The 68,296-nt window shown below is 35.0% G+C and overlaps 1 protein-coding gene and 1 pseudogene across 1 annotated transcript; one reads left to right on the top strand and one right to left on the bottom strand.

Moving 5' to 3' along the window:
* Positions 1–30,387: 30,387 nt before the first annotated feature.
* LOC120202313 lies at positions 30,388–33,002 on the top strand. The gene is made up of 3 exons (XM_039202754.1): positions 30,388–30,444; positions 30,635–32,179; positions 32,714–33,002. The coding sequence occupies exons 2-3, from the start codon at positions 30,732–30,734 to the stop codon at positions 32,970–32,972; spliced, it is 1,707 nt and encodes a 568-aa protein (XP_039058685.1). The 5' UTR covers positions 30,388–30,444; positions 30,635–30,731; the 3' UTR covers positions 32,973–33,002.
* A 2,484-nt stretch (positions 33,003–35,486) lies between these two features.
* On the bottom strand, positions 35,487–50,701 carry LOC120202312 (annotated as a pseudogene).
* Positions 50,702–68,296: the final 17,595 nt, after the last annotated feature.

Raw genomic sequence — 68,296 nt, 5'->3', positions numbered from 1 at the left:
AATCAACATATCAAAATTCAACTAATTCAACCAGTTAACAACATAATCAAATATCAATACCAGCAAGTACATGCACGAAGCAGGGCAGTAAACTGTAATTTGTTTATATGTACTGCTATTAAATACAAATCCTTCATGATTACAAAATTACTGCTAAACTTAAACAACACTTGAACTAGTACAAACGCTCACATAGTTACATTTTAACGCTACATTGTTGTGTTCATTGCTCGATCCTGTTTCGCTTTGAGCAGCATTTTTGGTGAATGAAAATAAAAACAACAAGGGGAGCTAGGATGTATCTGCATAATATTGTCATACCTACAAGCCACAACGTAATATTTGATCAGATCAATGAAGTAGATACAACAGATAAGCCAATAACTGGAAAATGACATGAAAAATGTAGGAACCTTACCTATTACGAAGACTGTAGCAAGGTACAGGATGTTGAAAGTTGCAAATGGGGTGGCTGGAAAAATTAATGGGTAGCCGGCGGCTTGAATTCAAATTTAGGCAGCACAAAATGGTTGAAAATTAAATGGGAAAATTGCAAAAATTAGTATTTGAACTTTAGAGTATTTATAAAATTAATCCTGAAGCTTTAACTATAAATACACTATCTCATTTAGCTTCAAAATAATCCCAAATCATTATAGCTTTCCCCCAATACTAGAGAATTTAGAGAATTTCTTGAGAGTTGTTTTCTCCTTTTTATCAAGAGAGAATTGTCATTGTTTTCTCCTTGGTAGACCGAGAGAAGTTGTAATTCCTATTTTCTCATACTGAAATTCTTCTACCTTTGCACGTGGTTTTTACCCTATATTATTTAAGGGTTTTTCACGTAAAATATTTTTCTTCTTTATCTTCATTTTTATTTTCTCAAATTATCAGTTGCGATTTTGCTCTATCCGATAGCCATATTCCGCAACAATTGGTACCAGAGCCAGATTAGAGTGTGTAATATCTACTTATTGTCTTTGTGGTTGCAACCAAAATGTGGATCCTCAAACATAAGAAAGTAAGAAGGTATTACCCATTCTTTGAAGGTTCTAGAGAACTATTCACGATAGTGAAATAGTGGGAGCTATCCGTAATAGAAGCTATGACAAAGAAATTTGATATTGAAAAGTTCAATGGAAGAAATTTCTCATTGTGGAAATTGAAGATGAAGGTCATCCTGAGGAAAGACGGAAGTCTAGCAGCTATCAGTGAAAGGCCGGTAGATTTCACAGATGGCAACAAATGGATCGAAATGGATGGGAATGCTATGGCAAACTTTCAACTAGCACTAGGAGATGAAGTATTGTCAAGCATCGAGGAGAAGAAGACAGCTAAGGAGATATGGAAAACTTTCATCTAGCATTAGCAGATGAAGTATTGTCAAGCATCGAGGAGAAGAAGACATCTAAGGAGATATGGGATCATCTCACCAAATTGTACAATGCCACATCGTTGCACAATAAAATTTTCCTTAAGAGGAAATTGTACACTCTACGGATGCCAAAATCTACTTCAGTGACAGAGTACTTAAACACACTGAACACTTTATATTCTCAGCTTACATCCTTAAGTTGTACAATAGGAGAACAAGAACGTACTGAACTTCTACTTCAAAGTCTACCTGATTCGTATGATCAATTTGACAAACAGTAATGTCACCAGTCTAGTCTTCGATGACGTTGCAGCTGTTGTTCTACAAGAAGAAAATCGGCGCAAGAACAAGGAAGACAGACAAGTAAATCTGCAAAAAGTAGAAGTGTTGACAACGATGAGAGGGAGATCATCAGAACGTGGCCAAAGCAATAGTCACAAACATGTAGATCAAAGTCGAGAAGCAAAAAGAATTTAAAGTGCTACAACTGTGGAAAGAAGGGTCACTTGAAGAAGCATTGTTGGAGTCTAAAGAAAAACTCCAATCCACAAGGTAATACTGCAAACACTTCAGATGATGGAGATGTTCTATGTTGTGAAGCGTCAACCACCGTGGAAGGTAGAAAGAGATTTGCAGATATATGGCTCATTGATTCAGGAGCAACATATCATATGACCTCAAGAAGAGAATGGTTCGATCATTATGAATCTGTCTTAGGAGGATCTGTGTATAGTTACAATGATCATGCCTTAGAGATCGTTGACATGGGAACCATCAAATTGAAGATGTATGATGGAACAATTAAAGTTGTTCTAGATGCACGACATGTGAAAGGCCTGAAGGAAAATTTATTATCCTGCGGATTGTTGGATAATAATGCAAGCAAGATTAAAACACGGAAAGGAATCATGAAGGTGTTCTATGGAGCGCTTGTGGTGATGAAAGGCGAAAAGATAGCAGCAAACTTGTACATGCTGAAGGGAGAGACTTTGCTAGAAGCAGAAGCCTCTGTTGCCTCATGTAGTTCAGATTCTGCAATGTTATGGCATCAGAAACTTGGACACATGTCAGAACAAGGAATGAAAGTCCTTCTGGAGCAAAAGCTACTTCCAGGCTTAACAAAGGTATCACTTACTTTGTGTGAGCATTGCATAACAAGTAACCAACACCGGTTGAAATTCAACACATCAAATTCTATAGGCAAAAGTGTTCTGAAATTGGTTCACTCTGACGTATGGCAAGCACTAGTTATATCCCTAGGCGGAGCAAAATACTTTGTCTTATTTATTAATGACTACTCCAGGAGATGTTGGGTGTACCCTATTAAGAATAAGTCAGATGTGTTTTCATTTCAAAAACTTCAAAGTGCGGGTGGAACTTGATTCTGGAAATAATATCAAGTGTTTCAGAACAGATAATGGAGGAGAATACACAAGTGAAGAATTTGATGACTTTTATAGGAAAGAAGGCATCAAAAGACAGTTCACAGTGGCGAACACTCCTCAATAAAATGGAGTGGCAGAGCGGATGAATAGAACCTTGTTAGAAAGAACAAGAGCAATGTTGAGGGCTGCATGTAACATCCGCAATACCGGGTTAGTGACTAAATTGAAAAGTTTCAGAATTTGGTGACTAAAGTAGAAGAATGAAATAATTCAATGATTATTGGAAATATATGATGAAGGTTATTTAGTAATTATTAAAGGAAATAAAGGGTAAAATGGTCATTTGACCAGAAAGATTTTTATCTTTCTTTTAAGGTTATAAAACACGTGGAAAGGGTGAGAAGAAAAGAAAGATCTGGAGCTTGGGTTATCTCCTTCCTCCTCTCTTCCCGTAAGCTCCATGGCAAAGGTAAGTTTAATTTCAGTTGATTAATTCTTGAGTTTTAAGCTTAGTTTTTATTTCTTGGGGTGCTAAGAAAGATTATTTAGAGATTTAAGTAGTTTGAAACTTCAAAATGGATGAGTTATGAAGGATTAAATATGAAGAGTTTTTAAGTGAATTAGTGAAATAGAAGGAGTTAATAGATTTTGAAGTTGAATTTGACTTGTCATATGGAAGAGTAAGAAGTTATAAGTGTTAGAATTAATTTTGGATAACATGGAAAAATTGGTATGATTCTTGAATGCTATGTGAAAGAGTGGATTTTTAAGTTGAAGAGATATTGAATGAAAATTTATTGGTTTAAGTATGTGTATGAAAGTTAGGAATATTAAAGGGAGTGAAGTATGAAGTGTTGAGCTGAAAATGAAGTGATTTTCGAGCTCAAAATGTGATTTCTGGGCAAGGGGAATCGGTACCCATTCAAGGGGAACCGATACCCCCTCAAACGAACCAAAATTTACAGAATGTCAAGGGGGAATCGATACCCCCACAGGAGGGACCCGATTCCCCCCTAAAGGAAGAAATGAATATTGGTTTATTAAGTTCGTTTAAGTTGTTAGTATCGAATTACAAGATGTAGGTATCTAATAATTGTCTTGAAAATGTATAATTATGTAGATATCGAACATGAACAAGTTCCAGAACGATTATCAATTTAAGATTCGATCGAAAGAGAGGAAATCATAAAAGTGGATTGGAACTTAGTGAGGCCAATGTGAGTGCATATCATTAGATTGTGCATATTATTATATGGAAATTAGACTTGTGATAAGTCTGTTTCCAATATTTTATGTTTGCATGAATAGAAGCATGATTAAGTTTGTATTATGTGTATATGCTTTGTTCATATTATATGTTATGAGGTGTAAATTTATATGATATGGGTTATATGGGAACAAAATATGTAACTATATGTGAACTTTATGAGCTGTGTGAATATGTGAAATAAGTTATAAGGGCACGAATCATGTATAATAGTAAATGATGTATGTGATAACCATAGAAAGAAATTAAGCTAAGTGATTATGAACATGTAAATATATGTTTAGATGAAGGTATAATAGAAAAACATAAATTACACGAGTCAAGTTTATGGAAACTATGATAATTTATTTATAGTATTCAATAAAAAGTGAGATAAACTAACTAGCATTGATTTATAGGACAATATGAAAATAGAATATCAATTAGAAGATCTGTACATAAATAAAGATAATCATATGAGAGATAAGTTGTATGAGAAAGATTAATGTGCTTAGATGAGCTATGATATAGAAATTACATGATAAAGATCTATGAAGTCATAGGAAAAGGTTATAAGAGTAATGTAAACTTGAATTAAGAGAATATAAGAAATTTATATGTAAATGAATTTATTTAAGTGATATATGTTAGTATGCGACAATATATGTTATAGGATCTATGTAAGCATAAGTGAATAAAATATGAGCTAGGTATTATGAATATAAATGATGATATGATTATGTACAATAAATTAGGGAATTATGATCTAAGTGTTTATATGTCTATAAAAAGATATAAGAATAATATATAAGCTACAAATTGGAACTGTGGGATTTTAGTGCTATATAACATTATCTATGTGATTAAGTACAAATGTGATATTCATATATGACAATGATTTGTGGAATTGTATGAAACTGTGATATGAGCTACGAGATAATAAATCATGTGAATTACATGGAAGTGATTTGTGTGAACATGTCTGATATGTTTTACATGATATGTATGATTTCACAAGAAATGACATGAGTTATGTGATTACATGATTATAAGAGATCAGACATGCGATAAGAGATAAGTGTTATGAATGTGTGAAATGATAAGTATAAAAGAAAATGCCCATGTTATGTGTCTTGAGAGCTAGGGGTATAGTTGGCATGCCAAGAGTCGAGGGTCTACGCGGTCCTTCGGGACATATACATATTCTTTGGAACATTTTTGATGTCTTTTGAGACACATACTTGATCCTTTGTATAGGTATATGATTCTTAAGGAATTTTCTACGTGGTCCTTAGGGACATTTTATATGGCACTTCGGTGTAATTCTACGCGGCACTTCGGTGTAATTCTATGTGGCACTTCGGTGCATTTATACGAGCTGTGGTGATAGCATTAGTGCACAACCTCTAGAGACTCACATATCAGTAGTTCTCACATATGTACATGGGCTAATCAAGAGATAATAACAAATATATATATATTGTGATATGATAAATTCTATAGCAAGGACATGAGGAGGTATTGGTAGAGTATATGATTTATATGATGTTTGTATTGCTTGGTTAATTGAATAATATGTTGAGTAAAAGAATAGATATAAGAGGATAAAATTATAAGATATAAATGATAAGAATATTGATAGTGAAATAAGATTAGAGATTTAAAATAATGCATAATATGTATATGTGTATAGTATGTTATATATAATGTTATATTGTTTTGATGTGGCATGATAAGACGATATGTTTATACATGTTTAAGCATTTATCATTTCCTTTATAAGTTTAGTGCCTCACTAAGTCATAGACTTAGCGTATGATGGTTTCACACGTAGGTTACAGAAGCGAGAAGAGAAGCGAAGAAGAGCGAGACATGTTATCATATCTCTTACCAAAATTTCAGATCAGAAAATAGATGATTTAAATGTGTTTGGTTAATTGTAATATAGTTGGCATGTACTGAGTGATTGAGTTGAATATGCTCTGATCGATTTTTTGATTATTTTGGTCTATTTATGAAAATAAACCGCTTTTATTTTAATAGAAGTTTTAAATTTTCTTTGAATTTTGTCAAGAGTCAAAGTTTGAAAAGTCGATGTGACACTTCGGACTCGGATCCGGGTCGGATACGGGTTGGGGGTGTTACATTTAATGGTATCAGAACTACGGTTTACTCGATTCTCGGCATAAACCGGAGTCTAGAGTGTCGTATAATGTATACATGCCAACAAAATAGAAAAAAATTTCTGATCTGAAATTGTAAGGAATATGTTGTCTTGTTGAAAGAATAAGTTTAATAGAATACAATAGAAATATGATTATAAGAAATGACAAAGTGAATCGATAGCTGACAAATCTGATGGTGATAGTAATTCACCTGCCCTGGCCAGGCAGGATGAAGAGCAGAAACCTCAGAAAGTGTCTTATAAGATTAAAGGTTGATTTCAAAAATTGAAATCATATTCGAATAGTGATAAAAGGTTATCACTGTTTCGAATTGAAAAAGTGATACGGAGAAGTTTTGTTATAAAGTGAATAAGATAGAATATGGTGAGCAAGTGTCACCATAAGGACGTTAAAAGATCTAAGGATGTGGTTAGAATTTGTGGAGAGTTCGAGAATAAGTGCATCAGTGAAAAGCGTATAAGATATATACAGTCAGAGTTAATGAGTTTGAAATAAAGGAATAGTACTGTGTATAAGCAAGAATGTGGATAGAATAAGGGTTTGCATTTTGGATGGAAAGAGTTAGCGTTGGCTAACCAGATTATGTGATGGAAAAGGTATAGAATTTAATATTTTGAGATGTTGTCAGGATAAGACAACCAAATATGAAATGGATCTGGATACAATTGTATATTTGGATCATAGTATTGTGGTATAGTAAAGGGAATAAGGATTTGTATATTTGAGTAAAGCTGAGGATTGATAAGAAGAGTTTAGGAATGGGTATATCGATGATCAGTTTATAAGACAAAGTAAGTCAGAATGTTTAGTTAAACAACGGAAATTATAGGATGTATGAGAATGGAGGTGAAATTGACAAGTTAAGTAAACGAATTTTGAGATAATTTCGATTGGAAAGGATGATTTGATTGGTTGATTAGGGTTTGTGTTCTAGATTGGACAGATGTTATTGATTAACTGTCAGAGTAAAAGTGATAGAGTTATAAGATTGGAAGAAAATGTAAAGTTGAGTTAATCAATTATGATGTGAATCTGAATATAGTTGTGTATTCTGATCAGATAGCTATGATGTAGAAAAGGAGATAAGTATTTGCATGGAATTTTAAGAAATGAAAATACAAGTATAAGAAATGATAAAGAACAAAGTTTTGTATAAGAAATGGGTTATCAAAGTTATGAGGATACAATGAAGATTGGTATATAGCGATGAATATAGGTGAAAAGACAAGAGTATGTGAACATGAAAGGAAATATATGATTAGTGTATAAGGAATAAATAAAGGAAGAATGGAATAAAGAAATTTGTGCTACATTGAACTTACATCTAGAGCAGCTAGATGTTAAAACAACTTTTCTTCATGGAAATCTTAAAGAAGAAATTTACATGCTCCAGCCTGAAGGTTTTGAAGAAAAAGAAAAGAAGAACTTGGTTTGCAGGTTGAACAAATTTCTGTACGGTCTAAAGCAGGCACCGAGGTGTTGGTATAAGAGATTTGATTCATTCATTATGTGTCTTGGATACAACAGACTTAATGCAGACCCTTGTGCTTATTTCAAGAGGTTTGGTGATAACGATTTTGTTATATTGTTGTTGTATGTGGATGACATGTTGGTTGCAGAACCCAACAAAGATCATATTGAAGAATTTAAGGCACAACTGGCTAGGGAATTTGAAATGAAGGACTTGGGATCAGCAAACAAGATTCTAGGGATGCAAATTCACCGAGACATAAGTAATAGGAAGATTTGGCTTTACAAAAGAATTATTTGAAAAGGGTCTTGTCACGATTCAACATGCAAGATTATAAGTCAATGTCTACCCCCTCTTCCTATTAACTTCAAATTATCCTCCAATATGAGTCCTAACAATGAAGAAGAGATGATGGAGATGTCTCGAGTGTCGTATGCATTGACAGTGGGAAGTTTAATGTTCGCTATGATTTGCACAAGACCAGACATTGCACAAGCAGTGGGAGTGGTTAGTCGGTACATGGCGAATCCAGGCAAAGAGCATTGGAATATAGTAAAGAGGATCTGAGATACATCAAAGGGACCTCAAATGTTGCATTATGTTACGGAGGATCAAACTTAGTAATCAATGGGTATATAGATTTTGACTATGCAGGGGATTTGGATAAAAGCAAATCTACTACAGGATATGTGTTCAAAGTTGCTGGTGGAGCTGTAAGTTGGGTTTCAAAATTGCATTTAGTTGTGGCTACATCCACAACAGAGGCAGAATATGTAGCAGCTACACAAGCCAGTAAAGAAGCAATTTGGTTGAAGATGCTATTGGAGAAGCTTGGGCACAATCAAGAGTATGTCTCTCTGTTTTGTGACAGTCAAAGCGCCTTGCATCTAGCAAGGAATCCAACATTTCATTCAAGGACAAAACACATACGAGTTTAATACCGTTTCATTCGTGAAAATGTGGTAGAAGGGACGGTAGATATGCAGAAGATCCATACCAGAGACAACATAGTAGATTTCATGACGAAGGCGATCAATGCTGATAAATTTACTTGGTGTCGATCCTCTTGTGGTCTGTCAGAAACGTAAGCAACATGAAGATACAAGGTAGAAAGAGTGATGTGAAGATATGATTGTTCCAATCAAATCTTCAAGTGGGAGATTGTTGAAAGTTAAAGCAAATGGGGCGGCCGGAAAAATTAATGGGCAGCCGAAAAATTAATGGGTAGCCGGCGGCTTGAATTCAAATTTAGGTAGCACAAAATGGTTGAAAATTAAATGGGAAAATTACAAAAATTAGTCATTGGACTTTAGGGTATTTACAAGATTTGTCTTGAAGCTTCAACTATAAATACCCTATCCCATTTAGCTTCAAAACCATCCCAAATCATTCAAGATTTCTCCCAATACTAGAGAATTTAGAGAGTTTCTTGAGAGTTGTTTTATCTTTTTTATCAAGAGAGAATTGTCATTATTTTCTACTTGGTAGATTGAGAGAAGTTGTAATTCCTATTTTCTAATAGTGAAATTCTTCTACATTTGCCTGTGGTTTTTACCCTATATTATTTAGGAGTTTTTCACGTAAAATTTGTGTCTTCTTTATCTTCATTTTTATTTTCTCGAATTATCAGTTGCGATTTTGCTCTATCCGATAGCCGTATTCCGCAACACAGGATGGCATCCCGAAGTTGTGTCGCGTAATCTGCATAACGTAGATCGTTGAAATCGCGATGTTCGGGTTCTGGAAATTAAGGTTTCATTCCGATATATGAATTGGGAAAGTAAGGGTATGCTTTTCATACATACATATATATTGAAGCTTCAAACAAACCGCGTCTCAAACCACTTAAAATTTCAGAGGAGAAACGGTCAATGTAGTCAGTTAGAGTTGTACAAAACAGGGATATGATTAATCATGTTTTTGCTCCTTCTGATCTATTTACATTTAGGATTTAATCCCTATACTTTTATTTGGTTTTTTTTAATTTTACAATGTCATTAATTAATCTAGATAGTTAATATTATTAATTATGATTTTCTAACAAGATGCTTAAATTGATGAAACTTGCATAGTTTCTTTCTGCACCAACACAGCCAACATAATTATTTTGATTGAAGTATCAATATGGATTTTTCTCTTAAAAATGTCTTTTAAACGAAAAAAAGCTACATCTATTTGGAGTATTATGGTCTCAAAACCTCTAAACCAAAGGATATTACGTGTTTTAAGTACACTTGAATCTAAAGTTTTCTTGGATGTTGTAACAACAATGATGCCAACTGATATAAAATCCGTTGCGGAACTCGACATTGTTGTCCGAGAGCATTTTAAAAAAAATGTCTAAATCAAATAAAATATTTTAGTGTTTTGTCAATATAAATTATATATCAAAACATCAAGAGAAAATTTTATAAATCCTTTAAATTCATTTGTTTATATAAAATTTAAAGAAAAATAATAAATTGATGATAATGTTATCTAGAATTGTGTGTTTTAGTTTTTATTTTTTAAAAATAAATTATATGAACCCACATAATAAATATAGACATTTGAAATAAAAATATTAAATATTAATTGAATTAAAAATATTTTAAAAATCAATTTAAATTAAAATGAAATTAAAAGTTAAATACTTGATAACTTGATTGTAGTCATCAACTCAAACAAATGAACAACCAAACAAGAAAAGTACAAAGATGTTTTTTTTGTATCTTGAAATAATAAATAACAAGGGAAAATGAATTTTTGTTCATTGATATTTAAGTGATTTCTAAATTTCAAAATAGTATATACGTTTTGTGAGACAACTAAATTTTAACAACCTACTCGCTTCAAGAATTAATATTTTTAGTGACCATTTAATCATAAAATTAAAGAATTTCGTCATAGAAAATATGTTATTTATAACGAAAATTATTTTTATCATTTTTGAATTAAATAATTGTGACTTGTTTTTATTTTATCACTCTTTAGATAATAATTATGACAATTTTGAAGTTTATCACAAGTAATTCGTAATTAATAGTGTTTTATTGTGACCAAAGAAAGTTGTCATTATCAATTAATCACTATTAGAATGGTAGAATTGACACCAACTTATTTTTTATGAAAAAAATTGTGACATTATCTTATGATGACACGTCAACATCAATGTTAATTTTTTAATTGCAGTGTATCAAAATGAAACATAAACTAAACATTAGGTATGATTAAAAAAAATAAAATTCATATACCAAAATGAAACAAAAGTAATAGTTTAAGTATTAAATATGTAATTTACCCTATATTATATATATATATATATATATATATTATTTTTTAATAATTTTTGGGAGGCCATGACCCCTTTAGCCCTTTAGGCGTTCCGCCATTGTATAAAATTCAATCAATAATAATATTATAAAATAAAATGATCAAATTATGCTAAATTAAAATATATAAACTAAATCCTCAATTAAAGTATCATAGAAGGATCAAAGTCATAATTGAACCCATAATTAATTGACGAATGTTAAACGTAGTCAAATATGGCGGCTTTTCGCTGATTTGTGATTCATCCCGTCATAGAGTTTTGTCAATTTTCCCATCATATTTGACTACACTTTAATAAAAAATTGATCCGACTTATAAAATTGATTGAAATTGATTTGAGTTAAAATTGATTTTAATTTGTGCTATAGCGATTCTAATTCGACTCGATTCGGTATGGGTGTTTATCTAAATTCGAGTTGGATCTGAAAATTGTGGATATGAACCCGACTTGCAGTCGACCTTAGAACGACATGACCCTAATTGAACCGAAAAATGATACCCGAACTCAAACCGCATCCGAATGATATTAATCCGAACTCGAGATTGACCTGGTAAATAACTAGTACCCGACCTGTTTTCAACCTGACCTATGATGAACATGACATATTTTTAACTTGACCTGTAAATGATATGACTTGTTATTGTCCTGATTTGATATTTACCTGACTTATATATTATCATGGACGAAATTATAAAACATTAATAAAATTGTGAGTTTTTGAGTTTATGATATAATTAATAAATTAATATGATTAATTTTTAATTTTTTTAATTAATTTTAAATATTAATTAATTTTTTTAATTTTTAAACATAAATACCTAATAAAAAATAATTAATATGATTACTTTTTAATTTTTTTAATTAATTTTTAATTTTAAATATTTTTTAATTTTTAAACATAGATACTTAATAAAAAATTTCTTTCTTAATATTTAATTTTAATTATGTCCCACGTATATGCAATATGAATAAAGATTCATATATATATAAAACACTAGGGGTTATATGTTTGTATGGACTTGAATGGCCTTAGCTAGGTGCAATGAGATAATTATTGAATGGTATGTAATGGGGAATAGTTGGGATCACATCAAAATGTAAATCAAATGGAGCCTTGTAGCCAATAGTCGGCGAAAGTGATGACCCCGAAATAACCCTTCAACTCTAAGATATTTTTTCATTTGCCATATTACCAAAATACCCATCCTCACACCCTCAATATATTGGTTCTCTAGTATTTATCCCTCAATCTCAATGTGCCCTAAACAAGAAGGCAATAAGGCTGAAAAATCCTATTGCTTTATACTCGTATTTTGTGTTTCAAGCCAATCTCCCAACACTACAAGGGAATATTCAGTTTGAGTATTAGTTTAATTAGTATTGTTGTTGTTAAAATATTAATAATGAATAATATAAATATTTATGCATATGCTATACTTATTTTTTTTTGAAATTGAAAAATAAGAGACACATTGAGAAGGAAAGATGGAACTATAAAAAAATTATATAGAGGAAAAAATAAAATTTGGGAGGAAAAAGGAAAAGGAAAGGGAAATGAGACATTGATCCATGCAGTATATATATATATATATATATTAGATGAAGAGATAAGGAGATTGGCGTGGCATCGGTGACTTGCATATTCCTATATTTCCCCATCTATGAAAAATCAGACCCCATTCTTCTAATGCCAACAATTAAGTCTCCAACGATATAGACAATTCTACATCAATGCACCCATTTTCCCCCCTTTGCTTAATCATATGGATAACCCATCCAATTTCCGTCGCATGCCTCCTCACTCTTTATCTTCAACCCTCCTTAGCTAAACGTTGAATTTTTCATCATCTTGAAATACAAAAAACAAATCACATTTATATATATATAACATATACGCATATGTAATGTGAACAGTTAGATTTTTCGTTAAATTCCTAAACCTAACAAGACGTCGACATCTTAAGGACACAATATTGGCTTAAGAAATTAAGATTTTTCCTTTGAAATATAAGAAGCTTTGACAAAAATAAGAAACGATAACATTTTTCGAGAGATGAGTTTTTCACACCGCCAAACGATGGTTTACTCGTCAGAATATCTGCATATGTGTGGAGATTAGGTTTTAGTCCACACCAAAGGCGATATTAATCTTGTAGATTGCTACGTGCATGCCATTGGCTATTAGGGTGACCACACTGTTTTTAAGTTCTATTTGATGGTGAAAGTTGCAATCATTTCATATATTTCCGCAAATTAATGATATGGGTGGTTACCGGTAATTGCATAACTTCACATTATCTTGAGATTTATCGTTTAGGGTTCCCCATTTACGTTCTCAATTGCACGAGATTCTTTAATTGCAAGAAAATATGACATCTTTTGACAATTAATCTTTCTTTTGTATTAGGAAGTTGATATGTATATCTTACCAACTCAATGACTCATTAACTTCATAAATCTATATTAGGTGTACTATGTTTACAATAATTGTAAAGATCAATTTTGAAGATACGATGAGCCGTACATCTCATCTCAGATAGAGCACAGAGATGCTGAATATAATAGTCAAAATGTGATAACTCAGATAAAACACAATAATCAATCATTAATGGCTCGGGTAAAAATATCTTAATGTGATAACTTTAACTAGAGTGGTGTCAAAATGTGATCTAGCTTTATTAGAATATGATGCAATGGTTGAGATTTGATATAATATTTAATGAGTGAGTTAACATGTTAAATAAATTATAAATCTACAAGAAATTCTATTAATTATTCGATTATGACTAGTTAGAATAACTCGAGAGACAATCGTTTAGGACAGGTGTCTCGAAAAAGTATAACAAAGATCAATATTCTATGTAATCAAGTTGATTTTGATAGTTGATTAGGTGAATAGAAACCCAAGTGGGATTAAAATACAAAACTGGGGAAAAGATTACTTCCCATCAAGTGTACGCTTGAATTCACATGGCTACTCTCTCACCCAATTCGTCCTTTTTGTTTTTCCATTTCCAAGCTTCGCATTCCCAATGAGGTAAGTGGGCTCCTGCTATTTCAACTCCCTCCATAATTGCTCCCATTTCATCGTTTATTTGATGGATCATCAACGGTGGTTTATATGTATGTGCCTATTCCAAACCCTATTTTCCCCAAAAATCATCCTACACCTATATATTTCCTTGTCAGATACCGTTTAAGCTATATTTTCCGATCTAACACCATTTTTTTTTCAGAAATGCACAACCCTCATCACGCCTTGTTAAATATGTAAAAACTCGAGTGTTAATTTTATAAATATTTTAAAAGTAGTGTTTAATATGTAATTAATTTTTGTTAGGATGATATTTGTGTAAAAATGCTAACTTTATCTATTTATTTTTTTGATATTATTTTTAACAACAGTTAATAATGTTTATTGACTTTTAAAATTAATTGTTTAAAAACATTAAAATAAACTTTTAATTACAATTGAGAGATCAAATGAATTATTATTCATTTCTTTTAAAAAAATAAATAAAAATACAATAAAATTCAATAAAATTCAATAAAAATATAATGTAAAACTAAAAATATCACCATTTTATTTAAAATATTATTTCTAATATTAATTTTAAAAAATATTAAATAAATATTAAATTTTATTAAAAATGAATAAATAGTATTAACTGTTGTTAAAAAATAATAATTAATGACGAGACAAAACAGTTTTTGTGAAGATTGAGTAGAAAAGATCAACTCTTTGATCGGATGTTTATTCGTGGTATAATTGAGTTGATATTTAGACATCAATTAGACAATTTTAAGTTATTGACTTTGTACGATCGAATTTTCATTCGATTCATATAGCTTTCCATACCTACGACTGTTTAACAATCATAAACTTGACTAAAATAAACTTTTAATTACAATTGAGGGATCAAATGAATTATTATTCATTAATTATTATTTTTTTAAAACAGTTAATAATGTTTATTCATTTTTAATAAAATTAAAATTTAATATTTATTTTACATTTTTTAAAATTAATATTATAAAGAATAATTTAAATAAAGATGTGATATTTTTTAGCTTTACATTATATTTTTATTGAATTGTATTCATTTTTAATTCATTTTTATTGCATTATTATTTATTTTTAAAAAATAAATAATAATTAATTTGATCTCTCAGTTGTAATTAAAAGTTTATTTTAATACTTTTAAACAATTAATTTTAAAAGTCAATAAACATTATTAATTCATTATTAACTGTTGTTAAAAATAATATCACAAAAAATTAAATAGATAAAGTTGATGTTTTTACACATATATCACTATAACATAAATTAATTACATATTAGGTATCAGTTTAAAAAATTTTACAAAATTATCACCTGAATTTTTTACACGTTTAACAAGGCACGCTGCAGGGGCGCGCCTTATCCCACATGGTGCCAGATCAACCTAAAGCGCGCTGTAAGGGCGCACTTTTTCTGCAAATGGTGTTAGATCAACAAATATAGTCTGAACGGTGTCTGACAGAAAAATATATAAGTGTAACGTGATTTTTGAGAAAAATCGCCTATTTCAAACCCTATTTTATGGATCAAATTTTGCGGCTCTAAACCACCCACCTTGCAATTTATTACTCCAACTTAGGGGCAGAATTGGTTTAGGCAAAGTGTAGGTACCTTTCATGGTTAGGCATCGCATATGGCCTTTAACCAATTACAACGGTCCATGTGTCGGTAAAGTTTCTGAACCCAGAAGTGGTCCATTTCATCTTATACTTTTAGAGGCATTCTTTTTAATAAGAGAAAATAACCTCAGTGATCAAAAATGCCTTATAATATACGATTTTAATCAATTTTTTTTGGATTTGTTAAAATGACCAACTAAATCGCAATACGATCGATAATTCGCAACGCGATCTCCGGTATCACAAATCAGTTTTCAGATTCGCAATGCGATTCTGACTATCGCATTGCGATTTCCCAAATTCGCGTTGCGATTTTCCTAATTCGCAATGCGAATACGTAAATCACAACGCGAATTTGAAAAATCGCAATGCGATTACGTAAATCGCAATGCGATTACGTAAATCGCAATGCGATTACGTAAATCGCAATGCGATTACGTAAATCGCAATGCGAATCTAACTATCGCAATGCGATTTACATAGCGCCATTCGTATTAACGCGTATTTTTTTTTCAAATTCCAAACACGAATATATTAATATATCGGAACACTGAACCGTCCACAGTATATCCCGTAATCGTAATTCATAACCTAAAACCCTAAATCACAACTCAGTCTCATCTCCATCTCTCACTCTCTAAGGCGACATCCGTCCCCATCTCTGACGAAATCAATCCCCACGACGATAACAGTCTCTATCTCCGGCGAAATCATTCACGGTCAGAAATGGAAAATCAACCACCGAGGGTTAGTTTTTTTAATTATTTTTATTTTGAAATTTTTGCATTATTATTAGGTTTTTCATATTGAAATTGATGATAAGTTTACTGGTGTTTTCAATAATAGATTAACCATTTCACTTATATTGCTTATTATATTCATTCGATTGCTGCCAATACTGCTAAACTGTTTAGTCTTTAACCCTGTGAAGTTAGTATTTGTCTTTGTTTTGTCTTTTGGTTGAAGTAATGTAATCCATTCAAGTTTCTTTCAATTTTAGTATTTGAAACCGAGAATGACTATCGCAACGAGTGAATCGCAACGCGAAAATGACTATCGCAATGCGAATTTGACTATCGCAACGAGAGAATCGCAATGCGATTTTCATTTCGCGTTGCGATAGTCATTTTCGTGTTGCGATTTTCATTTCGCGTTGCGATTTTCATTTCGCGTTGCGATAGTCATTTTCGTGTTGCGATTTTCATTTACGTGTTGCGATTTAAAGTTTCAGAAACTATTCTTCTTCTGCAAATTGAAACTTGAATGAATTGCATTACTTCAACCAAAAGACAAATACTAAATTCACAGTGTTGCAAATTTAAGTTTGAAGAATAAACTACTACTCTTTATGTTTATTGTTCATATCTTCACAGTGTAGTTTTTGGTATATCTAAATTGGTATGTTTATTGTTTTTGCAGAACTTTTATTCGGCTCAATTGACCTTAAGAAATAAAGTAAGCCTGGCCAAAACAATTGCGTCGAAGCTTTCACCTGCACAAAGAAAAATATTTGAGGATACTTGCTTCGGGCCATGGCTGAAAGTACGACATCCGGGTGGAGATGCTATGTTGACCCATCTGTTTCTTCAAACCATGACTAGCGATCTACCAGAGACTATACAACGTCGTGATGAAGAGATATTGTTTGATTTTCCACCGGCGTATACGTGTTTTGGGCGGGAGGAGTTTTGCTTAATCACCGGTCTACGCTTCAGACACGATGATGTAGATCGGTACACTAGACATATTACCCGCCTATCATGGTTTTCCCGGATTTTTCCTGAGCAGTCAACGGAGAAGTTGAATTTACACGTGGAAGACTTGACGAGATTATTGAATAAGAAAGATGGTTTTACTCGGATGGATAACGTCGATGTTGTCCGAGTATGCCTTCTAATACTTTTGCAAGCCGACTTTTTAGGCAGAGAGGCCCGACAACCTATTCCTAATGATCTAATTAAATTGGTAGATGACCTAAATGCATGGAACCTGTTTCCGTGGCGTTCATATCTATGGAGAGCTACATGGAATAAGTTGTCGTCCGCCTTTAATGATCGGAAAAGTTTGCGTGGCGATAGTTCCAAATACACTTTGTCAGTCTTTATTTGGGCCTTTAAGGTAATAATTTTTATATAATGTTTCCAAAATTATAATTAATTCTTTAACAATTACTAATGTTTGTTATTATATTGTTTGTAGATTTGGATATTTGAGGCCTTTCCCGCCATGCAGACATATACATTAAAAACTTCTAATGATATTCCTAGGGCTATTTCCTGGAAGAGGAAACAGTCCTTGCAGTAATGAGAAGATTTACTACCGTATACTACAATAAATAATGTAAGTTAACACAAATACTACCATATGTTTATAAACAAGTTATTACTAGTACACGTTTAACTTTGTTTGAACTTTTATATTGTTAGGAGGCCAACACTCCATTACAGAGGTTGACACTCACGGAAGCTGAGCTTGCCACTGATTGGTGGCAAGCTAGTAAGCTTTTTTTTATGGCACGGATGATGAGCAGCCACCACTTCGAGAGCCATCACCTCACTCAGAGCCATCACTTGATCGACCTGAATATACACCTCCACAACGTGTGTCGTCACCTATTCTGTCACATCATCGAGCCTCTTCTCCACCATCACCTCATGATAGGCGACCGACAAAGATGCCACGACGTTTATCTCCCTGTTCTCCACCTCCACCTCCACGGGATGAGTTAGGGGAGTTACGTAATGAGGTCAATGCCTTGCGTGAGGAGGTCGGTACTTTACGCGATGACAATGGTGCATGGCGTGTTGAGGTATCTACTTTACGTGGTGAGGTAGCAGCTCTACGTGAGATTGTAGTATCGTTGCAGAACGAGGTTCATACTATACGCAACGAGGTAAATTTAATATTTTTCATAATTAACTTGATGATAAATTTACTCGTAATTTCACTTAAATTGCTTAGTAAATTCATTCGGTTGCTGCCAATATTGTTTAACTGTTTATTCTTTAACCCTGTGAAGTTAGTATTTGTTTTTGGTTGTCTTTTGGTTGAAGTAATTGAATCCATTCAAGTTTCAATTTGCAGAAGAAGAATAGTTTACTATCGCAATGCGAAAATGACTATCGCAATGCGAAAATGACTATCGCAATGCGAATTTGACTATCGCAACGAAATAATCGTAATGCGAAATGAAAATCGCATTGCGATTCTCTCGTTGCGATAGTTAAATTCGCATTGCGATAGTCATTTTCGCGTTGCGATTTTGTTGTTGAGATTTTCATTTCGCATTGCGATTCTTGCGATAGTCATTTTCGCGTTGTGATAGTCATTTGCAGATTCTATTCTTCTTCTGCAAATTGAAACTTGAATGAATTGCATTACTTCAACCAAAAGACAAATACTAACTTCACAGTGTTGAAAATTTAAGTTTCAAGAATAAACTACTACTCTTTATGTTGTCATTGAACCTGCACTAAACCTATATATTGTCATTTTAAATGTTTATATAAGTGCTTACTTCTGGAATGTTATCTGATGCATTTTGTGAACAATGATATAATAATGACTTGGGTGAATACCGTGCAAGTTTGAAATATATTTGTCTTTGTTATCACTGTTTAATATCATGTCTGTTTATTTACTGATTTATGTATTAATTTATTTTTAGCGGCCCGCTAAGATGGATGCTCTACGTCGGGTTTTTCTTGCAAGATAGAGTTTACGCATCAGACGGCGTGCACGTGCCATTACGTCTCCGTTCACCCCAATAGTGCGAAAAATTCGTAAGAAAAAGCCCGACTCACCTGTCATCGTTCAAGAGGCCTCCCCTATCGTTCAAGAGGCCCCTATCATCCCTCAAGAGTCCCCTCCCACCGTTCAAGAGGCCACTATCATCGTTGAAGAGGTCCCTCCCAACATTCTAGAGCCCGATTCACACGGCGTAATATATCGAATTATTGAGAAGACCCCTCATGTGCCGGACATGATGGATGACTGTTGGCTTTCGTATAAGTTACCGGCCAGTACCATTCTGGCAGATGAAGTGGAGAGGAAACAACTACCGAAAACAATTCTGGATAATACCGTTTGGGCTAAGACCGCAGTTGATTTTTATCTATATGAGCGGAGCCAAGGGTGTTACGCTGACATATACAAACTCAACGATGATATGCATTTGTTGATTGAACGGTCTTGGTGGGGTGTATTATTAGGGGTTGAAGATAACGGCTATTTCGATGGGGGGTAAGTCTTATATTTCTTATATTTCAGTTTGATTAATATTTTTTAAAATTTATGTAATTCACTAATATATGTCTTTTTTTGTAAAACAACATATTGATGCATGGGTGACACGTCTTCTAATTGTAAGGAAATTGAAGAAAAATATTAAAAAAAATGCGATATACAATTATGCCGACGTCTTTTCACGTAGTTCACTTGAAGAATCAACGACATGAATCATATGTGTTGGCTAATGGACAAGCTAAACTTTATCCTGCATGGTGGGAGGTCGATAAGGTTAGTATATTTGTTTAAATATTTTAAAGGTGTTCATAAATAAGTGTGTAATTTGAATTATTACATTTCGATGCAGGTGTTTATCCCTGTTTTGGACCGTACTCATTGGCTTCTCGTCGAGCTTCAGCTCCCATCCCTAAAGACAATAGTATATGACCGCATGATAAATTACATATCATTGTCTGATTTGAGAGATATGATTAAGGGATGGAGCTCTCATTTGGCTAAATTCTTGGATGCAATTGATTATTGGACTAAGTCTGGAAACAAGAAGCCAAAAAAGTTCAATGTTACAGTTATCAGAGACGAGACCGCGCCACAACAAACGATGGAAGCCAGAGGGGATTGTGGTCCTCTCGTATGCATGTGCTTGGAGCGTTTGACGATAGGAAGTACACATTTTCTACCTCCCACCGATAGAGATAGAGGTACAGTAGGCTTGTGGTTTCGGTATTTTATGGCTAGAGCGATATATGCGAGACGCTTCCTACCTGCATCCGCATTATGAAAGTGTCCATAAACAATTTGTAAGTCAAATGCAAGTGTTGTTAAACATATTTACTCTTTTTGGTTTGAAAATGTTTGGTTAAGTAGCTAGAATTCAATAATTTGTTGTTTGTAGGTTTTAGATGTGTAGAAAGTGTTGTTGATTCAATGTTTGGTTTCTGTAGGTTAATCCTGAAGTGAGCTGCATGAAATGGATGTATGGGTGCAAAAGTTGATTTCATTATTATTTTTTGATTGTTTAATTGATTTGTAAAAGATGATTTGTAAATGTTGATTTGTTTAATTGATGTGTACATAATATTTGTGCTTGTTTAATTGATTGAAATGTAATAGTTGATTTGTTGATTTCAATCTGCATTATGTTGAATGCAAAACAGACTATCGCAACGAGAGAATCGTAATGCGAAATGAAAATCGCAACGAGTGAATCGCAATGCGAACGATTTTCATTTTCGCATTGCGATTCACTCGTTGCGATTTTCATTTCGCATTGCGATTTTCATTTCGCATTGCGATTCTCTCGTTGCGATAGTCATTTCCAAGTTGCGATAGTCATTTCTGTGTTGCGATAGTCATATTCGCGTTGCGATTTCCGCGTTGTGATAGTCAAATGAATGTCTAATAAGTGATAACAACTGAACATATCATAGCAATGTTCAAACTCAAGTTACTAATACATGCCTAATTGAAAATGTTAAAAGTTCACACATAATACAACGTTTGCATTTAAAAATCACCTAAGTTAACAGTCCCAAAAGGTGAAGCCGGTTGTGATTGGGATTTTGATGAGGATCCATATTTTGGTAGAGGAAAAGATGATTGTGATGGCACTGGTGATCCACATGTCAACCTTGTATGACCACTTTCCTTGCACCGACTACATGTCGATCTCTTCTTCTCTTCACCCTTAGACGGTATACGATCGTGACTTTTTGGTCGGCCAGGTAGCCTTCTGTCCATGGCTAGTGGCAAAACTGTTTGTAAGTCATCTGGTATGTCCCACTCAGAAGGATGTGGAATAGGGTAGACAATCTCGCCATAAGTCTGTCGATATACTTCTGTAGTGTAGCAATCCATAGCGTATGCGCTTGAATCATCTTGGTTTAGATGAAGAGAAACTTTTATAACATGGCCACACGGATAACCAGATGTTTGTCATTTCATACAACTACACGTCTTTGCATTTAGATCGACAAGCCCATTTAAGTTATTATCCAGTACTTCAAACAAAGTGTTTGAACATGGTTCAACTCTCCATGACGTTGACTTCACAACACGTTTCGTTATCTTTTTTTCTGTCCATGGTGTAACACGATGTTCCAATGTTCCTGTAAATTTAAATAAATAATACTTAGTAAAATATATGATAAGTTACAAATTTAAAGAAATAATACTTGCATGGTTTATTTTCTTGTGGTACCACTGTTGAATAGAGGCTCGAAAAAACTCCATTAACATAGTAATGGGTAATTTCCGAGAATGACGACTTAGAGCATTGATTGATTCTGCACTATTAGACGTCATGAAACCATATCTTGCTCCAAGTTGATGTACTCTTGACCATCTTTCAAACCTGACATCTTCTAGTGTTTGAGCACACTGAGGCAAAACACGTCTTAAACAGTTTATATGCTTATTAAAATCCATTTCCCGATAAGCTTTTGCAGCCTTCCAGTATGTCCATTTGTGATTTTTTATACCAGCAAACATTGATTTTAGATTTCTATACAAATGAACACCACAAAGTCCATGAAAAGCATCTGGGAAACACCTTTTAACAGCGTTGTCAATTGAGTTTGCCCTATCGGATATGATTGTCAGATTGCTAATAGGACCTATGCAATCCCTAAGATGCCCCATAAACCATGTCCATGAATCAGAGGTTTCAGATTTGCCAACCCCGTAAGCTATTGGCAGTATCCCATTGTTAGCATCCATGGCTACTGCTAATAAGTTTACTCCAAGGTATCGGCCTTTTAAATGTGATCCGTCAACTATAATAACTGGGCGCATGCAATTAATAAACGAACGAATCTACAAAATCATATACACAAGAAATATAATCATTTAAATGTGAAATGCATGTAACTAACAAAAATGAGTCAACAAAATTATATTGATTTACTAACCGCAGCACCAATGGCGATAAACAGCAACTCAAAGCGTCCATCTCTATCTGTTTTGATATAAGTTACCGACCCAGGATTTTTCAGCTTTAAATTATGACAATAAGCCGGCAGTTGGGCAAACGATGCTTCTGGCGACCCCCTCAACAATTCCAAGGCATAACATTTGGCTCTCCAAGCTTGAGAATATGAGATACTAATCTTGAACCGAGCATTCATGTCAGTCATAATTTCATGTCCCCGATATACCCTACCATTCAAAAACATTAACTCAGCCAGAAAACCACCCAACACCTTTTTGTTTGCATGTCTATGGTGAGGAAAAACTTGGGTTCTTGAACATGTATGTTTATCAATAAAAGTCCTAACTTGAAACATTTCGCAATCTTTTTTCCTCTTTGCAATCATACGCCACATACAGTTTTTGTCAATCATACACATTGTTTCGAAACGATCTTTGCTTGATTTGTTAACTTTTAGTTGATAGCCATCTTCCACACATTTCGTATACAAAGCTATCTTCAAGTCTTTCTTTGTATCAAAGCAATCATCTTTCTTGATACGAATAATTTTTGTGTAACAATCAACTGCTATCTTTACTAACTCTTCTTCCAGTATCTGAAGTAATTCTGGCATATTCCAGTTATACTCCCGTGGTATTTTCTTCGGGGACTTTTCTTTGGGGATTTCTTCTTCTTCTTTTTCTTCTTCAGTGTTATATGAATTACAGAATGGATGTTCAACATGTTCATTTACAGTCGTAACTTCCTCCTCATTATCATCAACAACATCTTCCTCGGCAACGGCTGTTTCATCATCAAAATTCGGGTATTGACCAATATCAAAATCATTACACGCAGGGTCTGTTTTTTCTTCTGAAAAATCATCAAAATCCTAGTATTGACCAAGATCAAAGTCCGGGTATTGACCAAGATCAAATTTCGAATACTGACTAGTACTCACAATTTTTTCTGTTGGCTCATCATCGTCTAACTGGTCAATACGAAAACCAGAATTTGGTGCTGAAAGTTGATTAGGATTTGGATTAGGGAAAGGTTATGGGTTTTGAGATTGTGTTTGGTATTGGAAATGTGGTGAAACAATATTTGCTTGGTGATGAAATTGTGGTGGAACCATTAAATTTTGAGCACCGTAAACTGGGGTTGAAAAACTTAGTTGATTATTACCCGCTACTGACCCAACTTCACTACTTCTAGGTTCAACAATATACAATGTAACATCATCACTTGAAACACTAATGTAAGCAATGAATCGTTCAACATCTTCATTGTCGGTTAACAAATAAACTTTACCATTTCTCTGATAAGAAAGCCTAAATCCACTTAGGGGCTCTAAATTCAATTTATTTGCAACACGTAACATTAGAGTTTCATAAGTTAACTTTTTTAATGACAGTTTTAGTTGAAGATTCATGGGTAAAGGCATATATTGTAAAACATTCTCCCATGACCCTCCAAAACACAAATCTATCCAAACATGATCAACATTAGATGATTTCATTATTGTAAATTAATTTACTAAACAAACGAGCTGCGAAACTAAAACTTGTTGCCGAATGGGGAAGGATGTCGTTGGATATAGGAACGGATGTCGCCGGAGAGAGTGATAGATGGAGATGGAATGAGTTGCGATTTAGGGATTTAGGTTATGAGTTGCTGCTGCTGCGTAGTTATATACCCAAAACATTTGTGTTGCGAAATTAAAACTTGTTGCGAATTCAGAAATCGAGTTGCGAATTTGAAATTCAGTATTGTGATAGTCATAATCTCGTTGCGATTTACAGATTCGCATTGCGATTTACGTATTTGCATTGCGATTTACGTAATCGCATTGCGATAGTCAGATTCGCATTGCGATTTACGTAATCGCATTGCGATTTACGTAATCGCATTGCGATTTACCAAATTTGCGTTGCGATTTACGTATTCGCATTGCGAATTAGGAAAATCGCAACGCGAATTTGGGAAATCGCAATGCGATAGTCAGAATCGCGTTGCGAATCTAAAAACTGATTTGCGATATCGGAGATGGCGTTGCGAATTATCGATCGCATTGAGATTTAGTTGATTATTTTGGCAAATCTAAAAAAAGTTGGTTAAAATCGTATATTATAAGGCATTTTTGGTCACTGAGATTATTTTCTCTTTTAATAAATTTGGGTACAATAATTGTATTTGTCACCTCAAATTCCTTATTAGCGATTGGTTTAAAGCAGTCTGAATTTGATTATAAATCACATTCGTCTTCACATCATTTTTTTTAAATTAATTATCAGTATCTGATTTATTAATTGAGTAATTTTGATAAATTTTATAGAGATTCATTATAGAGTGGCTCTCTTAAGCTAGTTTATTTCATATACAAACCTCAAGATTAGAACTTTTGATCTTACATAAAAAAATTAGTGTCATACACAAACGTTAGGATTCGAACTTTTAATCTTAAATAAAGAAACTAATGCCTCATTCCATTAAATGAATATAATTTTTTATTTAAAGTAATAAATGATATTAATAAACAATATTTTCTCTAATTGAGACATACAATTAATGATTTTATTATCTTTTAAAAAAATATTCTTATCGTAGATAGTAACACTATTAAACTTTATTCTTCACTTTAGGTGTACAAAGTTGAGAAAATTTTATTAACTATGTTATTTTTAAGATTATTAATACGAATAAAATTGTTAATAATAAAGTATTTTCTACTAAACTAACAATTTATTAACAACGATATTTTTTTTCTAACAGCGAGTAGAGATCCATGGCATGAAATGATGGTCTCTTCTATGGAACAGCGCCATCGTAACACGCCTTCCGACCTAGCTGGAGTCCAGCAGTAACTAACAACCCCTTTCTATGGAATGGTTATATTTTATGAAATATGTAAGTAATGCAGTTTTAATATACTCTTGAAGAAATACGTGATAAAAAATCTTAATTTTATGTTAATTATTTTGATAATGTGTTATTTAAAATATTATTATTTTTATCTAAAATATTAATATTAGGCGCTATTTAAAATGTTTAACATTTTCAGTAAAGCACTATTTAAAATATTATTTGTTTATCGAAAATATTAATATTGGACGCATTTAACATTTCTAGTAAAGTATTATCTAAAACATTATTTTTTCTATTGAAAATGCTAATATTGGGAACAAGCGAAAGTTAGTTAGCGAAATTAATATTTTCGATAAAAAATAATATTTTAAATATTACTTTATTAAAAATAATATTTTAAATATTACTTTATTAAAAATATTTAAAAAATATTAATAATTTCGGTAAGAATTGTTTTACCATATATTAGGAAGCAGAACTATCCTTATTTTATTGACCGATTCAATCCATGTTTCTACACACCCCAACTGTTATTTACAGTACCGATACAATTAAAAGACAAACATGGGAAATTTGTATTTTGGATATTCCACTTCCTTTTTTAGCTAATATATGTACAGGAAATGTCGGACACATAAAAAAATATTAATATTTTGATTTTTTTAAAATTAATTAAAATAATATCATAATTCAAACATTGACACAATATTATTAAAATATATTATCATTAATTTCGATCATAAATATGTAAAAGTGAATTTGTAATAGATCAAATATCATATTATATTACATTTTAATCTATTATGTTGATTAATAAAGGTTGAGATTCTTCTAGGCGCTAAACGGAAAAGAATTTATTAATCTCGTGACTTAAATAAAAAAAAAACGGTGTTCCACTGATCGATGTGGGATTAGATTACAATTTGGATTAACTTAAATTAATGTACAACTTTAACCCAAAAGTCAAAAAGATAAATTAATGATAGGTTGCCGCAACCTTAATTTCATAAGATTGTAGTAATGATCCATGTACCATGCGTGAAAATAGATATTATAAAGTAACAAATATAATTCCTATACCATATAGTACTATAAAAGGACAACAATGTATGAATATATGATAGCATTAGAAAGCCATAGAACGAAAACGACTATTTTTGTATTATTATTATTCTTAAAGAAAAGACGTTATCGGAAGAATCAATCTGAACCATCCAGAAGATTTCGTAAGTGAAATATTAGCCGTTGATCTTATGATGTCACCTTCTTGATTCTTTGCCCTTTCTGCTGATGTAAATGTGAAGCAAGTTGCCTTCCTAAGCTTTTCATTTTGGACCGTCGGTTCCTCATTTCCTTTGCCAGGCTACCCTAAAGATTTTTTTTTTCTGTCTTTCCCTTAAAGTTTTAGTATTAAAGATATTATAAGTTAAAGGCACTTGCCAATTAATTCATTACTATAGCAGTAAAAATATTATAAGTTGGAGCTTAAGGCGTCTTTTCAAATTGAGAAATGAAACTTATCAAATCCTTTCTGTTGGTACAATAAAAGTGACTGACATTTGGGATGTTATTCGTGATAAGAGACCTCAAGTCCCATGGCATGAATTAATATGGTTCCCTCTTCACATCTCTAAACACAGTTTAATCACTTGGATGGCACTACTTGATAGACTCCCTACGAAGGTAAGACTCCACTGAATTGGGCTTATCAATGACTGCCATTGTGTGTTCTGCAATGCTCAATTGGAAACAAGGGAGCACTTGTTCCTCCAATATCCTATGACAGAACAATTATGGAATTCAGTTTTCGTCCACTCTGGTCTGCAATTTACTATCAGCTCTTGGGATGAATTCTTTGTGTGGGCAAGCTCTACTTAGAAAGGAAAATCACTGCTAACTTCGATTATGAAACTTGCTCTTAACGCCCTTATCTACTTTCTCTGGGAAGAAAGAAATAAGAGGATCTTCAAAGGCTGCTCCAGAAAAATTCAAGAGCTATTCCTTGTCATTAAGGACGTCGTTCGCTTTCAACTGAGGGGTAGGAAAACAAATCGAAATGATATTGCTAATTTTTCCCTTTGTAAGCACTGTGATATTTCTTTTTCTTAATTCTTCTTGTAAGTAGAATGCTTCTATAACATAACACTGCTGTTTGTAGCAGGTTCTGTTCTTGTAACAGACTGGTTACTTGGGTAATGAAAATTGATGATTTATCCAAAAAAAAAAAAATATTATAAGTTAGGACTTCTGAGTTTACTATAAAAAAATTAATTTTATTAAATGTGATTCTTTTTTATCTAAATTTTTAAATAAAAGGTAATCATGTTTGAACACATTTGAATTATTAATTAAATTAAGATTAAATAAAGCTGTTATGACAGCTGTCATGGATAAATAATGAAAGGTGGTTAATTTGTTAGAGGATTTGCTGAGGTGTAATTTGTTTGTTAAGGACTGTTGAGGTGTAGCCTCTTAGGATTACCGTCATCTCTATCGTTATATAGATTGTTGCTCTCTAAAAGATTATCATGGCATTTTCAATGAAATGAAAGTTTAAGGAAAAAAAGTTAAAATCTTAACATGGTATCGAGTTCTAGGAGTTCTGTGAAAATTTCTTCGTGCGTTTAGGGTTTTCTTCTTCTTCTCCTTCTCGTCTGGGTCGATGGGGGATAACGTCTTCACTAATAAAAAATTAGTGTGGTGTTGGATGAGGTTAACTTCCTTCTATGGAAGCAACAGATACTGCTCGCAGTTCGCAGTCATCACCTGAAAAAATTGCTCCCCGACGCTGCCCCTCCTCCCATTCCGACGGATGGTGTGGAAGCTCCGAATGAAGAGTTAGAAGCCTTTGTTGCATAAGATAATGCTCTGACGTCTTGGCTTCTCTCACCCGTAAGCACTTCTTTGTTACCGCAATTGGTTGGTGCCAAGACGGTTGCCGATATATGGAAAACTATCGAGTGTTTCTTTGCAAGTAAGAAAGTAGCGAAGACCATGACTCTTCACTATAAGTTGAAGATGCTCCGAAAGGGCGATTTGTCTATTTGTGCTTTCATTTCTCAAGTTAGAGAAGTCAGCGATGCTCTGCCCGCCTGCGGGAGTCCGATCTCGGAGTATGAACAAGTAGCTACTATCTTGGGTACTCTTCCCTCTGAGTATCATTCTGTTATCACTGTCATTACTGCAAGTAGAGACCCTCTGTCTTTTGAAGGGGGTTACTTCTATTATGATTGAAGTTGAGATACAGCAACAGAATTTTGATCGCCTAGATGGCATCAACGTCAGTGCAAATCCTATAGCTCGATATAAGACACGTTTGGTGGCGAAAGTACCTACATGGAATGATGATGTCATGAAGGAATACAATGCCTTGGAGAATAGTGACACATGGCAGCTTATTCCCTTAGTGGCTGGTCGACGGCGATCGGATGCAAGTGGTTGTTTCGAGTTAAGAAAAACGTTGATGGATCTATAGCTCGATATAACACAAGTTGGGTGGCGAAAGGATTTGCTTAGGTTCCAAGGGAAAGACTTCTGTGATACATCCAGCCCCGTTATTAAATCGTCCACTGTTAATGTTGTGTTATCACTAGCTACTATAAATGGGTGGTCGCTACGTCAGGTTGACATTAACAATGCATTTTTAATGGCAATTTACGGAAGAAGGTGTATATGATGCAAACTCCGGGGTTTAAACGTTACACCTTGGATGGAACCAAACTCGTCTGCAAGCTTGAGAAAGCTTTGTATAGTCTCAAGCAGGCTACTCGAAGCTGGTATACCAAACTTCGAGCCCTGATCACATCCATCTTCATTAATGAACACGAGCCCCTTAGAAACGAAGAATTAGCCCCAAAAAATTAAAAGAAAAACCTTAATTAGAAATAATAAATACTATTATTATTCATTAATATTTCCAGGAAATATTAAAATAATAAATATTTTTACTATTCATTAATGAAACTTTATAATTGAATATTTTTATAATTAAATTACTTATATAAAAATACATGGTTATTGTAGCCTCTATAAATTCTGATGAGAATTATATAATGTGATTTTAATCCAAAGTTCAATTAGAATTAAATCCATCAAAATTTTTAAAAAAACTATTTAGGATAAATTGCATATTTAGTCGCTCGTCTTTTATGTATTTTTATTTTGATCATTTAATTATTTTTTAAAGTATGTCTATCATTATTTTTAATTTTATTTTGATTATATACACTTAAAAATAAATTAAATTATTATATAAAGAATAAAAAAAATTGTTGTAAGTTATTTTCACTCTGACATCCTTAGATTTTTACTATATCTATAAATGCATTTATTTGATAAATTTGAAGTTGACATATAAAATAATAAAACTCTTGAAGTGAATAAGCAAGTAACTGGATTTCTTAATGAACTTCTGGATTCGTTTATCATCTCTTTGAATTTTCTAGAATACCGTAATAAAATAAAATAAAAACTTGAACAACCTGTGACCGGATCTCCCCATCGAAGACATTGTGATTTCTGTTCCTACGCCAGAATTCTTTAGCTGAATTAACCGGCTTAGCCCGTTAGATATTTTTCTTTAATAAAATTACGTATATATATAAATAAATTTTCTTTTTTAATTTATTCCAAATCCATTTTTGTAAGAAATGAAAGAGCTGTGGGATATATAAAGGGCGGTTGGGGTTCTTTTTCTTCGTTGATTTCAAGTTTCGCAGTAGTTTTTGTTTCAATTTTTTTTTGTCTCTGCCATCGAAGTTCGTACCCAAAGTAAGTTGGTTTCTTCATAAAAAAATGAGTCTTAGAAAATTTCCAGTCTCACTGTTTTCGAGTTTTGAGATCCAATTTTCATGATATCCAATGTGGTTTTGGAGATCCCAATTGTGAAATACTTTCTCTATTTCTTCAAATTGATTTTCCAATTTCAATTTCTAATGTATATTTTTCCTTTTTAATAAAGTTTCAGGTTCTTAGTGAAGGGTAAAGTTTACTCTGAACTAGAAAGTTGTTTTCCAGCAAGCTTTTGAATTTGCTAAGCTTTTCGAAAGCTTTAACAAATGGTGTTGGAAGTTGCGGTGACGGTGGCGCGTTTACAATGGTCAAAGCCAAATCTTCCTCAGCCACCATCTTTCTCCCAAGCTTTAGCTTCAGCAATCTCTTCGCCTTCCCTTCCGAGGCGTTGCCTTAGCGACGGCGCTCTTATTCTCAAGACCGTTCAAAGAGTGAACCGGTCGGCTCTGTTTGGTTCAAACCCCACCAGTATCCAGCGGTCCCGGTCGCGCGAGAAACCAAGATCCGGAACTTTACGTAGAGCTTGCAGCGCAACCTTAGACTCCTTTTCCGATGAGGAGTTTTCGAAAAAGATTCAAGAATTGGCCCTTATATTTCAGTTATTGGACAATGATGGCACCACTACCAGCAGAAGTAACGGAAATGATTTAGATTCCGAACGGGAACAGGAAACGGAATCCGTTTCCGTTTCCGTTTCCGATTCCGTTGCGGAATCTTTGGGATTGGACGAACAATCGTCGTGGGTTGAAAGAGGAGAACAAATAGAATCGTCAAGCATAGAACGTAAAGCCAACAGCGTTGATCTTCCGGTTTCACTGCGAATGATTAAGAGGAAAATACAATGGCAAGAGGGGTTTCGAGAGGCAGGGGAAACGGCTTATTGTTCAGTGAAGAAGGCGTTTTCTTCCATGGTTTTTATAATCCGGGAGCTTCATAGTTACACTTTGCAAATGCGAGAGCTTTTGTATTACGAGGATTTACAAGGGATTCTTGTCAGAGTTCAAAAGGAGATGCACGCTTCGTTCGTTTGGTTGTTTCAACAGGTTTTCTCTCACACACCCACTTTAATGGTTTATGTGATGATCCTATTAGCCAATTACTCCGTTCATTCCATGGGAAGCAACGTTGCTCTCGCTGCAGCTGCCGCCGCGAATCCGACGTCGGGGACTTATGTTTCCATGGTTGATGATCAAGATCAGAAGCATTCCAAGTTCGATTCTTCGTCCATAAAGTCATTTTCAGTATCATCGTCGAGCGGGAAAACCGCTTCTATCGGCGGAAACAACGGCGGAGGTGGAAAAGTCCGTCCTGTCGCCAGCGGAACAGAAGGCGACGGATGGTTTGAAAAAGCAGACCAATTCAGTACCATTGTTCCAAACGGTGCGTCCCAGTTATCATCTCCAGGAACAACGGGCGAAACACGAAGAGATTCAACGTTAGATAGAGTAACCAGAGAAGACGAGCTTACTCTTTGGAACTCCATGGTCGACGAAGCTTCAAAAATGTTAGCTTCAGTCTACGAAACACTCGATCACGATATAGTTCAGAGATTCGTTTCGCCGGTGACGGCAAAGATCGAACCGGACGGTGAGTACGAAGACTATTTCAGAACCGAGCTGCTTTATCAAACCGGGTTGTTACAAGAGCCTAACAACGCTCTCCTCCTTGCCAATTATGCTCAGTTTCTGTATTTTGTTGCACATGATTACGACAGGTACTGAATCTTTCTCATCTTTTCATTCAATTTTCATTTACAATAAGATCATAATTATTTCCCAAAATTTAAATTCTTTTAACAAATTGGGTACCGAGATTCAAGATGCAATTGTACTACACCGACTCAAATCACTGAGCAGCCGATTGATTCACTGAATTAGGAAATTACAATGATATCTATTTCTTTGGCCTTTAGTCGCAGACTGCTCTTCAAATAATTTAGGTCAAATTTTCAGTTTGGTCCTCCTACATTAAAAAATTATAAAACCTTTGTCGTTTCCCTGAATATCTGATGGGGGAATGTGTGGTGGAGCAGCAGGGTTTATAATGTTGGCATGGCAGAATCGTAAATATCTCAATCTATCACCTTTCATGCACGTGATCCTTCACGCGCTTATGTGAATTAGCTCTAGTTTTTGACTTAGAAAAAATTAAGATTTTTTCCCCGTAGCATGCGTGTGTTGAGTTAAACTTCACTTTCGTTTTACAGCTGTTTTGACTAACGATTTTTTTTCTTGGTTTGGAAAAATAGAGCGGAAGAGTACTTCAAGAAAGCAATCGGGGTGGAGGCGGTGGACGCGGAGGCTTACAGTAAATACGCGAGCTTTTTGTGGAGAGCTCGGAATGATTTGTGCGCGGCGGAGGAAACTTTCTTGGAAGCGTTGTCGGCGGATCCTAGTAACTCGTATCACGCCGCGAATTATGCTCATTTTCTATGGAACACCGGTGGGGAAGACACTTGTTTCCCTCTTGACTCCCCGGACACCTTCGAAGAATCTCGAAAATTATAAAACAACACAAGAAATAAAACATTAGAAAAATATATTAACCCTCCCCCCCCCCTTTAATTTGTTTGTTTTTTATTCACGAATTTTGTTTATAAAATAAGGAACATAAAGCTTTCCATGATGAGTTCGATCCGGTTCGTTTTTGCTTAAAGTTAATATAATATGATCTGAAGTTATAAAAAGGGGAAATCATGTATGGGATTGAAGCAACTTGGGGTTGTTTCTGAAACTTGTGTGTTGTTTAAACGAGGCGTAAAAATATGGCGAGGTGATTGGGGACAGGTGGGTGCATGGGATGGGTATGCAGGTGAAGAATACCGGAAAATACAGTAAAGTTGGCGACAGCGGGAGACTTGTTTAGCACTGTGCCGTGCCCTTTGCACGAGCACTCTCGGATCTGCTGTTTATGGATATTTCAATAGTTGGTTTGTCGTTCTTTCATCCCAAAATCCACCTTTTTCATTTCAATCTTAATTCCATAAAATCTTATACACTCGTTTCATAGTTTGAATAGAAAGTAATTTTTAAGAAAGGGATCAACAGTAAATATATATATTTATCGATGTACTTGATATATTTTTTTCTGAGTTTACACGAAACCTCATGACCAATTGCAAGTAGTGTTCCATTTTGGTCGATACAAAAATCATTTTCCATTTTAGCTTTCAAAAAAGTTGAAATGGGGTGTCCAAACTATCAAATGTGCGTTTCGACCACATATTGTATTTGCAGATGCTTTTGGTGACCCTCCTTTTGATTTTGCATACTTTTCTCCTGTTATAGAATGCAGTCTGCGACGATTAAATTAATTGATTTTATGTATTGCAATTATAAAATTCAATGGCATAACAATAATAGCGGAACCATTCATTTTTGTCTAATTACACTGTGAAATGGGTCCCTTCTTGAATACTTTGATCACATCTTGACCATAGATTAATTGCACTACTGTTCTTGTATAATTTTGATTAGATATTTTATCATACATGTATGTTTTGATTTAAACTCTCATAATTCAATTAAATTTCTATGACCGAAGCAGTCATCCGCCGTGAAAAAGTTATCGATGATATTGACTATGAGAAAAGTTAATGCTCTGGCATGGTGGACGGACACTGCCGAACGACGACAATGAATGAGGAAGAGAGATATCAACGAACATGGTTGTTTGATTTCTGAACAGAAAATTATAGTTAAAACAAGTAGGAGGGAATTAAAGATTATCACTTAATATAAAATTAATTACAAAAGCATAGTCTTTTTTAACCTATTGTACTAGTAAAGACTCAACTTCAACTTCAACGAACATTCAATATAGTTGAACTGAATTAACAACTTGATAATTAACTAATTACAACTAATATTGACGTGTCACCATGAGGTAATACCACATCAACATTGAAAGATAAATAAAAAAGATCATGTTAGCATTACTGTTAATTTTCTCAAAACAGGTCATTTACCCTTTAATTAAACCAGTTTAAAGTTTAATTTGATTTGATAATAAAAAGTCAGTAATGCAGTTGGTAGCATTAAAGAAGCTAAGCAGGGAAGGCGATTCATGCAAAAACAAATGGAAGCTCCAAAAGGCTTTTGGAATAGGGATTGAGCTGCACATGCAAATGTTTACGTGAATTGCCACCCGAAGAGACCGAGGCTGTAATGTTGTTATTGTCTCTACTCTAAACATCTATCCACCCAACACAGCCCAAATTAATTAATGCTAATATACGACATGGACCAAGGCATTTTCCTTCTGTTTTTCCCTTCTGCTAAACACAAACTAACAATCTTCTTTTTAAGGTGAAGATTGAAGAGACGGTGATAGTTATGATATTCTTCTCCAATCTATGATAATGAAATCTTAACCGATTGAGTTTAGTTTGATTAATATCATTGTCGGTGTAACATAAAAGAGGACGAGATCAAACATGATTTAGTATCCTCTGATTGAAGATGTTGCAAAACATGAATGAATTGATTAATATCATTGTAAATCAAGTTGTAGAACATGTTGCAAAACAAATAGATGTTATTTATGAGTTGTACATTGTAATTGATTAATATGAATGAATTGTAAAATTTAGGGGACATGTGTATATATATATATATATATATATCTTGGAGATAAAAATCCAATTTGGATTTTATTTTCTCATACTTGAAAATCAACTGTGAATTTTTAGTATTAATATCAAAGAAGTTGATGGAGGTTTAAAGTTTTATTACACAATTTTGGTAATATAGAGAATCAAGCTAGCAACTTGGCAGCCATTATCTGCCTTTGTCCATAAATACCCAAAACAAAGGAAAAAATAAAAATGGTAGGAGAAAGAATAAAGTTACATGTTATTAGAAAAATAATAAAGTTACAAGGGAATTGCTCATAATTCCTATATATGTATAACATTTTCTCTTGGTTGTTCCCTCAAAAAGGAAAAACAAGCCCTAAACAAATGAAAATGACGACTATTGTGTTAACTATTGACCTTTCGTGTATTTGAAGTTGTGTGTTTACTCCTTTGAGTTTGCAATCAAATTTTTGTTTCCTACCATTTTGAGAAGTTTTATGTATGTATCCTTACAGAAGGAGAGAAGCCGTGTTTGCTTCATCTCATTCATCCAAGGTCTTGTTCTTGGATCATGACCTTTTGGCTCTGGCAAATACTATTCCGGCAAATAAACCTGGATGGAGCATGCATCGATTGATGTAAGATGACGATATAAGTTTCGTAAGCATTTTGTTCAATAGTAAATGCGGAGTCGACTTGTTTACCGAAAAGTATGCTGAACAGGTTCGGTACACTGTCTGGAACTTTGAACAACGCGAGTCCGGCTATAGAGATGGGAACCTTGTAAAACAAGGATAAAATGTCTTTGTTACTGTGATTGTAACATTCCAGAACGGATAAAGGATACACTGCACGATGCATGATTGAAGATTAAAGACGTGTGTAATGGAAGATCACGAAACTAATATAGTACAACACCTGTGGAGTACGTATGAACATAAAGAATATCAATGGACCATATATTTCCTAGAGGCACTCCTTTTTGATACAAAACCAAATATCTGTAACTGGTTGGTCCAGTTTGATGTAAAAACCACATGGAAGTGAAGCTAATGGCAAGACCAAGCAACCCACTAGCTGTTGCCAAAACCCAAAACATTGGCAATCTAATCACATTGCTGAAAAACAAAAACTGAAATCGTCAGAATGCAGAAGATGATACTTGCAAGATGATACTCACGTGTTCATTACACATTCCCATTCGTTCAAAACAAACATCAAGAAGATGGCAAAGGGTAGAGACAAGAAATTATTCAGAAAAACCATGGACACTCTATTAAGTGATCCTGATTTGGTTGCCTGCTTAGCTTTATCCATGACTAGCCACAGCGTAAGCTGTCACCATTTCAAACGTAGCTCATAAGGTAATCATAAAGTACAAATAGATCTGCAAAAAGACCATCGTTTCTGAAGTCTAAACTAGAAATTAGAGATCTCAAAATCATGAGTTGCCTGAATAATGAATACATTCAAGGCATACCGAGTAGCCAGCTGTTAAGATGCAATTTAAAATCTGCCAAGTATACCCTGTGGCATCAAATGAGAGATCTGTAATACCACCACTGACAGCAGAGATAATCTGCAGCAAAAGGACACATAAGTCTCTGTAAAATTTCGGACTAAAGGGAAATTTTAATTTCATGATTATAAGAGAGTTTCTCTATTTGAGAGGAGTTCATATTTATGGAAGAGTTTTGACTTTATTTATGCGCTAAAGAATCAGATGGAGGTCATTTAGGAGTAACTTTACCATCATAAACATGGCTGTCCAGACTTTCAGATTTTGATGTTTTCGAAAAAAATAATATTCTCCTATTGCTGTTAAAATATTTGTCATGTTCGTCAGAATGGTCACCATTGCTATATTTATGTGTTTTAAACTGTAACAGAAAACACAAAATGTTATAGTTAGGATTCCACTTCTCTTCACTTTTTGTGTAAATAATTCGAGGAATATGCTAGAGGCATATAACATACCTATACATTCCGGACACAAGAATGCCGACAAAGATTATATTTACAGGAACCCAAACCCTGATCAGCCTCCAATTGAGCTTTTCGACCGAAATCGCTCGACATAGACCCAATATGTCAATGATTAGACAAGCTATCAGATTCTGCATTGATACAGTATACATAATGAGCTTCCACTGACAAAATTTTAAGGTTCTCATGAAATAAAACATTGAAAGGTGATTACAGTCGAGATTAATGCTGCCGGGGAAATGTTCAAAGATGCTAAGTGTGCTGCAGGTTTTTCAGTTTCAATTTAATAACACGATAAAGCAGAGGTTAACTTGTGATACTCATGACAACATTTTTGCAGACTTACAATGCTATTAAACTATTGAGATGCAGTTACGTACCTGATAAAACATCAATGATATTCCTGCATCGAAGTTATAGCTTGAGAGAACAACTTTATTCAGCAATATCATGCTGAACGAAGAAATGCAATAGGCTGTTCCGGATATAAGAGGTCCAGATCTTCCAACTACACGTGGATGCTTTTCGTTCCCTTTAAATAGCCTGACGAAAGAGTGATATTGTCCTCAAATTGACAAGAGAATACTCACTTTTAAAGTGCTAAATATGATCATATTAATTTAAAAAACATGAATGCAAAAAAATCCATTAGTAGTTTGGTACTGTACATAAATTAGGAGACATCTAGAAACTCAAGTTCAAAGAAAAGCAACAAATCAATATCCAGATCAGAAGTTTTTGTTGTGGTTATCGGTTCATCTCATTGCTCGGCAATTCTGCGAACCTCTTGTCTTTCCAAACTTGGACATGTAGAGAGTACATAAATCAGATTCATGCCAACAAAATGAGCGTGCATACAATTAACAAGAGAGAACTCCAACAAGATAACAATTCAGAGATATATGAAAAATAAACCATTAGAAGTCGAAGCATATCGGTAATACCTATTGGCCCGTATTGAAATACTGCTATGAACTATAGATTGCAATTTGTTTTATTGATGATATCTTGAATACTTCAATGTTTACAAGACTTTGCTTTATATACACTATACTTAGATTGCACAGCTAGCATGCTTTCAGCATTAACTGCTGTAACAACTTAACCGTTGTAGTGATAGCTATACAATAGCTGCAACAACTTCTCAACTGCCTGTTAACAACCGACCAACCTTGGTGCACATATCACCTACATCCAACATTCCCCCTATTTTTTCCTTTGTTTTTCAACTAAACGAACCTTAATCCGATCACGAAAGTATTCAAAAGCACCTCTAGCTAGTGGTTTGGTAAATCCATCAGCAATCTGATGAGAAACTGGCACGTATTGAACTTGTAGTTGTTTGGCAACCACCTTTTCTCGCACAAAGTGCACATCGAGATCTACATGCTTGGACTGTGCATGATAAACCGGGTTATCACTCATTGCTATAGCACCCGAGTTATCACACCAAATAGTTGGTATCGTACTCGAGGCTTCACCTAAATCAGCAAGTACAACATTCACCCAAGTGACTTTTGCAACATCATCAACAATGCTTTTGTACTCAGCCTCTATGGTTGATCGAGAGACCATCTTTTGCTTCCTTGACAACCATGACACCAAGCAGTTACCAGCAAACACACAGTGGCCAGACATTGACCGTCTGTCATCCACATCACCTCCCCAATTTGCATCTGCAAATGCAGTGATGGAAAGGTTAGAACCGACAGGAGAAAACACTAGAGCATAGTCCACTGTGCTTGCCAAGTATCGTAGGATCCTTTTAACCGCCATAAGATGTGATTCACGAGGACCTTGCACATATTGAGCAACCTTGCTCACACTGAGAGCAACATCAGGGCGAGTGTGGCACACGTATAGCAAGGATCCAACAACACTTCGAAAATCATAAGTATCAACCAACGAATTTCCTTCATCCTTAGACAGTTTGTTGGCTACAACCATGGACGAGGTAGTGGGGTTGGCTCGAGTCAGCTTCGCTTTTTCCAACAAATCTAACACAAACTTCTTTTGGCTCAAAATAATAGAGTTAGCATACCGCTTGACCTCAATGCCCAGAAAGTAAGACAAGTCACCAAGGTCCTTGAGTGAGAACTGCTTGTTGAGTTCACATATGACACGTTGAATGTAATTGAACGATTCTCCTGTTAGTATAATATCATCAACGTAAACAAGGATGAACGTGCGAGTGTCAGCTTGATTGTTAACAAACAGGGAATTGTCAGCTTTGGACTCTCGAAATCCCAGTGCAATTAAGCTATTGCGAAGCTTGGTGTTCCAGTTGCGTGGTGCTTGTCGTAAGCCATAGAGCGCCTTCTGTAACTTGCAAACAAGAGGCTTGCCATCAGGATCACACACCTCAAATCCAGGCGGCTGCTTCATAAACACATCTTCAGCCAGTTCACCATTGAGGAACACATTGTTGACATCAATTTTTCAAAGTGGCCATTTCCTCGATACTGCCAAGGACAAGATGATGTTGATTGTAAAGAAACGAACCACAGGAATGAAGGTTTCCTGAGAGTCTTGCCCTGGTTCCTATGAGTACCCCTTAGCAACCAGGCGCGCCTTGTGTCTCTGCACAGTACTATCACCGTTCTTCTTAATTTTGAAGAGCCACTTGCATCCTACAACAGACCTCCCTTCTAGAAGTTGAACCAGAGCCCAGGTTCTATTTTGTTGAAGAGCATTGAGTTCATCATGGACTACAACAATCCATTTTTTGGATTGAAATGCTTCGTGCATAGTTTCTGGAATTACTTCATCATAATTACTGATTAAGGTTTTAGGCTTTAAGACACCAACTTTGCTACGTGTGTACATCAGATGAGTATTAATTGTTGTATTCAATCGCAACAGCGCAGTTGGCTCAGCTACTGAATGTTCAGGCACCTGAGAGTCATGGCTTGTTACTTCATTAGGGTCAAAAACTGTGGAAGTAGGCACAGATTGTAACACCCCAACCCGTATCCAACCCTGATACAAATCCGAGGTGTCACATTGACCTTTTAAAACATGTACTTGTATAAAATAATGAGTAATTTAAAACTTTTATAACATATAAATGACTAATTTACATAAAAAATATTTTCATTATTACAAAACCAATCAGAGCATGTATATTTCACATATTTATTTACATATAACTATTCGAAACATTTATAAAACTGTTCATAGCTTAAACAATATATTCTTTTGAAAACATGCCAACTAGAACTTTATATACTAAAATACATATTATTCGCCTCTTTTCTGATCTGACCATTAGTAAGGAGAACTGACCTGTCTTGCTCCACATTGCTCTTTACTCTTCTCGAAACCTACGTGTAAATCACTTACACGCTAAGTCAAAGACTTAGTGAGGCATAAAATATATAATAAAACTCTAACTCGTAATCATGCTTGAACAATTTCTACTAACATATCACATACAAGCATCATACCCACATATACATTTAATAATTCCTACTATGCACCTTTCATATATATATATATATCCACGCATACATATAATTATCTTCTTTCCTATCATTATCATATTATCACCTTTCATATTTCTATTCTCTTATTTATATGATCAATTAAGCTCATATCATATATCTTATAACATATACAATAATCCCTAACACACATATATCATATACATTACATTCCATGTTATCTCTTAGTAGCCCATGTGCACCCGTGAGAACTATAGATATGTGAGTCTATTGAGGTTGTGCACCACTATGCTATCACCACAGCTCAAATAAATGTCCCGAAGGACCTATCCAGAGGTCACAAAGACCCCGGTAACTATCCAGAGGTCATAAAGATCCTCGGTAACTGGCCATAGGTCCCGAAGAACCTGGGTAAACTGTCCATATGTCTCGAAAGACATAGGTAAACCCTCGACTCTTGGCATGCCAACTATACCCCTAACTCTCATATCACATAACATGGGCATTATCATTTATAACATTTCATATCACTTGTTATTTTTCTTCTATCACATACCACATGTATGAGTAACCATATATCTCATATCACATGTATCACAAGTGCATGTATTCACGTAGATCGTTTCATATGACTTATACCATTTCTCATTTGTTCATGTCACTCGCATGTCATATCATGTAACATATAACATATAATCATATAGACTTACGGTTTTATCACCTATCATGTTATTTCACTTATACACTTTTATATCACATAAACTCATATATATATCATGTCACATAACTTATCTCATAACTTATTTGATATTCCTATATATTCTCATCTTATAACTTATATTACCTATGCATATAACCTTATGACTTATTATCAAGTACTCAATTAATGTTCCTATATGGTTCCATCTTTATCATATAACCTATGAGCTATTCTTATATTACCCTATATCAACCATACTTTGTTTATCTCACTTTTCATATCATTCATTCAAAAGCATGTTAACACATATAATCATGCATACATACAATTTATGTCATGCATATACATATAATCATATATTCATGCATAAACATATGAAATAGACTTGTCACAAGTCTTGTTTCCATTTAGCACCATAAACGAATTAATATGCACTCACTTGAGCCTTGTTTGCTTTGAATCAATCTTAATCCTTAGATTATTCCGGAACAAGCTTTATTCTATATCTACATCATAATAATACATTGATACATATAAGTATACTAATTGATATCTTCTAAATTGTCACTTCTTAGGCTAAAAGAAAAGCCCATTTCATCTTTTAATGAAGGTATGCATCGATGCACTGCACAGTGTATCGATGCATTCCCTATCGGTGCATCGATGCACTACCTGTGCATCGGTGCACAAAATACATTTGATGTTTGTTTATTACTGGGATGCATCGATGCATGCCTTATGCATCGATGCACCAATTGCATTTTATGTTTTTATATTAAAAGAGTGCATCGATGCACTACTTGTGCATCGATACACCTTCAAGCAATTTCTGGGTTTTAACCTTGATGCATCGGTGCACTATGAATATGCATCGATGCACTCTTCCCAGAATCCTCTTCTTGAACCCGAAAATTTATTCTTTTTGGATTAAATCCTTCATATTTCAACCCCTTTCATATTCCTAACTTACATATACATACTTAAACTCATTAATGTTCATTTATCTCATCTTTAACCTCTAAATTCCATCTTTCATATGAAAATTCAAGAATCATACTCAATTTCTAACATGTTCCCAATTCCATTCAATTGCTTCTAACTTCTTAATTAGACTCTTGACAAGTCAAATCCAACTTTAGAACTTCAAAAACCTTTCTATAACAAAAGTTCATTTATAAACCCTTAATAGAAATTCCTTTCTAATTCTCTCTCTTTGGTGTTTTAAACTTATATAAGCTTTCCTTAAGCTTATATAACCCCCAAAGACTCAAATCCAACTTAAAACTTTCGAGAAATCAAAAGCTAAATCAAACTTACCTTTGCTCTTGGCTTCCACGTAAAGAAGAAGAAGAAAGGAGAAGAGAACTCTGGAGAATTCTCTCCCTTTCCACGTGTATATATCCTTACCAATCCTATTTTTAATTTATTTCTTGGTCAATTGACCTTTTTGCCCTTTATTTCCTTTAATAATTGCTAAATAACCTTCATCATATATATCCAATAATAATTGAACTATTTCATTCTTCTACTTTAGTCATCAAATTCTGATATTTTACAATTTGGTCACTAACCCGGTATTGCGGATGTTACAAATCTCCCCTCCTTTTAAAAATTCGTCCTTGAATTTTCACTGGACATCTTGATAGAAACATATCTTCTAAAGTTCTCATGTTGCTTCATTTAATTAATCTTTCTTGTCATCATCAGAAACTTACTTTTCAATCCTTTAGCTTTTCAATTACCTTTTTCCCTTATATATATATATTTATATCATGTCACTTATCATTTAAACAACAACCAGTAACTTCAATCCATTTTCATCAATCAACAACCTAAATCATATTCTAATCCTTTAACTTTAATACACTACTATCTTATAACTCTGTTAGTCAACATCGATTCTTCCAATCTAAAACGTAAACCTTCATCGAACCATTCATATACATTCTTTGCAGTCGAAATTATTTCAACAATAGTTTACTCAACTAATCAAATAAACATTCAATCTCATACACCATGTCACTTCCATTATTCAAGCTTAACATTCTAACTTCCTTTATTTATAAACTGATCATTGATGTACCCATACTTAAACTCTTCTTATCAATCCTTAGTTTTACTCAAACATTTGAATCCTCACTTCCTTCACTCTATCACATTACTATAATCACAACATACAACTGTATCCAGATTCACTTCATATTTGGTTATCATAACCTACCATATCTTGAAATCTTGAAATTTCAATAGATTCCGTCCCATAATCTTGTTAGCCAACGCTAACTCTTTCCATCTTAAATAAAAAAAACAGTATCTACCTCACTTGATACATTTAAAATACTTCTTATCCTTCACATTATTTAATTTCTAGCAAAACACTTAATCCATTCCTTGGTCTTTATCCATTTATCCTTTTATAATCCGCATTGTCTTATACATAACTAAACCATATCATGTTCTTCATACTCCCATGCTCTTTTATATCACATATATTTATCCTTAACTATCACTCCTTATCACATTTTCATTACTTTGATAGTCAACTTTACTTGCACAAAACCTTATTCTTTACCATTCTTATACTTATGTTTTCTCCACTTGTTTCAAAAAAATCACCAGATTTCAATACTCATCTAATCCATTTAAAATACTTTTTCTGCTTTGATTTACATAACTTCTAAAAGAGCTTTTAACCCAATTCACAAGGGTTGTCTTTAACCCTGACTTATCCTTAATTAACTCTTTGTTTAATCTTTCAAGATCAAACCTACTGTTGGAGTCTGTCGAACACTCATCTGATTTGATTCTCTGACGGAGAATACAACTAATACATGTCTGGTTTAAAGTTGAACCAAAATCTCTAGCTTTCTTTGATGGTGCTAAAATTCTATGAAGCACTAATTCTCTTAATCATCTGATATTTTTTCCCAATCCTTTTATTCTTAGCTCTCTCTAGAGCTTTAACACGATCAACCATTTCTTGAAATGAGAAAAATTTCAAAACCAGTAAAACTCTTTTAATTTAAGGCACAAGTCTTAAACAATCAATCACATGTATCCTTTTTATCCTTCTTAATCAGAATCAATTCAACACTAAATCTGCTTAACTTATCAAACTTACTTTCATACACATGCATCGGTAATTCCCTTGCTTCAAGCTCATATATTTGAGCTTCATTTATCTGCCATACTCTAACTTGTCAAAGTAGTAACGAAACTACTCAATTTAATTTCTCCTCTTTGGAGAAATAAAAACCTTCTATCATATCATCTAACCATAGGTCTGTAACAGCAGAACCTTCCTCAAATCCATCCTTGAACTCGGGTTCTCCTAACTTTTAAACTAATTCGATACATTCATTCTATGAGTTAAAAAATATAAATTGAAAATTCATCAGAATATTCTTCAACATGGTGAAGACATTCCCTAAGTTTATATAGGCACTTCCTGAGGTTTTTCGCTCTTCTCCCTGCCTGGCCAGGGCAAGTGAATGCTATTACCTTCAGTCTATTACCTTGTGCTTCATTTTGGAAGCTCTCATGATCATACATCTATTATAACATAACATTTTAATTCTATTAGCAAGACAATACACTCCTTACACTATCAGATCAGAAATTATTCACTCTATGTTGGCATGTATACTATTTAAAACACTTTTTACTTCGATTTATGCCTAGAATTGGCTAAACCATAGCTCTGATACCATTAAATGTAACACCCCAACCCGTATCCAATCCTGATACGAATTCGAGGTGTCACATTGACCTTTTAAAATATGTACTTGTATAAAATAGTGAGTAATTTAAAACTTTTATAACATATAAATGACTAATTTACATAAAAGACATTTTCATTATTACAAAACCAATCAGAGCATGTATATTTCACTTATTTATTTACATATAACTATTCGAAACATTTATAAAACTGTTCATAGCTTAAACAATATATTCTTTTGAAAACATGCCAACTAGAACTTTATATACTAAAATACATATTATTCACCTCTTTTCTGATCTGGCCTTTAGTAAGGAGAACTGACCTGTCTTGCTCCACATTGCTCTTTACTCTTCTCGAAACCTATGTGTAAATCACTTACACGCTAAGTCAAAGACTTAGTGAGGCATAAAATATATAATAAAACTCTAACTCGTAATCATGCTTGAACAATTTCTACTAAAATATCACATACAAGCATCATACCCACATATACATATAATAATTCCTACTATGCACCTTTCATATATATATATATATATATATCCACGCATACATATAATTGTCTTCTTTCCTATCATTATCATATTATCACCTTTCATATTTTCTATTCTCTTGTTTATATGATCAATTAAGCTCATATCATATATCTTATAGCATATACATTAATCACTAACACACATATATCATATACATTACATTCCATGTTATCTCTTATTAGCCCATGTGCACCTGTGAGAACTGTAGATATGTGAGTCTATTGAGGTTGTGCACCACTATGCTATCACCACAGCTCATATAAATGTCCCGAAGGACCTATCCAGAGGTCACAAAGACCCCGATAACTATCCAGAGGTCATAAAGATCCTCGGTAACTGTCCAGAGGTCATAAAGATCCTCGGTAACTGTTCATAGGTCCCGAAGAACCTAGGTAAACTGTCCATATGTCTCGAAAGACATAGGTAAACCCTCGACTCTTGGTATGCCAACTATACCCCTAGCTCTCATATCACATAACATGGGCATTATCATTTATAACATTTCATATCACTTGTTATTTCTCTTCTATCACATACCACATGTATGTGTAACCATATATCTCATATCACATGTATCACAAGTGCATGTATTCACGTAGATCGTTTCATATGACTTATATCATTTCTCATTTGTTCATGTAACTCGCATGTCATATCATGTAACATATAACACATAATCATATAGGCTTACGGTTTTATCACCTATCATGTTATTTCACTTATACACTTTTATATCACATAAACTCATATATATATCATGTCACATAACTTATCTCATAACTTATTTGATATTCCTATATATTCTCATCTTATAACTTATATTACCTATGCATATAACCTTATGACTTATTATCAAGTACTCAATTAATGTTCCTATATGGTTCCATCTTTATCATATAACATATGAGCTATTCTTATATTACCCTATATCAACCATACTTTGTTTATCTCACTTTTCATATCTTTCATTCAAAAGCATGTTAACACATATAATCATGCATACATACAATTTATGTCATGCATATACATATAATCATATATTCATGCATTAAACATAGGAAATAGACTTGTCACAAGTCTTGTTTCCATTTAGCACCATAAACGAATTAATATGCACTCACCTGAGCCTTGTTTGTTTTGAATCAATCTTAATCCTTAGATTGTCCCGGAACAAGCTTTATTCTATATCTACATCATAATAATACATTAATACATATCAGTATACTAATTGGTATCTTCTAAATTGTCACTTCTTAGGCTAAAAGAAAAGCATATTTCATCTTTTAATGAAGGTATGCATCGATGCACTGCACAGTGTATCGATGCATTCCCTATCGGTGCATCGATGCACTACCTGTGCATCGGTGCATAAAATACATTCGATGTTTGTTTATTACTGGGATGCATCGATGCATGCCTTATGCATCTATGCACCAATTGCATTCGATGTTTTTAGATTAAAAGAGTGCATCGATGCACTACTTGTGCATCGATACACCTTCAAACAATTTCTGGGTTTTAACCTTGATGCATCGGTGCACTATGAATATGCATCGATGCACTCTGCCCAGAATCCTCTTCTTGAACCCGAAAATTCATTCTTTTTGGATTAAATCCTTCATATTTCAACCCCTTTCATATTCCTAACTTACGTATACATAATTAAACTCATTAATATTCATTTATCTCATCTTTAACCTCTAAATTCCATCTTTCATATGGAAATTCAAGAATCATACTCAATTTCTAACATGTTCCAAATTCCATTCAATTACTTCTAACTTCTTAATTAGACCATTGACAAGTCAAATCCAACTTTAGAACTTCAAAAACCTTTCTATAACAAAAGTTCATTTATAAACCCTTAATAGAAATTCCTTTCTAATTCTCTCTCTTTGGTATTTTAAACTTATATAAGCTTTCGATAAGCTTATATAACCCCCAAAGACTCAAATCCAACTTAAAACTTTCGAGAAATCAAAAGCTAAATCAAACTTACCTTTGCTCTTGGCTTCCACGTAAAGAAGAAGAAGAAAGGAGAAGAGAACTCTGTAGAATTCTCTCCCTTTCCATGTGTATATATCCTTACCAATCCCATCTTTAGTTCATTTCTTGGTCAACTGACCTTTTTGCCCTTTATTTCCTTTAATAATTATTAAATAACCTTCATCATATATATCCAATAATCATTGAACTATTTCATTCTTCTACTTTAGTCATCAAATTCTGAAATTTTACAATTTGGTCACTAACCCGATATTGCGGATATTACACAGATGCTTGAGATGGAGAAGTGCACTGGTTCTCGGTAGACGACACGTTGGAGACAGTGAGCATAAGGGAGTTCTGAGGGTGACTAGAGGTCGATATATCCATGGAAGGAGCATGCATACATGCAGGAGCTCTAGGCATATGCACACATAAGTGTTGTGGCTGCACCACTATATCCAATGGAGGCATCTGCTTTCTAGCTGGACCACACGTACACTGTAAGTCTTCAAAGGGAAATACTGATTCATCAAAATTTATATGGCGAGATATATAAACTCGTCCATCTGCTGCGAGGCATTGGTAGTCCTTGTGTTGTGGGCTGTACCCTAAGAAGATACATTCCTGAGACCGAAACATAAGTTTGTGCTTTTGAAATGCTCACAAATGGGGATAACACCTGCATCTAAACACTTTCATTAAATTGTAGTCAGGCTGTCTGTGGAACAATTTTTCAAAGAGTGAAACACCTTGTAACACACGCGTAGGAAGTTTGATTAATAAGATATACAACTGTGATAACAACATATGACCGGAATTTCAAAGGCAAAGTAGCTTGAGCTAGTAGAACAAGAGTCAGCTCGATCAGGTATCGATGTTTTCGCTCCACAACGCTGTTCTGCTCAGAGTTATGTGGACATGTCACACGATGAATAATTCTTTCTTTGTCCAGTAGAGTATTTAGTGGTCTATACTCACCACCCCAATCGCTTTGAATGGATTTAACAGATAAATTAAATTATGTGGCAACCATATTTTTTAAACATTTGGAACGCAGTTATGAGCTGAGACTTGTCCTTCAGCAAGTACAACCAAGAGTGTCGATTGCAAGCATCCAGAAAGACAACATAGTACCTGAACCCGTTCGAGGGCATAGGTGCAGGACCCCATAAGTCAGAAAAAACAAGTTGAAATGGTTCAAAGTACTCAGTCTTCGAGTGTTCAAAAGACAGTTTGTGACTTTTCCCAACACAACAAGCCGAGCAAATTTTATTGGCATTATTCTAAATGTTTACATGAAACTGATTACAAACAATTTTCAAAGCTTGAAAAGAGAGATGCCCCAAGCGTCTGTGCCATAGGTCAAACACTTCTGAGGTAGTAACTAAACTAGTACTAGCCTGACCCTCAAATTGACTCCTTTCATCAGCCAGCTCAAATGAGTAAAGGCCTCCAATCTACTTCCCTCGAAGAAGGACATTACCAGTGACTTCATCCCGAACACAATAATCTTTGGTATGAAACTCAAGGAATACACAGTTGTCCCTAACAAGCTTGGACACCGAAAGTAGATTTTTAGTTATCTTAGGTACATGTAAGATGTTAGTTAGCAGTAGTGCTTGAGATCGAGAGGATACTAAAGTATTACCAACAGATTCTACAGGAATGGAAACACCATTGCCAACAAAGAGATTACCTGATCCCTTATAATCAGAGGGTTGTGCAATCTTGGTAGCATACGGTGTTATATGGTGCGTAGCACTAGAATCCATTACACAGTGCTCATGAGAAGAGGAGACAACATTGGCTTGAGGAAGTTCAACAGCTATTCCTTCACCATAATAGTCATACTGTGTGTTTTCAGCGAAGTTGATGTCGTCAGGACTAGTTTTTATGCCAATGTGTATCACTGCCATCACCAATAAAGTTGCAATCAAACCGATACCAGTACTGCTGAACCAAGTGACCAACCTTACCATACAGCTGGCACTGCACTCGAGGATGACCTCGACCACGACCTCCTGAATGACCACCGGCATATGATTTCTGATTTAATTCTTGATTGGGTCTCGAGTCAGAGGTAACACGATTCGCAGCCTGTGCCACATTAACACTCATTAGGAGGCTATCTGCTGAGAACTCAAAGCTATCAAGCTGAGTTTCAACATCGACCAACATACTGCTCACAATGTCTAGAGTAGGCCTTTCACGCATGGTGGTTATAACCACTATAAAGGACTGATATTCACGAGACAACCCTTTGAGTACACTCACAATCTGCTCAACTGGGGCAACAGGACTCCCACACGATTCAAGTGCATCACACTCTTCTTTAACACGGGTAAGGTAAACTCACATGCTGTCATCTCTTTTCTTGAGGGATTGTAATTTGTACAGCAAGTTCATTACTGCTATGGTAGAGCGATTAGTAAAAAACTGAGTCACCTTATTCCGTACAGCAACCGTTGTCTTGATTCCAATGAATTGAGGTAGCAGCTGTGGACTGATGGTGGACAGTAGCCAGGACGCGAGTACACTATCTTGGGCCATGAAGTCTTCAAAGGCTTCATTTACAACGACCTCACCATTCTGATCAACAACCGTCTCTGGTGGTACTGGCATCGAACCGGTCAATAATCTTTCCAAGCGATGACTTCGAATTATAAGCAGCACTTGCTATTTCCATAGCAAGAAGTTCGTCTCATCCAAAACAACATTCATTTTCATGTTAGTGAATACTACCGAACACATCAGCGAGCCTCCTCCAGAAGTTGAGGAAATATTCGGACTGTCAAGAGCCATCACCGCAGCCGGAGCTTAGAGGCCAGGATATTCAGTGAAAGATACCATATTGGAATACTACTATGAACTATAGATTGCAATTTGTTTTATTGATGATATCTTAAATACTTCAATGTTTACAAGACTTTGCTTTATATACACTATACTTAGATTGCACAGCTAGCATACTTTCAGCATTAACTATTGGAATAACTTAACCGTTGTAGTAACAACTATAAAATAGATGCAACAACTTCTCAACTGCCTGGTAACAACCAACCAACCTTGGTGCACATATCACCTATATCTAATAGCCCATGTTTCATTCTCGACATTTGCGGTGATACTGCTAAGTGACCTCTGCCCTTCATTATGGATAGTATTTAAAATCTCGTATACTCTATGAACCTTTTCATATAATGTCGTTGTCCCCTTCCAAGAGCTTAATTATGATTCCTCAGAATAATGACATACAACCTCTTCTAGCTTGATATTCAACATATCACCAACCTGCATATGAAAAGAGACATTAGAGTTGGAATTATCAGCTCCAAATTGCCATTGCCAAAAATAAAGATTCGCCAATCAAGTCATACAATTCTAATTTATAAAGCATGAACTTCAAAGAAGCAACAGTGCCCAAAGTATAATCTTTTAAAGCAAATTGTATTGAGGTGCATAAATTATGATTTGAGAAACAAGAAATTTACCTGCCTTTGTCACTCTATTTTTGACATTCCTAAAGTTCAACTAGTAAAAAGAATGAAAAAAAACCATTTGCTACTCAGCTTTAGGATAAAAAATTTCATTTAACCATTAAGGTAATGCCAAGATTTTTTGTCAAACAATTGGCGAAGAAAAAGAAAAATGAAAAATATGAACATAACCCAAGAATTTGAAGAAGTTACCAATTGGATTGGTTCCCTTTGTTAGAATTGTAGTTTAACGTAGAGAGATACACTGAAAAACTTGCTTGCTTATTACTGAAGTACACACAACTTTATATACACTGTATGAGCAGTTATCTCTAACAACTCTACTAACCGATTAACAACTAATCCACATATCTAATGCCACGTGCATGGCACAATTACAAACCCGTTACAATCAACTACTCACTCACACTTATTAGTTATGTTATACTGCTAACATTTTCCTTACTTCTTCTCGTTTCCTTGACTAAAGGGATGAACACACACTTTGGATCAAAACTCCTTGGTAAATCCATCGTCAATTTGGTGCATTGCAGGAACATAACTCACACATAATTGACCAGTTGCCACATTCTCACGAACAAAATGAATATCAATATCCACGTGCTTGGACTGAGCATGATAGATGGGATTGGTGCTCATGGCCACTGCACTGGTGTTATCACACCATACAACTGGTTCACAACACTGCTGTATGCCAAGGTCTGCCAGAAGAGCATTTATCCAATCTATACCAGCAGCTAGATCTACCACACTTTTATATTCTGTCTCCATTGTAGACCGAGAAAATGTCCGTTACTTCTTCGAGCACCATGTAACCAGGCATTTACCAAAAAACACACCATACCCAGTTATAGAACGTCGATCATCGATGGTAGCTCCCTAATCTGCATCAGCAAAAGAAAAAATATTCAATCCACTATCAATGGGTGAAAACAGAAGACCAAAGTTTAAAGTGCCACATAAGTATCAAAGTATCCTTTTCACAATAACAAAGTGAGCTTCTCGTGGAGCATACATATATTGTGCAACTTGGACCACTCTAAACGATATGTCTGGTCTTGTATGACAAACATACAAAAGTGAACCCACAACACTTGCATTACTTAGAAGATCACATGCTTTATGAGAAAGTCTAGATGATACTACCATAGGTGTAGCACATCCTGCAGCAGTCAACATCCCTGTCTTCTCAAGCAATTCAAGTACATATTTTTTCTGACTTAAAAATATTGAGCCATCAACACATTTAACCTCAATACCCAGGAAGAAACTTAAATCTCCAAGATCTTTGAGTGAAAAACGGCCCTGCAACATTGACACAACCTCTTGAATTAGGTTAGATGACTGCCCTGTAATAACTATATCATCCACATACACAAGGATATAAATGTATCCATTGTTAGCATGTTTAACAAACAATAAAGGATTTGCTCGAGATACTGAAAATCCCATATGCAGCAGATTGTCTTTGAGCTTTACATGCCAATTACGAGGCGCCTGTCGAAGACCATATAAAGCTTTTTGAAGTTTACACACAAGAGACTTGTCATTCTCATCAACTTGCTCAAACCCAAGAGGTTGTTGCATGTAGACATCTTCATTTAGATCTCCATTAAGAAATACATTATTGATATCAACATGTCGAAGCTCCCAACCCTTAGAGACAATAATAGACATAACCGTATTGAACGTGGAAAATCGAACTACCGGGCTGAACGTATCTCTAAAATCATACCCTAGAGTCTGAGAGAACCCTTTGGCAACCAAACGAGCTTTATATCGAAGAACAGTCCCATCCGAATTTCGTTTGATTCGAAAGATCCATTTGCACCCAACTACAGTTCTGCCTTCTGGGAGTTTCACTAAAGACCAAGTACCATTCTTTTGCAAAACATTGTATTCTTCATGTACAGAAGCAATCCAGTGAGGAGACTGTAATGATGCACTTATTGTAGCAGGAACATCATCATCCATAGCAGTCAAAAAAACTTTAGGTTTAAAAATACCACACCTACTACATGTCATCATAGGATGAATGCGAGATGAAGACCCAACAACATTATATTCAGTGGTAACAATAGGATTAATACCAATAACGTCAGGCTCACCATGATTATCACCAGTATCTATTGCAGGTGCAACACTTTCAGACTCAGTAACATCTATAGCTTCACCAACATTGTCAACTTCATTATGACTAGTAGCATCATTAGCATCATTAGATTCTGCAAGTACAATACTTCCTGATGCATAATTATTTGGAGCACAATCAAACCCACTATTCACAGTAGTTTATACAACAGTATTTGGAACATCACGTGAATATTGAAGACTTGTATTCCTTAAGTCAACAACAACTCGTAAGGGCTGAGAAGTTGAAATTACAGATTCACCAAATTTCAATGAATCATAAAATCATAGTCCTGCAAATGGAAACACAAACTCATTAAATACAATATGTCTAGAAATTTAAACTCTTCCATCAGACACCAAACACTGAAATCCTTTGTGTCGAGGACTAATGCCCAGGTAAATGCAGGCTTGAGATGTAAACGATAGTTTATTCTTTTGAAACAACCTCAGATGGGGAAAACATTGACAACCAAAAACTCTCATCATGAAGTAGTCTGGTTTTTTTTCATAATGCTTTTCAAAATGAGATAAGTCTTGTAAAACTTTAATAGGAAGACGGTTGATCAAGTAGACTGCTGAAACAACAGCATAGGACCAGTATTTAACTGGTAGAGATGCCTGAGCTAATAAGACAAGTGCTAGTTTAATAACATGACGGTGCTTTCGTTCTAAGACCCCGTTCTGCTCAGAGGTGTGTGAACACGTTAGTCGATGTGAGATTCTTTCGCTGGCCAATACATGTGGTCACCTCCCCAGTCAGTTTGTAAAGCTTTAATAGAACTACCAAACTGGTTAGCTACAAGGTTTAGAAACATTCGAAATGTCAATATAACTTCATCATTCCGTTTTAACAGATAAATCCAAGTATGCCGTGTAAACACATCCACAAATGAAACATAAAAATGAAATTCATTGGATGCCACAAAAGGTGGTGCCCATAAATCGGAATACACAAGATTAAAAGAAGCAACAACTGATGTAATAAAGGGTAGTTTGTGACTTTTTACCATATGACATGCTACACAACTTTTATTTACATTGGAATGAACTTTGATGCCTAGTTCACTAGCTAATTTCACTAAGGTTTCAATAGCTGGGTGACCAAGATGCCTGTGCCAGAGTTCATCCAAAGAGGAAGAAGCTAAGCTGGTACTGACTTCTGCAAGATTAACTGCTAAGGAGTTGTTATCCATAGAAAATGAGTATAAACCTTCATGCCCCTTTCCCTGAAGTATAACATTCTCGGTTGCCTTATCACGAACACAACATCTATTTGCATGGAATTCTAAAAAATCATTGTTGTCCCTAGCAAGCTTAGAGACAGAAAGCAAGTTCTTGGTTGTTTGAGGAACATGCAACAAATCATTCAACAAAAGCATACGTGAAGGAGCATGAACATGAGAATGACCAACCAAGGCTACATCAAGAGGCATACCATTTCCAACTAAAAGTTTAAATGGACCAAGAAACTCTGATGGATTCAATATATTATTGGAGTTTGAAGTCACATGATGTGTGGCACCTGAGTCAACAACCCAACGCTCAAAAGACATTGAAGAAGCATGAACTTATGGTTGACCAGTCACAGTCGAACCAGATTTGCGTTTGGCACAACACTCATAACCAGTATTAGAGGATGAAACTATCGAGTTATATGTAGAAGAAGATCCCTTACTATTCGATTGATTTGATCCACGACTAGAAGAAGTAACACACGAGAAATCTTCATCAAATCTATGTCAACACTGATCGACAATATGTCCAATCTTCCCACAAAGCTGACATTGCACCCGTGACCGACCACGACCTCTACCACCAGTTTGAGTTCTAGATCATTGATCATAACCTGAACTCGACATCAGCGAGTTTCGGATCTTCCCCTGAGCAACGTTAGCACTTATCAGTAAGGTTTTCAACTAATCTTCAAAACTAGCAAGTTGTGTTTCTGCATCAAGAAACATAGTGTAAATGTTATCCAAAGACAACATTTCCCTCATGGAAGTTATAACTGCCATAAAGGGTTGATATTCTCGTGGAAGACCCTTCAGAATACTTGCAATGTGCTCAACTTGAGGTACAACACTACAACAAGATGCTAAATCATCACAAACCTCCTTCACACGAGTAAGGTAAGTAAGCATACTATCACCTCCCTTCTTTAACGACTGAAGTTTATAGTGGAGACTCATTACTGCAGTCGTTGAGCGATTAGCAAAGAACTAAAGAACAGTATTCCAGAAAGTCGTCGCCGTTTCAACAGCAACAAATTGGGAAAGAACATGAGCACTAATAGTGGATAACAACCATGACGCAAGAGCACTATCTTGGGCCACGAAATCTTCATAAGCTTCATTAACACGAGCGATACCATCATCATCAACAATAGTCTCTGGCGGAGTCACCACAGCACCGATAAGAAATCGTTCCAAACGATGGCTCCGAATGGTGAGAAAAATTTGCTGCTTCCAAAGGAGAAAATTCATCTCGTCAAGAACAACATTTACCTTCTTGTGAGTGAATGACTTAGCATTGACAGAGAACTCCATCAAGAAAGAACTTCAAACAACGAAAGCGAAAAAGAAAACCCCAAGATCAGTGGCGAAAGATACCATGTTAGAATTGTAGTTTAACGTAGAGAGATACACTGGAAAACTTGCTTTCTTATTACTGAAGTACACACATCTTTATATACACTCAATGAGCAGTTAGCTATAACAACTCTACTAACCGATTAACAACTAATCCACACAGCTAATGCCACATGCATGGCAAAGTTACAAACCCATTACAATCAGCTACACACTCACACTTATTAGTTCTGTTATACTACTAACACCCTTCAAGCTTGAATTGAGTATCCTCCCAGTTAGCAACAAATTACAGAGCAAAACCCCGAGAATCATATAAATAGAAAAAGAAGGAAACTTGAAAAGGTGAGAAACCAATGAAAGGCGTTGGGCATGCAAAAGACATGAGAAGTGAAGATCAGATTTCTTTTTAAAATGGAACGCAAAGGGGAAAGACTAAAAGCATGGAGAGTTTAAATACATACAGTGGAAAGGGCGTGAAAAAAGCGAGAAGGAGAGCGAGATTCCAGGAATGTTGTCTGCGTTTCGCCATTATAAACTGCATAAGCAACTCTCTGCTCCTTTCCTATGACGGTATTTTCTTGCTGTATTTTAATTGAAGGTGTTGCTCATTTTTCTGTGTGATCTGTTTTTGCGCGCAATATATGCCTTTCTTTTCGGATTCAATAAACTCGACCAAACTTCATACAATTACAAAATTTGAATCCATAAAGCCATTCATCAAAATTCTATTCAACTAATTATTCTAATTGACACCGCCTTAATTCAACAATAGTATTAGGATTAGATCCTAAATTTGAATGTCACAAAGTGTAAATCATATGTAAGTTGTATCCAAATTTTATTATATTTAAGTTCAATTATGACTAGTCTGTTATGGAGGGAACACATATAACAACTGAGAAAGATAAGGACAAAACAGTTTTGCCAACTCGGCTACAAGGAGAAGCACCAGGAGAGGTCAGCTCATCCTCAACGGCAATCCAAGAAACCAGGAAGAGCACGAGAGGGAGAAGAATGACAAATGATTTAACAGATTCTGTGGTTGGCTAATTCTAGAAACTTGACCATGATTATCAATAGAACAGAAGGGTGTAAAAGGGAGGGCATGATTTGGCAGTATATGTGTATTTCTTTCTATCTTTTTATTTTCTCAGTTCTTCTTATATTTCAGTTGACTTACACAGCAAATTGGTGCTTTCGTTGAGATGTAACAATGGTGACCAACGCTGACGCCATCAAAGCTCTACAAACTACTATTTCCAGTTGGGTGATTTGTTGATGTAGAGTTTTGAAAAAAATTATTTGTTGAAATAAGGTTTAACTGAAATTATTTGCTGAGATAGGGTGAAATCTACAGTTCGAACATATGTCGCCAGGCCACCAAGGAGGTCGCCATGCCGTCCCTGCGAGCTGTGGTGAGCTGCTTCATTACCTATATCGGTAATTAGGCATCTCGCCAGTTTGGTCGTCGGGATCACATGGCGACCTATAAGGTCGCCCGGCATATATGGCGACCTCCATTTCAGCGTAGTTAAAAAGCCTACTTACCGATGTAGGTAATCGTTGTTACTTAGAGAAATTTAGGTAAACGCATGAAAGCCTAATTACCGATGTAGGTAATATTTGTTACTTAGCCCAGCGTGCATGGCGACCTACCCCTCGGATGGCCTAGGTCGGATGGCCTCGGATGCTCTCGCATAGCTCGCTCGGATGGCCCCTGATGCAGAGGGATCCGAGACAGATGATGCTGAGCTTTTAGATTGCACCTTAATGGCGCTGAGATACCATGAGTTGGCAGATCAACGCAAAGGCGGGAATTGATTGTGATATGTTCCTCAATTGGGGCCGTTTTGAGTGCGTTTAAGCCTTTTGGCCATAACTTTAGCTACGGGTGTCGAAATCGCACATAAGACCCCAATTCAAAAAGCCCCTTTCAACGCACACACCGTCCACATGAGCTATGCTCCATTTGGCCCTTTTTTCGACCTCAAATTCTGCCGTTTTCCCCTCCGAATCGTTAGTTTTATTTGTTTTTTTTACTATTTTTAGTAATATTTCGCTTGTCAGTTAGGAAGTCAATTTAAATTCGATTTAGGCCGGATTTTTTGGAGATTGCTTATTTTATTTCGAATTTCAATTTAGAGTGATTTTCAAGATTTTTTTATTTTTGGCAAGATTCGAATAAAGACGATTTTTGGCTATAACAGTCCGGCTTGTTGAGTGATTTTGGGAATTGTTTTGATTTTATGATATTTTATTAAATCCTAGAGACTTTTTCTCTGGTTTTTTGGGTGAATTTTCTCTTGTGAATCATCTGTTGGAGCTAGCCTGCAGGATAATCACTATTCTGTCTGGCGTCAACCTCGGATGCCCAGCGTGTTGGGACGTGCATGGCACATACGAAATATCTCGTAGCTCGCCGGGAAGAAATGGCGACCTAGTAGGTCGCCCGGATGGCATGGCGACCTACGACCAACACTGTGGATTTCACCCTATTTGAGCAATTAATCTGGGGAGTGCATTATCTCGTGAATTAATTTATTCGAGAACATTATCTCGAAAGGTTTGCCATTTCCAGTCATGAACAAATTTTGACCTCCTTACAAACTACTGCTGAAGAACAAAGACAGACCTTACATATGTAGCGCGATAGTTGACGGTGTTAACTTCTCAGTTGGGGCAGAACGTAAAAAATGGTCATAACGGCAAAGGAGCGAGTAAGGTTTGGATTGAAGGACTGATCCAAGGGCAGGAAGTCTAACACACTACGGATTAAAGGACTGATCTAAGGGCAGGAAGTCTAAATACTAATTGACGGTGGAAGTACGCATAATTTTATTTAATTACATGTTGCAAAGTATTTGGGATTGAAGGTTGTTAAAGTATCTCATTTTGGGGCTTTAGTGAGCAACGATGAGAGATTAAGAAGTGAAGGATGTATCCGTAACCTTTCAGTGAAGGTTTAAGGGTCTGCCTTGTCAACAGATTTCTATGTATTACCGTTGAAAGGTACTTAAGTAGTACTGAGAGTGGCATGGATGGCTACGTTGGGTCCTATCACCATGGATTACGTCAAACTCACATTTGAATTTTATGTGGATGGGAAGAAACATAAGTGGAAAGGGGAAACAAGCTTGGGTCCACAACCGGTTCAATATCAATCACTAAGGAGGATAATCAATACACAACCAGTAGCAGAATTTTATTATTTGTAATTAGTACTGGGGAGGTTCCTGTGAGAGACAAAGTGCATAAAGAAGTGCTGTAATTACTTGAGGAGTTTGAGGACGTGTTCATTCCTCCTAGAGGGCTGTCACCGCCACGAGATAATGACCATCCTATTCATTTGGAACCTCGAAAAAATCCAGTGAACGTTCGACCATATCGATATCCATATTATCAAAAAGAAGAAATCGAGCGACACATGAAGAAAATGTTGGAAGACCAGTTGAAGTTTGTTGAAGGAAGGGCAGTTGAAGCTGTTGATAATTTTCAGCATGCTATTAAAGCAAGTCCGGGTAACGTGATTCATGTTACGATTGATGAAGAATCAGTCTCTAGACCAAATCCTAAAAACGATGAAAAAAGCTTGCATATTTGCATTTCGGAGGAGGTTGTGTGGAGAAAATCTTGTCTAGTGGGGAAAATAAAAAATATGTATAATGAAGACATTATTCTTTCAACATTCACTGCTGAAGGGTTTGATGTGCAAGTTAGTATTTGGCATGATTTGCTGGTTTTCATTCAATTCAATGATGAAAATGATCGTCTGGAGTGCTGGTCTAATAGAGAGGCATGGGTTCATCGTTGATTCGACGAGCTGGATATGCTGGAGGACTATGAAAACAAAGTTCGATTTAAAGTCTGGATTTCCTTGAGGGACGTTCCTCTAGCAGTGTGGAGTGAGAAATTTTTCATGGATTTGGGAAGCTTGTGGGGTAAAGTGGTATTGGTTGATGATGATACACGCAATCGGTTAAGATTCGATGTAGCAAAGATTTTGATGGAAGTTCAATATGTTTCGGACATTCCTGATAGTGTTTCTATTGCCTTCAACAGTAGATTATTTTCAATTAAAATCTCAACGGAAGTTCACGAAGAGCTTCGAGCATTCATTGATGGCTCACTTGCTGGTGGTGGATCGTGGCTGAGGAAGCTGGTGATGGTCCTCTGTTCGAAGAGGAATGGGCTGTTGGATGTTGTCCCCAGACAGAACGTAATGCGGGCGCTACGCATGCCTCACTCTGTCAGAGGAGTGATTCTTTTAATGTTTCGGAGGAAGCTTGTAGGGGGCACGTGATTCCTGAGGTGGAAAAGTGTGCTGCTCTAGAAGTCAATATGCATGATGTGTCGCTTTTGTCTTTTGATGAGCTCAAGAACTTGGCTTTTGATGATAGTGTTGGGCTTATGGCATTAAACAGAGAAGTTTAATTGTGGCAGTCCCATTCATCAGCTATAGGTTCAAGGCTTTTGGAGATCCCGTTTGAAGAACCTTTTGAAGAGATTTCTTCAACCAGATTAGTGGATGAGGGGTCTTTTTCTAAGTCTCCTGAGAGGGTTACTTCAGTTTTCTCAAGTGATAAAGATATGTTCAGTAGAATTTTTAAGAAGAAGAAGAAGAAATTCGGTTCCCTTTTGGATATTCAAGACAAAGTCCTTTCGAAAGTTGAGAGAAGAAAAAGAGATCGCACATTGAAGAGCTTCAATTTGTTGAAAACTGATCTTGTTTCCTCAGAATTATCAGGTAGATCTCTCTCAGATTAGGATTTGAAGAAAAAGTGGGATGATGCGTTTGTTGAAGCGGAGGAGTCTCAGTCTTTAGGTAAGAATCTTGGTATTAAGTTTGTTGGTTTTGAAAGTAATGTTCTCATGTCTCCAGAATTGTGTTGAGTTCGGTGAGTGACGTTTAGGGGTTGCGTGAGGTATGGGGTTTCTTCTGTGGTTTTTAAGAGGAGCTGGAGTTGATTTTTTAGTATCTTAGTGTAAGGTTATCAGTAGATTATTTCAATTGTCTGTCTGGTTTGCCGTTGGGTTTTAGCTTTATTAGCTGGCAAGTTACTTTCTGGTGGTCTACTCCATTTGTATAGATCATTCGCCGGTTGTTAGGATCTTTGTTTTTTAGAAAATCGGAATGTGGATGGATTAGTGTCGTTGTCTCTATTGGTTCTCAAGATTTTGACTGTATGGAAAGTAAGCTGTAGAATTGCAGGAGGTTTCTGGAGGCATAAATTCGGTCTTATTGGCTTGACTAAGGGGATCCGAGCAGTGTTTTGCTTTTTATAGCAGTGTTTGTTTAAGTGCAAAGCTATGTTTGTTTTAAGGGTGGGTTTAGATGTCAATTTAGTTTCTGTTTTGATGCATCCAAAGTGGAGGAGCAACAAGGTTGGTAGTTCCAGTTTCTTTGTAGCATTTTAAGGTAGCGATTCGTGGTTTGGTGAATCTGGGTTTGGCTTCTGTTTGGATGCTTCTCTTTGCTGCGAGTTCGTTTTAATCAGCTTTCGCGTTCCGTTTTTGTTATAAGTTCTTACTGCTGCTTGATGTGTATTGGCGTCAGTTTGTGTTGGGTTGTGGTTTGGGGTGTGCCTTGTTTGTAGTTCGTGCTATACTTGTATTCGATCCTTTTCACATCTTGGTTCACTCTTTTTCCTCCATTTAAGGTTAGAGATGATTTTTAACGAGGCCCTTGAGGTGGTATACTTTGTTATTTTCTTAATATACAAAGTACCATTTTCAAAAAAAAAAAATATTTGGGACATGTAGTAACTTATCAATGATTGAGTATGGATCCAACCAAAGTGGGGATTTTTTGGTTTGGGAAGATACTATCGATTGCTTTTTTCGTGGTTTCGCATCCATAAAAACTCCTTTATCTGATTTATTGAAGAAAATTAAAAAATTCGTCTGGTCACCGAAGCATCAAGCGGCATTTGATTAATTGAATGAGCGACTTAGTACAACGCCAAATCATGCTAATCCTTGTTTTGACAAGGAATTTGTGGTTGAAACAGATGCATCAGGGGTAAGAATTGGAGCGGTGTTACTTCAAGACAAGAAATCATTGGCATATTTTAGTCAAAAATTGAGAGAAAGAATGCAAGGAGCTTCCACCTACCACCAAGAGATGTTTGCTATAACCCAAGCCGTGAGTTGATGGAGACAATACCTTATCGGCAGAAAATTTTTCATTATCACTGACCAAAAATCTGAGGGAACTTACACAACAAAACATTCAAACCCAGAACAACAATGTTGGCTTTCAAATATGATTTGGTATGATTTTGAAATTTAATATCGACCAGGAAAACTAAATATACGGTAACTGATGCGTTATCACGGGAAGGTTCAACTATGTTTATGGCTTTATCCAAAACCACATTGGTATTCTTAAGGATATCCAAAGAGCTACAGTACCTCAAGAATCAAATTCAAAAAGGAAAGATCTCTAGTACGAAGTACAAAATTCAAGAAGGGTTGGTGTTATATAAGGGTAGAATTGTTATTATGAATGAAAATGTGTTGAAAAGCTTATTGTTGAGGGAGTTTCATAGCTCAACCATGGGAGGACATACGAGAATCTTGAGAACTTGGCATTGATTGTCCACCAATTTCTATTGGAAAGGAATGCGAAATGATGTGAAGAATTTGTTCGTGATTACCAAGTACGTCAAAGAATGAAAGCTGAAACATTAACCCATGTAGGTTTACTACAACCCTTGCTGATTCTAGAGCATGTGTTTGAAGATATTTCTCTAGACTTCATTACTGAGTTACCAAAGTCAAATGGAAAAGAAATATTAGTTGTGGTTGATCGTCTAACGAAGTATGGTCATTTATTCTCTATAACACCCTAATCCGATAACACACAAAGTTGACCGATTAGAATACCACACGAGACCACCAAAGTGGCTAACCTAATTTTTTTTTAAAACATTTTGTAAAGCTCCATGCAAAGACCATTAAGTAAAATACAAAATCAAATATAAATAGTTTAGTTCACATCGGGGAGCTTCCAAAATAAATACAACAAAATAATATAGTCGAGTATTTGAAAATAAAGTTACGACTCTGTACCCGAAGGTCTATGAATAATACATGCCCTCTAAAGGAAGAGACTCAAGACGTATTTTGTTGTTGCTCGGACTTTTTGGAATGCTAACCGCATGATAAGCTCCTCAGATGCTCCTTTTAAAGACCTGCGTATGAAAACAAATTTCGAACACTGAGCTTACTAGGCTAGTGCCACACTAACAACTAACCAATACTATAAATGTTCATTTAATGCTCATGCTAACAAATGCAAATAAAGAAGTGAGTATACTCGTATACTCTACCCTACACTAGGGTAGACATCATGGTGTGGTCGAAGGGTTACACATCTCAGGACTCACACCCCTATAGTCTACCTAGGGTGAGATCTGGAATTTCTGCATCGTACACACCACCCGACTACCCCACCCCTCACTAGTGTTCGGGGTTCACGCTCTAGTTAGTCATAAAGTGCTTCGCGCACTTGCTTAAGTATATCTGGATATTTTATACCAAAAAACTATTGGCATAAGATAAAGTAACTCGGGTGTCCTAACTATTTCCCGAGCATCAGCCAAGGCTAGTTTTATATTGTCATAGCTGATATTATTTCTATTTGTAAATTTATACTAACAAGATTCTCGCTTGTAATTTTATTTGATGATGTTTTAGTGTCATTGGATCCCTCAATGTTATTTCTAAATCCCTTGGGTTTTGTCAAAACCATTTTTTTAGAAAAACAATTAAATATTATTTTAAAAAATAATTACGACTTTTAATTTTGAAAAATTGGTATTTTGGAATTAATTTGGATTAAATTTAAAAAAGAGTCATCATTGACTTTTAGGTTAGTAGGTCGAATACCTAAAACGTATTTTAAAAACAATTTTAAGAAAAATCATTTTTAAGACAAAAAGCTGGTATGCGTTTACAAAGATTCGATTAAAACAGGTTCGAGAGTCGGTTACGCGCAGAGAATGATTAACACCCTCACAGCGCCCAAAATTGGTATTGTGTCGCTTACATATCGTCGTAAATGGTGAAAATCATGAATCGAATATAAAGTTAAAATATGATCTATTTATTAGTTTAATTAATTTGCTTTGAATTAATTAATTAGAGAAAATTCTTTAACTTGAAAAGAAATCTCAAAATTAGCAATCCTCCATCGGGAAAACTATTTCGACTATTTCTTATCCGTAAAAAATATTCACTCTTCGATAAAACGCGAATAAAATATAAATTGAAAAACGACATTTGCGTAAAATGAATTGTTACTTAGAAACATGCATTGCATTGTTCTACTTAAAATAAAAAGAATTAATTAGCAAAATAAAATTAATTTTATTTCAAGTTCACATTTGTTCAAATGTCGTATCGAATTACACCACTTCAATCAGCGATGCTTTCCATGCCCATTCTACAAATTGTTGTTCTTGAAAATATTCGAATACAATTTAGTAGATAAAAATACAATTGAAATAAATGTAATCGAAAATATACGAATTAAAATATTTACAATAAATAGAACTAATAATATTTATTTAATACAATACCAATAACCACAATATGTAAAAAAACCATTCATACTTACAAGACTAAATTAAAAAACAATCAAACATTACCAACCAAAATAAAATACCAAAAATAAGCATTTAAGGGACCAAAATAAAATTAACAGAAACGTAAAAGATCGAAATAAAATTACAAACAAACCAAAGTCATAATCGTATATATTAAACAAATAAGGTATTGGAAATGAAAATAACCCATAAATAATATAAAATGATTGAAATGAAATAAACAGAAACATAAAGGACCAAGCAATAATTAAACCAAATGCTAAACATTGACTAAAATAAAAATTTACAAATGTCATGGCCAAATTCGAACATCAAGGAAAATATCATAACACACTAAATCAATGACCTAAATAAAAATAATAAAGTTTAAAGGAACAATTCGAAACAAACAAATAATATAAGAAGTGACCAGAATAAAACAAAACAGGCTTAAATCAGAACTAGCAAATAAAATAAATCTAGTGACCTAAATTTAAAAACACGCTAAACATACATGGACTAAAATGAAAATTACCCTAAAAATATATAACATGCATAAAAATGGGAAAATCATAAAAACAACCCTACAGGTGGCTAACATGCAAAAACACGCTTAAGTTAGAGGGACTAACCAACAATTAAACCAAAAGTTATACAAAATGCATAAGAAAAGGGTAAACTACAAAAACTGGCCATCCAGGTAACCGTTTTGCAAAAACACGCCAAACTTGGGGGACCTAAGTGCAATTTCCCCCTAAAGTTTGTTATAAATATCAATATTTTTTTTTTTTTATTTTTCATTTTTAAATAATTTTTAGAGAGAAAGGGCTCTCCTCTCTCTAAGAATCCGGTGGGTGGCCGGAGGGTTACCTTCGCTGGCAGCCGCCGGTGGCCGATGGCCACCAAATTACACCAGGAGGTCCATCACGGTCTCCTCGTCGTCGATCTGGGTTTGGTTTCGTGAAAACACCTCGTTTATCGTAAAAAGGCCAAAAACCGTTCGAACTTCCTCTCCCTAATCTACTACCGTCCATCTTCGTATCATCCCCATTTTAAAATATGTCGTTCTTCTCACCAAGGCGCACCTCCTCACCGCTTGGATCTTCGATCGTAGGTCACCGTCACCGGTGAGGCTTCGACCGAATGGTAAGGACCCCTCTTTTTTTCGTTTGTTTTCTTTTTTACACTCTCTCACGGTTTTCTTGTTTTGAAAATTTGCAGGTTGATTCGTGGAAATCTTTTCACCGATGGAATTCGAATAACCAAAGAAATGTAAGAAAATAATATGCAATATATCATCATTTCTCTAAAAACTTTTTTTATTGATTTGAAATTGTATTACAATGGCCATTTTTTTCTCTACTCACATTTCATTTCCCGTTTCTGTTCGAATCTCTCCTAAAGCAACCCCTTTTTGGGTCCCCTTCCCTATTATTTTTTCCCCGTTTCCCCCCCCATTTACGTGTGTGTTACATAAGATGGCTAATGATTTTGAGATATCAGGGCATGGTAGGGTTGGTTGTTGCAGGCATTTGATGGACGGGGAATGGGAGTTGCAGGCGTAGGGGTTGTTGGTGCTTCACGTGGGCATGGCAGGGCCGTTAGTGGCCAACCAAGTCGGGTCGAGTTAGTTCCGGGTCAGATCAAGGTCTGGTCTGTTGGATCTCTTGGGCCGGGTCTGTAATTTGGGCTTGATACTGGGTCTGGAAAATTGTAATAATATTTGATTAATAATAATACTAATAATAATAATAATAATAATAATAATGAATAATAATATAATATTTTTCTGAGTCCCAGACAGAAACGGGTATCTACAGCTGCCCCTCTTTGCACATTCTTGTGTTAACAAGAATAGAGCAAAGACGAAAAAGACAACCAGTTTTTGTCCAGTTCTCTTTTTTGGTTTTTAAGTTTGATGTGTTTGTTGTTGGGGACGACACGAATCATACGTGTTGAAGAGTTTTGGTCGTCTAAGGGGATGACACGGTTCTTATGTGATGAGGACGGCTGGTTATCTAGGGTTGACACGGCTCCTACGTGATGAGGAGGTCTGGTTGGGGGATGACACGGTTCCTTCGTGATGAGGACGGAAGGCCATCTTTAGGGATGATAACACGGTTCCTACGTGATGAGGATGACTGGTTATCTAGAGGTGACACGTCTCCTACGTGATGAGGAAGTCTGATCGGGGGATGACATGGTTTCTACGCGATGAGGACGACAAGCCATCTTTAGAGATAATGGTTTCAAGGGAAACCGACTCAAAGATGATGCTTCAAGAGAAGTTGTCTCAAGAGAGACAAAATTCATTTCAAGGGAAACGATCTCAAAGATGTTTGTTTCATGAGAAACAAACTCAAAGACTTTTGTTTCAAGAGAAAAAGACTCAAAGATTTTCCTTCAAAAGAAACTGTCTTAAGAGAGACAAAATTTTATTTCCAAATAAACAGACTCAAAGATTTTTCTTCAAAAGAAACTGTCTCAAAAGAGACAAAATTTTGTTTCCAAAGAATCAGACTCAAATATTTTTCTTCAAAATAAACTGTCTCAAGAGACAAAATTTTGTTTCCAAAGAAACAGACTCAAAGATGGGTTATGTCTCAAGTGAGACTAAATTTTTTTGAGAGAAAATTGTCTTCAGCGAGATAACATTTTGTTTCGAGAGAAATAACATCAAAGGATATTAATAGTCTATTTGTTCCTGCTGGTGGAAGAAATGCCTTCAGAAGATCTGATCGTTCACATCAGGATGTTGAATCCCCAAAGATGCCCCACATTTGATGTTAATTACTTCAAAGATTCCCTAATATTCGATGTTGATTGCTTCAACACTGATTCTAAGCATGAGCTTTGTGTATGAGAGCCACATGTCAACTACCAAGATCCACTTTAGAGAGATTCTTGTTTGAAAAGCATTTTTCTTTTTCTTTTATTTTCAAAAGTCTGAAAATATCAATTAAAAGAGTTTTGAAAAATGTTTAATCAAAGATTTGAAAACATTGCCTCTTTCTAGGTTTTACAATTGAGACAAATCATAAAAAAAGTGTTCATTAGATATCAAAGAATTAATTACACTTTTAATCCTTCAATAAATTATAGCCATTTGACAAGTGTCAAGATTATTGATATCTTTGAAGTATGGTTAAATAAGGAAATGATTAAAAAAGTCTTAGGTTATTGTATTTGGTTAAAGGTTTTGATATTCTCATTTATTTGATGTTCACTGATATGATAGAGTAGTTTCTATATTCATTTATTGGAAGTGTTTTCCGACTCCTAGCTCTCATGTTCTCATTCATGTTGTGCGATGCCTTATCAAGGGATTTGTGCGATTGCCTTCTATGAAATAGATGCACCATCTTCATATTCGAGTTGCATTTTTAGGTTTTCAACTCGAATCCTCCTTTAGTTTCAAGACGTTATTCAGAATTTACATCTTGAACCCCATTTGTTTTTTTTTCTCTATCATGCATTAAAGATTTTAAAAAACCTTTTGTAAATAAAAGATTAATCCCGATGGGCGGGATGAAATCTGAATAGCGGGATGGAATATGAATATAGTCTCTTCGGCTTAGAAATCCATGTATGATTAGAAAGAACTTTTAAGGAACGTAATGTGGACCATGGTTCATGGTTAAGAAAGAAAATGGATAAATAGGCCCAAACAAGTGTTTAAGGGTAGTTGAACCAATGATCAATTCATTCCGATGCTTTCAATCTTGTTTTGCTCAATTTGGATATGCTCGTATGCGTATTTCTCTTGATGTTCTATGATCTTCGAGTGAAGTGATTCTGGAGTGATTGCTCTTGATCAATCTTTGAATCCCAATGCGTCATTTGACTCGAGAGAATCTTTGCATATATTTCTTTTTTCTTTCTTTCTTTGCTTTTGTTCTTTTTTCTTTGATTTTTTTCTTAGTTTCTTTTCTCTTTGCTCTTTGTTTTTTCTTTGCTCTATGTTTTGATTTGATCTTTGCACTCTGTATTCGATTCACCTTTTGATATCTCATCTGAATCAATGTATTCACTCATGTGAGCAAATTTCCTCCACCTTGCCCCCAGTGT

Source organism: Hibiscus syriacus, unplaced genomic scaffold, assembly GCF_006381635.1.
Source record: "Hibiscus syriacus cultivar Baekdansim isolate YM2019G1 unplaced genomic scaffold, ASM638163v2 tig00008517_pilon, whole genome shotgun sequence".
Lineage (NCBI taxonomy): Eukaryota > Viridiplantae > Streptophyta > Magnoliopsida > Malvales > Malvaceae > Hibiscus > Hibiscus syriacus.
The sequence above is the reverse complement of the archived record's forward strand: the minus strand, read 5'-3'. Positions and strand labels throughout refer to the sequence as shown.

Excerpts from the sequence above, each read along its gene's own strand:
- LOC120202313 (XM_039202754.1), top strand. The coding sequence starts at position 30,732 with ATGGTGTTGGAAGTTGCGGTGACGGTGGCGCGTTTACAATGGTCAAAG. Across the intron at positions 32,180-32,713 it reads GTTGCACATGATTACGACAG|AGCGGAAGAGTACTTCAAGA; the intron begins GTACTGAATCTT and ends TTGGAAAAATAG.